The sequence below is a fragment of the Haemaphysalis longicornis genome, unplaced genomic scaffold (genome assembly GCF_048455015.1).
Source record: "Haemaphysalis longicornis isolate Haplotype H1 unplaced genomic scaffold, Haemaphysalis longicornis Haplotype H1 scaffold_3, whole genome shotgun sequence".
Taxonomy (NCBI): domain Eukaryota; kingdom Metazoa; phylum Arthropoda; class Arachnida; order Ixodida; family Ixodidae; genus Haemaphysalis; species Haemaphysalis longicornis.
In genome coordinates, this window is record NW_027526335.1 from 144,946,232 (window position 1) to 145,006,529 (window position 60,298).

A 60,298-nucleotide genomic window follows, 5' to 3' on the forward strand; every position below is an offset into this window, starting at 1 on the left:
GCAAGCCCAATTTGTTTTATCCCGGGATTTCCCGTCTGTCCTAAAGTGAACCGCATTAGTTCACGCTAGAGCCCGCAAGAACCGGCTTTGCGAACTCGGTGTCTGCAGCGCAAACTGAGCGCCTGTGCTCTGTAATTGAGGCGCCAACGCACGTGAACCGGTGAGAAAAACAGCACGCGAGAGATCGCGCCACAAATGCTTGGCAAAGTGTTCTCGAAGTTCGAGCTGGCCCACGCCGGCGCTCCTCGCGAGGCGCACGACCGCGTGCTTTCGGAATTTTAATTAGTATTTTTCTCTGGAAAAGCTGTACGGTGCAGATAAATACTTAAACAGATGTGCTGTTAAAAGTGTGGCAGGGTTCATTTCAATCATGATTCGTTTATTGAGTAAAGGTTCAGCTGGAATCTTTGGCCACAATGATTACGCGTCATCAAATCAATCAATCAACCAATCAATCAATCAATCAATCAATCGGTCAGTCAGTCAATCAATCGATAATTTATTTGCGCACCCAGGAACAACCGGGGGGTCTTTGTGCTGGCTCGCGAAAACAGAAACAAAAACGCACGAGACACGATGTACATATTTCATTAAAATACTAGGGGTATTGTAATGGTTATACAGGAAAAAAGTGCACCTTTGACATAGACATGCACAAACACGCATACACACAAGTAAAGCCTAGAAGTGAGGCATATCTGCCTCAAACAAGTGAATAAAAAAAATAAATAGATAGATAGAAAGATGCAACTTTTTAAGGAAAAGGGCTGGCTCAGAGTCCTATAAGGATGGCAGGGAGGGAAAGGGAAAAGTGGGAATAAATAAATAAATAAAATAAACGTTTATATGTGTGCCCAAGAACAGCCGTAGTGTCTTCGTGCTGGCGCACGGGAAAAAACGAAACCAAAAGCAGACAGGCGACGCAAGACGCGGACATCTCATGCACACAAAAAAGAAAATACCATCGGCTAAAATATACGGTAATTACAAGCTTCGTAATCACGCACGCACACACACGCACATATATATAGAAATGGTAGCGCCTATAGCAATAGGGCAATGCACCGGAACGGTTATTGCTCATGCGCACATACTGGCAACAGAAATATGCAAATTGAATTATGTAAGCCGTACAAAAATGGAGTGAACTAAGACGGCTTCCGCTTGAGATAAAAAGCATAAGAGGCCGGTATACATAAAAATACGAGAAAAGAAAAAAAATCATCATCTTCCCGTAGGGGAACCCTGAGTAGTATGCTAAGCAGCCATGGGTTCGACTAAAGTTCCATTAGTTTTCAGGTCGATTTCGGCGTTGCGGGAGGAGAATGAGGGGAGCGAAGCGCGCGCACACGTCATTTACACCGTGGAGCTACGGTGGCGCCCCAAGCGGAGTATGCAGCGGCTACCGTCGCGTCTCTAACACTAAACTGCTTCGCATTATCGCCCGCGGAGTCGCAGGTGTGGCCAGTCGTTCCGCAATCCCTGAGAGGAGAGGAGCTTCGGAGACAAGAGGAGGAATGCCGGAGAGGAGAGGAGTACCGGAGAGGAGAGGAGGAATGCCGCGCAGACTATTCAGGGTTCGGCTACGGGAAGATGACGACGGTGGTTGAACGCGAAGCTATCTCCTGATGGATTCTTTGGTTGGCCAGTCCCTAGGCGCATCCTGCCACAATCATCATCAGCGGGCGCAGTGGGGGTGCGGACGGCGGACAACGACAACGACAAGGGAGGGAGAGACCCAGCCCCGAGCTTGAGATGCTTCGCATATAAAAAGCAATAAGAAAGAAGGAAAAAATTGGGCCCATCTCCCCGAGAGGGGGACTCGAGTAAATGCGTCGCATAGGGGGTGGGTGTATTGCGTTAACTTTTAGTGTTTGGGGAGTTGGTGGTAGTGAATGCGTTGTATCAGCAGCTTCTTGACGTAGTTTGAATGAGTCAATGATATAAGGCGCGTTCGTAGCCTCCCATTCTGTATCGGCTTTGTGGCGCAGTGGGTAGAGCACCATGTACATTGCCTTCCGCCCGCAGGGTTGAGGGATCGAAACCGGGCGCCGGATAGTATTTTTTTATATAGTGTAGGGGTGGGGGTGCGGACTACGACTACGGACGTCAACGCGGGTGACATCGTGAGTTACTGAAATGCTCTGCATTTAAAAACGTATGTGTTGCTCGCGCTTCACACCGAAATGACAGCATATGGGCCCGCTGCACATAATGAAGACAAGAATGAAACATCGTAAAGGTATTGCATGTCAAGTTCACAAACATGCTTGCGAAAGTGAGTCGAAAAATTAATAAATATATCGAAGTATTCAGAGTACTGGTTGTACAAACACTGCATTCAAAACAGAGGGAACAAGCCACGCAGACATTTAGGGTTATGAAAAGCATCGTGTTTCCTGGCGAACGGTGCGGCACAGAGCGTAGAATATGTTGTAGCAGCCCTTCACAAGACCCTCAGCCCTGAATAATGTTGAATACGTAAAGGAGATCCGCCTTATTCCACCTCGAGGTTAACCGTGGGAGCCTAAATGCAGAATATGATCCAGAGTTATTATTATCCGCTGTGAGGAAAGGACACAGGTTTTTGGGTTTGTTTGCGTTTTTTTTAAATAATACATTGTGACATGGTCCCTGAGTGTACTCGAGCTACCAGTGCAAACCGGAAGAGCAGACGACAGGCTCTGTGCAGGTGGCATGGCAGCTGACAAAAAATTAAGCAAAAAAGATAAAGAAGCCGGAAGGGCTACGAGAGGAACGTGCGAAGGGCCTCGTGCACACAAATTCATGGGCTGGGCGACCTTCCTGAGGAAGAGCTCCTGCCATCGTTCCGGCTGTGGGCCATAGGCCAGGGCGTGCCTACCTTATCTGGTTCTGGTGGGTTGTCCTACGACCAAGGGGCGGCCTTTCCAGCGGCTCCTGCCAGGGTGCACATGCGGATTTCGGGGCATTGGCCGACGCTAGCGGGGTGCTGATCTCCGGGGTCGTTCCTTCGACGTGTTCCCCCGAGCTAAGTGGGAGCAGACATCGGCCCACCATCCAGTCGCAGGCGCCGCACACGGTAGAGCAGTCGTGCGACGGCGACGATCCAGTCGCAACAGTCCTGCCACCTTTGCCCTCCCTCGCTTCGACGGCCACATAAACTGACGACGAGAAACCTGAGAAGGCGTCGGCACCTGTCCGTGAGCGACGCCTTTAATATTCCAGAACCCTACTCGCGAGGAACGTTGGTGCGGGGCAGAATAGCCAGTAGCTCGAGAATTGGTGAACTGTCTTTCGTGTTCACATTTCATATGAGACTGACGTGAAATGCCCCGTAACTCAGGACTAGTGGGACAGATAAACATGTTATTTTCTTTTTACCTGTACACAGTGTCTCTGTAGCGTCCTTTCTCATCCGACAGCACACGAAATAGTGACGAACGTACATTCACCATCAAAATTTCAGGCGTCCGCGACAGGACAAATCTCTCTCGTTACATCTGAGAGCTTCATGTCATTCGTATCTAAGGACGACAACGGAACAGAAGAGAATGTTAGTGGAGATAGGAGAGGAGATGGGTCTCAGTGGAGAGGCGTTGCGGGTATGGGTAGGCGATGAACAAAAAGATATGAGGGCACCACGATCAAAAGAAAGGGAAGAGGCACGCATATCATAACAGGCTGAGCATGACCCAGAAATGGCTCGCATGGAGGCTGAGAGACTCCTCCTTCTGGAACGACACCGAGTGTCAGAGGCGCAGTGGATGAGAGTTCAGAGTTCAGCAGAGTTTAGAGGTGTGGTGGATGAGAGTGTAAGTTTCTGTCAGAGTTTTAAAAGCCCGGAACAAGATGATTCCTCCCTATAATGAGGGTACGGACGAACTGGATGCATACATCCTGAGATTCAGAGGGTTGCCACGATCCAAGGGTGGCCATCCGACAAGTGGGGTTAGTCTGTGAGATTATGCCTGACGGGAGAAGCCTTGACCGTGGTCGGGCGGATGTCTTCTCAAGACAGCACGGACTATACAAAGCTCAAGCAAACGCTGCTCCAACGGTTTCGATAGACGGAAGAGGGATACCGCTTGAAGTTTAGGGATGCGGGCCCGAGATTGCGGAGACGAGTAGACTGTTCGCGGGACGCCTCTGTTGGTACTTCGGCTATTGGCAAGAGCTGGCGAAGACTCCGAAGTCTTCCCACGCACTACGAGACAAGATGATCTGCGAAAAGTTTCTCAGGTGGTGCGACAAGAAGTTGGCGATCTTCCTGAAGCAGCGAGGAAGTAGTAACTTGGACTTGCTGGCGACAACGGAAGATCAGTACTTGTGGAAGCACAAGGAATCGTGAATTTCGCTCCAGGGAAGGAAGAAAAGGGGAAACCGATGGTTGCTGCCAAAGCTGGCACCGCGGACGAAAGCAAATAAAAGCCGCTTTGCTTTATGTGCAACAAGCCGGGTCACAAAGCTTCGGATTGGTAGACAAAATCATGAGCACAGAAGTCGCCATCGTGCTGGAAGTGTAAGAGGACAGGACGCAGAGCAGAGAATTGTCCCAGCAAATTCAACAAAAGGTGGGGAAGCATGATCCATCCTAGGAACTCAGAAAGTGCGGCATTATGAAACGATGGAACCTGGGGATGACAAGCAACAGGCCAATCATAGTCATGACATGGGCGATGGTACCCAAAACAGTGCAACGTCCGATGGAGGTTCGAAGCTGCTACCGACTGTACAGGGCAATCTGGAAGGAAAACGTGCTACTGTATTACAGGATACTGGATGTAATACAGTAGTAGTAAAACGATCACTGGTTCTAGACTGCAAACTGACTGGTGGCATCCGTACCATCCGTTTACTAGACCGGTCTGCAAGGAGCCTACCAGAGGCTAGAGTGTACGTGGATTCACCGCGCTTTAAGGGACAGGTGTTTGCTGTTTGTATGGAGACCCCGTTGTATGAAGTAGTGCTGGGAAATTTTCCGGGTGTACGTGCAGACCCACACCATATCGCAAGGCCGGAACAACGTCTGAGTTGTTCCGGCCGTTGAGCCGGAATGAGCAATTTGGCCGTAAAGAGAAAGCTAAAGACCAACCCGCTTTGAATAGAGAAGGGCAAGGGGACGTGTCAGCAGCTGCAGGGAAAGAAGGAAAAAAGCCAAGAGAACTGCTTGTGCCAGCGATCAACCCGTTAGACGTCAGCCCGGAAGAGTTACGGAAACTCCAGCGCGCAGACCTCACGCAGGAAACTTTTTCACGGCTATGGGAAGGAAAATCACGTCCGAAAATTCGGCAGTCACTGAGTTTGTGCTGATACCTGACGTTCTTTTCCGACGCACCCACACGGCAGAACGGCGAGGCTTGGAGTAACTTGTAGTCCCCAAGAATCTCCGGACCAGCGTGATGAAAACTGCTAATTAAGGTCTTCTGTCTGGCTACCAGGGGCATCGAAGGACTGCGGACCGGGTCCTCGAAGAATTTTACTGGCCGAGTGTACAGGCCGAGGTTATACTTTTGTTAATTCATGCGACATCTGTCAACGGACGCTACCAATACATCTCGTCGGTAGAATTCCTTTGGGAAGTATGCCCATCATCCACACGCCATTTCAGCGGGTCGCAATCGACATTATCGGCCCCTGTCCCCAACGTCATCAAAGGGAAACCGATACATATTAGCGATGGTAGACTTCGCTACGCGTTACCATGATGTGGTAGCACTACCAAGTATTGAGACCGAGCGGGTAGGGGAAGCGCTTGTAAGAAATGTTTGGCCGTGTCGCAGTTCTTCGAGAAATAGTGAGCGACCGTGGAAAGTCGTTTACCTCAAACCTTACGCAGGAACTCGAGCGACTGCCCTCGTTTCAGCAACTACCCACAACTCCCTATCACCCCATGGCCAATGGACTGGTGGAAAGGTTTAATGGAACTCTACAACAAATGGTCTGCCGCGTGTGTCAGGAAAGGCCGAAACAATGGAATGGATACTTAGCTCTAGTGCTTTTCGCATACCGTGAAGTTCCACAACGAAGCCGGGGATTCTCTCCGTACGATCTCCTCGGTGGTTGCTTCGTATGGGGCCCAATGTCAATTCTTAAGAAACTGTAGACAGGGGCAACATTGATTGCGATACGAAGGCAACATACGGATATGTCGTAGAGCTTGAGCAGCGACTGCAGAACAACTGCAAGGTGGCGCATGAAGAACTCCAGAAAGCGAAAATGACGCAAAAGAAGTATTACGAGAGAAGAATAAGAGTTCGACAACCAGAACCAGGGCACATGGTGCTGCTGCTTCTACCAGCAGATAATACATTAACATGGAAGGGACCATTCATGATCGTTGACAAGCGCAGCAAATATGAGTACCTAATAAACAATGGAGCCCGGAGGAGCCTATTTCATAGTAACCTTCTAGTAACCTTTGTTTCTGTTCAGATGGACACTACTAATGAACAAGACATACCCTTTGCAGCTCTACATCAACTGGAAACCTATCGAAATGTATTAGTAGCAACGAACTTGCGCAACCAGCAGAAAGACCAGATTAATTAACTGCTGGAAGAGTTTTCTCACCTGTTTTTAGATGTACCGGGTAAAACAAACGTTTTGGAGTGCAACTTGCGCATAACCACTGAAACGTCAGTAAAGGTACGTCCGTACCCCATACCATTTGCTATCGAAGAAGCTGTAGAGCAGGAAGTTCAGCACATGTTAGCGCAAGGAATAATTGAACCTTCGGATTAGCTTTATCAAGCACCAATAGTCGTGTTGAATAAGAAAGACGGGAACTCCATCTTTTGGAAAGACTCATGGTCAGCCCTCATTTTCTGGAGCTCCGCTTTTAAGCGGGCCTTCTCTTGGACGAGTTTGGCTGCCCTAGGGTCTTCCCTATCCTCTGGCAATGCTACGTGCGTTTGCTTTGGTGGTGACACTGGCTTCGGTTTGGCTCGATGCGCCCAGGTAGGTCCAGTCTGGATCCACCCCTGGGAACCAGAGCGCCCCCTGGAACGGGAAAGCCCCTTGGAGTGGCTGCGCCGACGGCCAGCTGTCGTGACGGAGCGCCCCCGCCCGAGAACGCTAGCCACGCTGGTGTCGCGTGAACGGCCCTCCTAGGCCAGCTGTTGCTGCATCTTCCTCGCGCGCTTCCTGCACCGTCTTCTGCGTCGAACGACGTACGGAACTTGAAAGCATTGTTTGCCTAGTCTGTCCGCCATGGGTTGCGGGGCCCCACAAAGAGCACATTTCAGCGAACACGGGTGGTCCTCAGTAGGGGAAACGAGCCCACACCCCCTGCACACCTTCTTGCTGGGATTGGAGCACACGTGGGCCCTGTGGCCGAAGCCCCCACAACCGTGGCACACGTCAGTTTGTCGCCTGTATAGTGTGCAGCGCAGCATGCTGACAGCACACATTACGTAGTTTGGCACCTTCATGCCGTAGAAGAGTACCACTACCGTAGTGGTGGTCTTGATTCTCTCAGCCTCTAGACTCTAGCCTTCGGATTCCGTTGGTTGGCGATCATTGACTGGAGCTGAGCGTCACTGATATCGGCGTCCACGGCATGAATGACACCCTTGCAGGTCATATCGGGGGCCGCCATGTAAGCAGCCACCTTCTACGATCCTTCGCCTAGCCGAACCTGCCGGATCCCTGCGTAGGCCTGCGCGTTCCTCTTCGTCGGCGTTGAAAGGACGAGAATGTTATGAGCAACGTTAGGGCAAACGATGTCAGCCTCGGTCTCCGCCGGGGCTAGAACCGCCGCCATGGCCAGAGCCTGTGCGAGCCGAATTCGACTTTTTTTAATGTCTACACCGTCACTCAGCCTGGCGATGATGCGTATGTGGTACCTAGGCAGGCGAGGAAGCCTCGATGCGGCTGCGAGGCGCTTAGCCACGCATTGCTGGGCAGCCGTGCGGCGGCCACTCTTCACGCCTTCGTGCGGTACACTTCCCGGCACGGCCTCCGCCCGCACCTTCTTACATCTGCACACCGCTGTAGTCCAGCCAGGGCTATTCGCTTCTTCGCGGGAGATATTTTCTCCCTCCCCCATCTCAACTTCCGGCATGGCGCCTTACTTCACCGGGTTAGGCCTGAGCCTACTCGTTCCTCGCCGCTGGCGTCGTCTAGCCCGTTAGGGTTAGCAGAGTCGCGGCGTGGTCCTACAGAAAATTTCCCACAGTTCGGTAAATGAACCACTCACCGAAAACCGTCTGGTATCAGCGCAATCCTCAGAAGGAGCGGCGTCGATTGATGCCCAATTTAGCCACAGGAACCACAAATTTCCGACCAAAGACATTTACAGAAGCGGGAGCCGATTTTTCCACACCCGCACTGGTCGGCACCCTTTGGAGGCCTCCCAATCAACCCTGAAGAACGGCATTCCCTTTTCGTATTAAGGGCAATGAACGCGAACGGTTGTTGCGCATGCACACCTAATGGCAAGAGAAATATGCAGATGGAATATGGTAAGCCGTACAAAACGAAGTGATCTTAGATGTCTTCCACTCGGGACAAATAGCATAAATGGACTTTATACATTCAACGATATGATAGGTAAAAGTGATCCGCTTATTCCACCTGAAGATTAATCGTGGTAGCTTCAATGCAGATATGATCCAGGGTTGTTATTACCGGCGAAGCGATGGTTAAAGATGTGTGTGTCTGTCGTCACTCCGTCCGTGTCCGCCTTTTTAGCGCGAATCATTTTATTTAACAATGGGGTACCAACGTGCCCAGAACGCTACCCTTGTTAAAGATAAACTTATTTTGGACGCTGACAATGAGCATACATTTAGTTTTACACGTTCTATTCCAAATAACACAAGCATACTCATGTTGCGGGCGAGAAATAATAATCAATCAATAAATCAATCAACCAATCAATCATTTATTAACGTGCCCAGGAACATCCGCAGGTTCTTTGAACTGCCGCACGAAGAAAAAAACAGGAAATGTGAGATGCCCACACCATACAAGTAATGCAATTAACTAATAATAATAATAATAATAATAGTATATTAATAATAATATTAGGAATAATAATTACATAAGTTTCTTGATCCCTCGAAAAACACTGCGGAAACGCGTCCTTCAAGGACAATAGTGGCACGTGTTATGTAGTCCTCCATCTTAGGGAAGACGTGCGGTTACATTGTACAGGTGCCGTCAGAAGTAATTGGAGCACGGGAGCTGTGGCCGAACCGCATAAGCGCGCCGCGTTGCTACATCGGCGGTAAACGAAAGGAGCAGAACACGCATGCGCGCCAGCCGACGGTGATAGCCCGTCTATTCTTCTCAAACGACTTGTTTTAGGGTGGCTTTGAGCAAACTATTCGCAGCATACTGGTGCCAGGGATGGCGTCTGGTATTTGAAGTGCCTTTACCCTTATACTTCAGACGTTAGGACCCGCTGGTTCTTTTTTCGCTCTTTTGCATATGCTGAACGAGAGACCTAAAGTTTTTTTGAAATCTTCGTGCTTGTGGTCTGTGAATACTTTTTTGGAAGCCTTGATTGTAAGTTTAGCGCTTCGTTGCTTACACCAATTGTATACGCGAGTCCAGGGCGCCCGCTGTGCGTGATGTGTTTCGGTTCCCCCGGTTTTGGCAAATAATATGTCGTAGCGCTTGAATTTTGTTTCATACCAGCACAATTTCGGAGGTAAACTACAGAAGCGAAGAGATAATAACAGCAGTAGCAACAACATGTGTAACACTGGCTAAGGGTTAGGTACGCCGCAATTTACTGGTGCGATATAGAGGGAATGTATTAGCTTGCATTGAAGTAGATTTCGGAAAGCGTTGGTGTCTATGGCAATGCTGGTGGCCTCGATTCAATTGGTTTTGCTTTCGAGACTGATTTTACATGCAACACAAGTTTGAAGGCTACTTTTAGCAAAAAATGGTGCGCGTTAGAGTCGTGCACAAAACTGGTGTAATGTAACGACAAACATAAGGGCAGCAAAAATACTTTTAAAGAGATGCGACAGCACTAGTTTATAACATCATGAAAACAATACTTGCGATTAGGTATTGCGTCCTCAAGGCAGAGGTCTTCGGTAATGAAAAAGAAACTCATCATTGTGTGAAAATTTATAATCTAATCAAGGATAGGTGAAAGAAGCAGCTTTATTTTAACAACTCTACCATGGATTATCTGAAACGGCCTTCAAGTGTTTCAAGCAGACCATAAAGGTTCCGACAGGGTACAGAATATTCTTTGAACAAATTTACACATCTCTGTCGCTACTTCACAGCGGACCTGCGACTACTGTAGCCTGTTTTCAGACCACAAGTAATAATCCAGTTAGTTAGTTTTGGTAAAGTCTTGTTAATGGAGAATAAATTGCCCATATATTTGTTTTTATTGCCGGTATAGAGCTAATAGTGCTTGATGGTCCAGCGTTTTGGGGAGATATGGCCCTACGACGAAAGGGAACGTCTTGAAAGGTAGCGGATTGCGCCCGTTTCACGCAAAAGTTTGAGAAGAGACGGGAGCTGGAGCCCCATATCGAAAGCCCGTAACCTTGGGCTGCCCCAGGTTTCAGCACTCCGCCTCGCAGGCCTTTTTTATACGAGCATGTCTAAGTCCTGGGCAGGTCCACAACAGGTGTTTAGTGTCGGCTTCTGGAGCGAAAAAACTTACACAAAAATACAGGTGTACCTTAAAGCGGGAGGAAAGGTACTCTTTGCGAACCTCATTAAAATGGTTGAAGTTCATTTTCATTTTCAGTGTTCTATTTAATTTTCACTAAAAAGATAAAACCGACTGAAGCTTAACAGAGAGATTGTTAGCTAACCACTCAAACATTTCATCATGCTGTGATCATCATGCTGTGCTATTTACTCTAAGTGACACAGTTTTCGATAAGACATTACCCGTTTTATCTTTCCCTAATTTCAATCGTGCAGATGATACTGCTATTATAGATCTCCTTTCATTCAACTTTGACGACTTTGCGAATAATGAAACTGATATACACAATTTATGGACCTGGTTTAAGGACATTGTCAAAGAATGCATAGAATCATTTGTGCCTCTGGTAACTAAAAAATCGAAGCGAAAAAATCCATGGATTTCTCGGGTGACACTGAGGTTAAGAAGGCAAATAAAGCGTCTAAAGAAAAAACGAAGTCTGAACGTAACGTATTCAGAACAAATCGCCGACCTTTCAGTAAAATTGAAAAATCAAATTCAGACAGATAAGCAGCGTTATTTTGGGCAGTCCTTGCCAAATTACTTGACCTCGTGTCCCGAGAAATTTTGGAGGAGCATTTCACCCACGTCGAAAGATTGTGACGTCTTTAATGTCGGCGGTATTCTCACGCACGACAATGCTCGAATTGCAAATGCTTTCAACGATCATTTCAAATCCGTTTTTTCTTGTGACGATTTTGTATTACCGATCTTTGAAACTATTTCCCCGCGAATGCCCGATATTGTTGTTAGTGAACAGGGCATATTGAACATGCTTGTGAAACTTGATATCAGAAAATCTTGTGGACCCGACAATATCCCTAACGCTTTCTTAAAGAGATACGCTGAATGGATCTCGAAGTACCTCCATGTTCTTTTTACAAAATCGCTGCGCGAGGGCCAGGTTCCGGACGACTGGAAAACAGCCAGAGTCAAGCCTATCCATAAATCAGGAAACAAGCAGAGTGTCAAAAATTATCGTCCTGTCTCGCTAACATCAACCGTTTGTAAGCTTCTCGAACATATTATCCACAATAGTATTTCACATTTTCTGGATGAACATAATATCTTAAACCAGCATCAGCATGGATTCAGGAAGGGATTTTCAACAACGACACAATTGGTATCAACAATACACGACTTCGCTACTTCAATTAATAATGGCAAACAAACCGACGCAATTTTTATGGATTTTTCAAAAGCTTTTGACAAGGTTTCGCACAATAAATTAGTATACAAATTAGAAAAAATTATCGGGAATGATCAACTTATTAAATGGATATCGGCCTACTTGAAAAACAGGGAACAATTTGTAGTTTTTAAAAATCATTCCTCTCACAGGGTTGCTGTTGACTCTGGCCTCCCCCAAAGGTCGGTTCTGGGTCCCCTGCTATTTATTTTGTATATTAACGACATGGTAAATGATATCCCTGTAAATATTAGGCTCTATGCGGACGATTGCATTATTTAGTCTGAAATAGAATCCTTAAAGGACCAAGTTTTGTTAAACGAGTCGCTAAACAAGGTTGTTTCCTGGTGCGAGGCTTGGCAAATGTCAATCAATTTTGAAAAAACGGTGTACATGTCCATTTCTCATAAGAAAAACCAATTTAATTTTCAATACTTTGCAAACAATACCATTCTTTCCAAGGTTGAATCCTACAAATATCTTGGGTTATGGATAACAAATGATCTTAATTGGACAAAACACATTGACAAGGTAACTTCCAAGGCTAATCAGAAACTCTTCTTTTTACGAAGGAGTTTGAAACTTTCACCTCCATCCGTCCGTATTCTTGCTTACAAATCAATAGTCCTACCCATACTTGATTATGCAGCGGTGATCTGGGATCCATTTACTAAAATTAACATTCATAAAGTAGAAAAAATACAAAGAAGAGCAGTTCGCTTCATATATAACAGTTATGGACGCAACTCGGTAACTGAACTGTTAGTCAGAGCTAACTTACCCTCAATTTCAGAAAGAAACCGCATATCCCGATTAAAATATTTATACCAATTAGTTAATGGACATTACAAGATAGATATTGAAAAAATTATTACATTTTCTTCAGGTTACGCCACCAGACAACGCCATGTTCGTACAATAACTCCGTTCCGTACCCGCAATAATTGCTTCAAATATTCTTTTTTCCCTAGAACTGTGCAGGATTGGAATAGTTTAAATAACCATCAAGTTACAAAACAATCTGTAGCATCCTTTGCTGCTGGTCTAGAAAAGCAGAGAAAATAATTTTACTTCTGTGCTAGCTTGGTTTTCTTTTCATAAAATGAAACTGATGTTTCATCTGTACTATTTTTGTTACGTTTGCTTACGTTTGTCAAACGCAAGTGCCGTTTCTTTTTTTTTACTTATGTTATATGGCTGCCTACTATGTGAAATGTGAGTGACTGTTCCATTTGTTTGCCTGGTGTTATATGCTAAAATTTCCGTCTGTTGTACCCACCTGCGAAAATCCCTCCAGGGGATTGCAGTACCCATAAATAAATAAAATAAATTTCTTCGCACTGCATCCCATATATTTCATTACGTACCCAAAGCAGACGAAATAATAAATACATCCCCCTCGCGAGGGGCACGATCAAATGCACAGCATTTCCGAGGGGGTGCGCCGGCAAGTCGTATGGATTACGTATTGGTTGTTGGTTTTCTTGTTACACGCTGCACGTCATCAAATTTGCGGTGGGCTACAGCGGGGCGTCCCGGCAGCACGAGACGCGACCAGCGCTGCTGGTCTCTCGATCATAGTCTCGATCGCGGGACCTGTGTCGCCATCTTGCGGAGGCGCGTGACAACTTATGGCGGGTCTCTCGATCATAGTCTCGATCGCGGAACCTGTGTCGCCATCTTGCGGAGGCGCGTGACAACTTATGGCGCTTTCGAAACAAACCATAAATGAGTGAAGGATATAAGGCGCTATCGGTGCATCGAAATCCGTGTTGGTTGCGTGGCTCAATCGGTAGTGCGCCCGGCACTTGCCGCTCCGCCCGCGCCGTCATGGGTTCGAATCCGGGCGCCGGAAACTGTTGTTTCTTTTATAGTGTAGTGGCCTGGCTGCGGACTAGGCCGAACGCCGCGTGACATTGTGAGTTACTAAAATGCTATGCATTTAAAACTGGTGCTGAAGTCTACTTTAGGGAATCAACCTGATTGTAAAAATTTAGTGACAAACAAGTTTTTTGCTCTTCCAGAAAGGACTTTTGTACTTCTTTCATCTCTTGTATAGGGTGGGCAACGAAATTGCACAAGTCAATTAAGAGGGTCGAAGCATGCAAGTCCCTATATGAGAGAGCAGTAATGGCCCACCTTTTACTAATTTCCAGGAAAGTTGCGAAACTGGTTCTGTGAACCCTCTTTAATGAAACCGTTTCTTGAAGTCTACTGAATTTTTACGTGAAACGATCAATTGTGCAAAGTATGACACGCAGAAAAAAAAAAAGCGGGAGATGCGAGCATGCAACTTCCAGTTATTAAGCTTCCCACTCCGCTTTGATGTGTACAGCTGTTAATCGTTACTCCAATCCCGAAGTACACTGAATACTCCGTCACTTGGCACGTCATTAGTCACAGCTTGAATCTCGTCGACTACAGGCCTCAAAGCTGGACTAAGGACAGACATCCCACTTTTTTATTTAATGGCATGATTTTTTAGATCATTGAAAAACTGCTCATACAAACAAAGGTATAAACACCCAAGGTGGCATGATCTCGGAGGCAGTTGATCACACCACAACTCTCTTTAGGCAAGAATAGTGGTGGGGTATGCAGGTGGTAATGAATTCAAATCGTCAATGACTCAATTTGAGCGCAAGCAGTTGGACTGTCTACCGAAATAATTCTATGCAAGTGCTTTAAATCCTGTGCGCTTAATCTAAAGCCTACAAAGTTTACATGTCTTTTGAATAGCCCAGGTTAGAAATATACTACACACCTAAAGCAGCATGTGTGCAACGTATTTTTTCGTTCCTTCGTGAGCGATGCTTTTTTTCTTCCTATATTTCTTGATATAAGCAAACGAGAGAGATCACAGACATCTCTTGCGCAAGGTACCGTCGCTGTAAAACTGGACTACAAGGATGTCAAAATGCACCTAACACCACAATAGTTCCATGGACAAGGTGCAATAGCTACCTTACATCGCTTTAATAAATACTGCCACATTACAACCTGTGGCGCTATATCTCATGACCACCAATGCAGACATTATCTGATAGGCCAATCAATCCTACCCGTGGTGTGTTATCTAAGAGCTGGTCTCTGCAATCAACCGCTCTTTATTCTTGTTTTACTGTCTTGCACTCCCAATGCCTTCTCGAAATCTCCTGAAGCTCTGAGCAAAATAGGGAGCAAACCCTCAGAAGTCAACCGCCATTCATATGGCGACTCTTAACAGAACCACGAGAAGATAGATTGGCACAGAATTGTTCCGCATTGATTTTTAGGCCTCTGACGCTTGGAAGTACATATAACGTTTCTGCTTTGTTACAAGTGGGGAAAGGCACCTAGGTGCCATAAGACAAGCCATTTAATTGTAGAACTGTAAATACATTACCCAAGTTTCAAAGAAATATTTTGTACTCATGCAAGGGAAAAGAAACTGTTTCTCGCTCCAGAAGGCAACAAAATACTGACACAAAAGTTTTTAAATTTTTTATATTGTTTTTTTTTTACTTTTCAAAGAACGCTCCGAGGTACCACAGTGTATAGGAGCAGTACTTCATAGTCTGAAGATATTTGCATTGCACGTGCTGAGGACTCAGAAACTGAACAAAATATGCCGGTCTGACAAACCCCACAACGTGCTTGAGGAAGGCTTAAAGAGGTTAAGGATCTCTAGGCGGTCAAACGTAACCCGGAGCCCTCCACTAATGGCGTCCCTAATCGCCTGTGTAGCGTCGGTGCGTGAAACCTTATTATCAATCACTCGCAAGCTGAAAGACCTTGAGTTCGATGCCTGTAGGGGAGGCAGAAGATTTATCAGACATTCCGCCTATATCTATGCCCCCCTCACGAAATGCAACTGTGGAAACAATTCTGAACAATTAGCGAGTCCCATTTATGCCACCAAACTGGTGTGGGAAAGTATGTTTTGTATTGAAATCACTATAGATACCAACTAAAAATTCCAAAAAAGTGTTTTATTCAGCCTACACCACGACAAAAAACTCGTTGGGGTGCTTCCCATTTTTGGGCCATCTCTCAGCCCGGATTGCCTCCCCCTCCTACAAGCAGTAGGTGAAACGCCTGACGAGCCCGGACCTTGGGATCTAGCGTGAACTGGTGAAGAGGGCCTGGACCGCCAGCCGAGCCCAGGGTATCCCGGAATAGGGAAGCCCCCCACCAGGCGGGTGCCCTAACATCTGCACCAGCTTGGCAAATAAAGATTTATTCATCATCATCATCGGCGCAACGTTTACACATCAAAAACTGCTTATTTATTTCGCTTTAAAAATATTGTGAAATAATACTGCTCCCGTGTATTTATATTTTAAATGCAGAGCATTTCAGTAACTCACGATGTCACTCGCGTTGACGTCCGTAGTCGTAGTCCGCACCCCTCCCCTACACTATATAAAAAATACTATCCGGCGCCTGGTTTCGATCCCTCGACCCTGTGGGCGGAACGCAATGTACGTGGTGCTCTACCCACTGCGCCACAAAGTCGACACAGAATGGGAGGCTACGAACGCGCCTTATATCCTTGACTCATTTAAACTACGTCAAGAAGCTGCTGATACAACGCATTCACTACCACCAACTCCCCAAACACTAAACGTTAACGCAATACACCCACCCCCTATGCGACGCTTGTACTCGAGTCCCCCTCGCGGGGAGATGGGCCCATTCTTTTTGCCGAGTTTTTTTGGAGATTAAACAAAAAAAATTACTTTTTATTGGGAATGCACTACCCTACTTCCCGAAAAAGTGTATCTTAAAAAATAAAAAAAGGTAGAAAATGTTTGTGTCGTGATAAAATGTTTTATTTGGGACCAGAGGGTTTCGCAGGCAAAACACTTCGTCAGCAACCAGGTGCCTTTGTCATACACAACACTTCAGTGTGGGCCTTTCTGCACGTTCCTCTCACAGGCCCTGTTGTTTCTTCGATGTGCTGCAATTCCAAAAGACAGTGAGAACATTGCGATCACAATTGTGGGCTCGTAATTTTAGTTACAAACTTTCTCACTGTATATCTGCCAGAACTTTTTTACAGTCCTTTTTTTACGATGCCGATTTTTCGTGTCGTGTTTTTCTTTCTCGTAAGGGTGAAACAGCGGATCCTAGCCATCCTGATGTGCTAACTCGGGGCTATACCAGCGCGCGACACAAGTGCAGACACCGTAACAGTTCGCCATGTGAGCTTAGTGATTCCCATTTATACCAATTTATACCACTGCAGTTAATTCATGAATATGCTCCCAAAACAGATTTGTTCTGAGCACCAGATCGCGCCAACAAAATGAACACCTAACGGCAGTCTGTTAATCTGAATACTGCTCTCCCTTTACGTTGAAAGGATAGACAATACAAAAAGATCCTTACGGAAATACAACATAGCATCAGCAACACCGGATTAGAACAGCATTCTGTAACGAACGCGCAGACCGAAAGTAGATGCTGAACATAATTACCTGCTACATGGCGTCGCCAAAATCGCAAGTTCAGAAATTAAAAAAACAGTATGTCTGAACGCTGTTGGAAACCAAAACAGACGACTGGGCGAGTTGGTACATTGTCTTGCTTGGTAACGGCGCAAATACAACAGGACACAAAAGGAAGAAGGAACGGACACAGCGCTGCTTTTTTTGAAGGATTTTGCAGAACCTTCTTCCGTGACCCTGGGATGGGGCGAAGCCTCCGAACAATACGAGCACCTCTGGAGGCAGGGCCTTCGTCCTCAAGTAGAAGGACATACTTCGGGCTTGGCACACTGCAATGGCGATGATTGAGACAAAGAAGGTGGGTTGGACAGAGAAACAATTAAAAGGGCCCATTGTTCTAGAAATAAACGAAGCCAAAACAGACGACTGGGCGAGTTGGTACATTGTCTTGCTTGGTAACAGCGCAAATACAACAGGACACAAAAGGAAGAAGGAACGGACACAGCGCTGGAACGGACACAGAAGGAACGGACACAGCTGTTGGAAATTTGCCCAGTTTTACGCGTTCCGCATTGTGACCAATAAAGCGGCGATGTAGCCTTGCTCCGTATTTCCCACCTGCATAGGACCAAATTGCGCAAACGGCCGTTTCTGCGAGCCTGCAAGGACATTCATTCGCTGAACGGTACCGCAAGCAGGCGCATTGATTGATCGATTGATCGTTTTGGTATTACCTGTGTATCCATGCGATGACGTAATTCACCTAAGCACAGAATCTAATTATCCAGTTTTCTATTACTCTTATAAGATCGGTGTTCATAGAGGCCTCCCGTATACCTTACGATTCGCTTCTAGAAATCACTCATTTAAGTAGTATTCCGCACTTTGCTTTCACTTCACTCCAATCCAACTTCTGCCTCAACTCTGAAGTCCTGACGTTAAGTTCTCATTGCGTTACCTCCAAATCCGCGGGAGTCGACAAGGCGAACATTTCCCGCCCCTCTATTTAAATAATGCTGCATGATAGCGATCTTTTTATTATCTTTAAAATAGCGATCTTTTTATTAAGTGCGAATGCACTTTATAAGCGACCCTGAATTCCGGTGACCGCCGTCCGTCCACATAGCAACAGCTGCGGGTGCGCGCGCTCCTCGTCTTCCTTGGCAACGGGGGGGAGATGGGCGCGCGCTGCCTGGCCGCTGACATGGCACATACCCACGTGGGGGATTGGCCAGGAATCTCCTCGTCTTCCTTGGCAACGGGGGGAGATGGGCGCGCGCTGCCTGGCCGCTGACATGGCACATACCCACGTGGGGGATTGGCCAGGAATCGGGCGTGAGAAGGGCTAATGCACCCGCTTAAAGGAGTACTGACACGAAATTTCAAAGCTGAGATCCGCTCTAGCAATCAAGTACAACGACAACACAAATAGGTGTCTGTGAATAAATGCATCTTTCTTTCTTTGTAGTTGTGTGTGTGTGTGTGATCTCTCTTTCGCGAACATTACCGAACTGCGCAAATTCAACTCCTGCATTCACACTTTCACATTCTTCCCCTCGGGGAAATGCGGGGAATTTTTTTTATTTTCTGCAGACAACGCATGCTTCACAAACTTGTGTTACGCCCGAAGACCACCTGCTTGGTCTTCGGACTGCAGTATGTCTTAAATAATAAATAAAATAAAAATCTCTACCCTCTGTTATAAACGATGTTCTAGATTGAACTTTTTCCATGTATTAATGGCTCTGTCTTTGACAGCGATGCTTATATGACTACCGCACCTGTTCTTATTCCCGTGAAGCGTGCTTACTCGGCAACGCGTCTGCGCTCCTCCTCGCCGCCGCCAACGCCTATTTTGCAACTGTTATTCCGGTCGCCACAAAAGATGGCTGATTCGCAGGTCTCGCAAACGGTTGGTAATGGCGCTGGCGCCGCTATAACCAGTGGCTATCAGCAGTAGCAAGCGTGAATGAGAACGAGAACAAGAGAAACTGCTGCCACAGACCGTACTATCCTGATACATTAAATACGAACAAGGCAGCACGTGGATTTCAGTACATGCCGCGCATCCTGGCGGCGGGGCGCGTATGCGCAGTAGCTACAAGTTACGGAAGTTCCACACCAATCTTGGCGTGGAAAGACTTTCTGTCTGCATGTGTGCACTTTGGTTAATCTTCCTGCAACGTTCGGTGCCCCTCTCGCAAGCGTTATCCAACTTTGTTGTTGCGCTGAGTAAAAACGACGCCCGCAGCTATATTAGGTTATTTTTAAAGCTATTGTTTTACTACTTTCTTCCAGCGGTTTCGCCGCGGATGCTCAAGTTCACCTTTTGAACGGAGCCACGCCCCCGGTGACACATCCCTCGAAGCGCGTCGTGTGATTCGCCGGGCACGCTTTTGGTGGTGCGCACAAGGCCCCGTTTTCAGTCGTTCTTCTCAGCATGAGTGGCGGCCGCCGCCGCGATTGCGGACGATATGCTGATCGGCAGCGGACCACCACCGCAGCCTGCCGTGCATGAGCCGCTGGGTCGTCTCGAGCTACGTGACTCGTCGCGTGCCCAGCAAAGAGGAACGGCGCGTTCGCCGTAAATCAACAGCGCGTTCGCAGGGCCTCCTTCGGCGAGCGTTGCACGGGACCGAAAAGCTTTGAGCCGCGGTCGGCAATACAGCGACATCAAAGGGTAACCAATCGAAACCGAGATTGAACCAAACTAAGCCAAGATTTTGCTTTTCTTCTTCACGAACTCATGAACACGAATGTTGGTCACGAGATCCTGTCATTTGTTCGCACTGCGCATACCCGGCCAGTCACCAGGATGCGCGGCATGTAGTGAAAGCCACGCACTCAGTCGTTTGTATTTCAATTTATCACGACTCTACGTTCTGTGCAGCGCAGACTACGCCAAATATCTTTCATATTATTTGGTCTTGAGCGTTCTCAACTGGCAGAGAAAAACTCCACGTTTTAGGGAGCACTCTAGTCGCTAACGACGCTTCCAGTCATTAGAAATATACCACAAACCCTTACAGGGTGGAAAGCTTATCTCTTCAAAACGGCCTATACTAAATTTTATACTGGTTGACCGATCCAGACCCTTTTTTTGATTTGATTGTAGGGTTTAACGCGCCGACGAACGCAGGCGATGAGGCGCGCCGTAGTGGAGGGCTCCGGGTTAATTTTGACCACCTGGGGATCTTTATCGTGCGCCGAAATCTCGTACACACGGGCGTTTTTGCTTTTCGCCGCTATCAGAAAAGCGGCCGCCGCGGCCACACCCCTTTTTTCATGAAGTGTTTGTATATGGGACTGTACTCATATTAAGCTTCTGAAAAGTACTTCCGATAATATATGATCAGTGGTATGGGAACACTGGAGTTTTGCTAGCAGCCAGCAGGCACAGAAACTATAACGAATTACTGAGCCTTCTAAGATTCACTTGTAAACGTGTCTTCCCCTCTCCTTTTCACACTAACCGAAACTAGGGCCTGAGGCATCTTCCCTCAATAAAGGTCATTCATTCATTTCGTCACAGTTTCTCTACCGCGGCAAACCAACCCCTTCTTTTTTATCTCTAATAGTTGCTTCCCCCGATGCAAGCTACTGGCCGGCGCTCCCTTGTCGTTCCCGCCGTTATAGTGTTTTGTTAGCAGTGAGAAAATTGCTTCCTCAGAAGACAGAAAATAAAAGCTGAGAAGCATGGCTAACGGAATGATTGCTGCACGCGCAGCGCGCACTAAAAACGAGTCAGTGACCCTGTAAACGCCCTTGAGCTTGAAGCTTTTTGTTTATGGCAACGCTATGGTAGGTAAACAGGCACACGTACGACGGGCCATTTTTTGTAAGACTAGAAATTTATTTTCTTGTAATCTCGCATTTGGAAGCAAGACTGTTTGGTTTATAGTCTCAAACCACAAGGCGACATAGGCAGACACACTCCCTAACAGCTACCACTTTTGGCCTGGTTCACAAATGTCAACCGTAATTGCTGTATTTTAGCCCATGTTAAGTAATAAAAAAAAAACCAGCAATATTTTGTTGAGACATTGAGGCTTCGTTTGTCGTTGCGGAAGCAGTACCGCAAGTTTTATTTTGAGAAAAAAAAAACTCAAGTAACTGATTTGGAATAGCTGCACAACACCGTAAGTATTCACTCTTTATTGCATAGCGGTGCAGTTGGCGTTGTTCTTGTGACACTCCTCATCCGCCCTCCCCCCTCCCCGAAGCAAATAAAGAACTTGTTCTGGCTTGTTTTCGCAAGACGAACTGCGGCACAGAGCCTAAAGTGGTTCCCGGTAGCTTACATTCATCAACAAATATAAAATGCTAGAATTTAAAGAGTCCTAAATTTTACCTTTCAAACTTTATCTTATATTTCAAGAAAGGTGAAGTGTCTGTCAATAGCTACAATTAAAAGGTACAGCTCAATAAATACACTCACACACACATACACCCACGCGCTGAACTTTGTCGTACTGTATCTGCCCAAGCAACGGACTTTTTGCTTTCAAAGGCAATGGGGTCAGTTGAGTTCCATTCTGCCTGTAATTTGTGTGTGCAGTGAACTTTGAAGCCTATTTTTCGTAATCTGTGTGAAAAAAAGCAGATATTACCCAGCACGGATGGCCAACCTGGTAGTATCCGTATTCTAGTTTCTTAGTTTTGCGATTCTTACACCTAAAGGTGCATCCTGTTGGGAGGTGCTTCTCGTCCTGGAAGGCAACAACGCGAACGAAAATTACGCGCACCGTTTTGTTACAGTTATAATGTAGCCGAACGATGGGTTAGTGGAAATTTATTTTGCAACACTCCCAAAGATTCAGCTCAACTGAAAAGAAATAACGTGTGTAAGTTTTCTAGCCGCAAGTTGTACCTTATATGCCGGATGTACTAAAATGGCAATGTGTCAAAGGACGCTGGGGCTTGTAATGGCTGTGAAAAGCAGCGGGACGTCTTTATAAACAATTAATTATCTAAAAATAGGATTTCCCAAATCTGGGAACACAGATAATATTTATAGAAACGGTGGGTGGTTTTCCGGCCTACGTTAACGTCCATTATTTTTTTTTAACAGAAGAGGGGTGGGAAGCATAAAAGAATTTTGCTAGTAGACGGGTGAGTGGATCAGTGCAAACCGTGAATTTAAATAATATTAATAAATCTGTAAATATATTTCAGGCGGAGAACAGCAGAAAAAAAAAACTGTCATCATTCGTTCTTAAAAAAATTGCAATCACAAGTTTCAATCCCGGAAAATTGGCCCAGTCAATGAAGAATAATGATTTTACTACGAAGCTGTTTATTTTTAGCCGCTGCTAGTATGATTTAACTCGGCAGTAGAGAGAGGTAGTCCCCACGGCGTACACCTCCGTTGAAGAGAACCGGAGAAAGCCATCGAATGAGTGAACTAAGAAGCAGCGCAATTCACTAATATCGTCAACTCTCTCATCACACAGCGGTGGGAACGAGCCATGGCGGAGCATGTGGCAAACAGGTCGAGCCATTGTAAAGCGTTAAGGCGATTCGCGAAGCTAAAAGTCTCAAGCGGCAGGATTCCGATAGAGCACCCTTCGAGTGAACTTTCTTGCGCTGTTCTGTTTGCGAAGTTACCGCTATCCAACTACGCTGCCTGTTTACTTCAAAGCCATGGAAATCATGCTCTGAATAAAAAGTCCCAAATATGTCTTGAGTGTGCATTTTGGGTTTGTACCACACTGCTGAAATCTATGGGTAATAATTTAGAATTAAGGAGTAATTACCAAGGCGACCAACCGGCGTTTGGGGGCGATGCGGAGGACTGCGCGGCAAGGTTTAGCTGCAAGTAGTATTGCCCTGTGGCAGAATCTGTGTAAATTACTAGACCATCACCCTGCTATCCAAATAAACATGTTTCCATAGAACGTTATTTCGACAATGTTTGGCCTATCGTCCTTATATGAATAAGTAGTGTGTTAAACCATGATGGTCTTATGCCGAAACCATATTGCTCCTTTTTTTCTAATCACATGGAGTAAATTACGTGTATATATTCAACTCAATTCTATTCTTTATTTTCTTTTGGGACAATGGGGCTAGAGCTAAAAGTTGTGGAGCCAGCTTGACTGAGGCTGGAGCCTCTGTCAAGCTAGAGGTTGTATTGATAAATCTTTTTTAGTTGTACAGAAATCTATAGATTGAGTGCAGGTAGAGGTAGCGGTTATTGCAAGAAGCTTGCAACATATGGATATATCTAGTATCTTTTTATAAATTTGCCGTGCATCAAAGGAAGTTCTACCCTTTGCTGCCAGAAAATAAAGCCATTAGAGTGTGCCCCACACCATATTCCTATTCATTGATGGAACAAGGCTACTTATGCTTGAATGGGCAGCCAAGCTTCTATTGCATGTTGCTAGAATGTCATAACGCTTTCGTCGCAATAATAGGTTTGATCATAGGCGAAAAATAAACTGTCCCAGAACTAAAGTGTGTTGACATGCTTCGAGGGCGAAAGCCTGGTGATGCATATCACTACTTTTTTAATCTACTCCAGCGTTGTGTTTATGTTTCTTTCTTCTCCTTCATTTCGTCCACTTTGGCGCGAGTTACTTCGACCAGCTTTGTTGCTTGCGCAGCGTATTTGTGTTTCTTTGTTCACTTTTGTGTAGTCCTCTCACTGGGTAGGTTACTTCAGCAAGCAGACGGGCCCACCCACCACACAGGATCAGAGTTCCGCGCTGCTCGCGGGGATCTGTTCTGCTCGTGGGACATCTCCTTCAGCTTTCCCGCGGCAGGCGCTATTCTCTAACTTGTCAGTTTTTAATACATATTTCTGTGAAGCTGGCAAATTTTCCCTCAAAGCCCCACAGAGAAGGGAGTACAAAATTACACCATCTTCCCGTGGGGAACCCTTATGAGGATGCGAAGCATCGTGGCGATTTTGTGTGGTTCCATTGTGTTGCCGTTATGTTGAGTGATCTGGTTTTTACTAGCGCTAGAGGGAATTCCGCGTCCGTGTCCACACCGGTGGCAAAGGCTCTCAAGTGCTGTTGTGTTACGGTGAGTAGGCGGTGGTTCTCGAGGTGCCGAAACTCGTCCGTCATGTTCTTGTCGATGTTGTCTCTGAGAATCGGTAGTCTCCGTCAGCTTTGGTGAGGTAAAGGTTGTTGACATTGGTGCACCGGCTGAGAGCAATGTACACGCCCTCCTCTTCGCAGCTTTGTCTTCTCGTTCTTCTTCTTCTTCGGTGGTTCCCCTACGGGAAGATGACGACGGTGGTTGAACGCGAACCTATCTCTTGATGTATTCTTTGGTTGGCCAATCCCTAGGGGCATCCTGCCACAATCAGCATCAGAGGCGCTGCGGACGGGGCTGGTTGAGCTGCAAGGCGCGTGGCGCTTCCCTCCACAGCTTTTCCACGGGAAATTCAGCATCCCCCTCTAAAGTTTTCAGTTCGTCGTTTCCGTTGACGTTCAGCTTCGCGTGCCTTCGTTGTATCAGTAGCTTCTTGACGTAGTTTGAATGAGTCAAGGACATAAGGGGCGTTCTTAGCGCTTGCTCCTGTCCCGGATTTGTAGCGTAGTGGGAAGAGCACCGCGTACCTCCCGTTGCGGCCAGAGAATCGTGGGGTCAAAACCGGGCGCCGCTATTTCTTTTTTTATAGTGTAGTATCGCGGAGCTGTGGGTGTAAGGAGGAGACTTGGGCATGCGCAGTGAGCGTGTGGACGGACCAGGCGAGCCTAAGAAATGCTCCGCATTTAAAACGGGAACTTTTTTGTTCCGCCTCTGCCAGCGTGCGGAGATTCTCATACCAGCCTCATACTGTCCAGACCCGGGTTCGATTTCCATGCGATGTCAAATGAGGTTTTTCTCTTTACAGCTGCGGCCATTTTCATGATCGGACAACGACTATGTTTTGCACATTAGGGCAGTAAAGGGGCCCTGAAATACACTCCGTCGACATTGGATGTACAGTCAATGTCAAAATTTTCTTCGCCAAACAAAAATGCATAGGCCGAGCGAATTAAAGCACATGCTTACCTCTCGAGCGAGAATGGAATGTTTTATGACGGAAAGATGAAGAGAACACGTTTATTTTTATTGCCACAAAATAATTTGGCCACAGGTAAACATTAGGCTTTTACTATGAATTCTTTGTAGCCCAAAACATTTTAGCGTGGCAGAGAAAATTTTGACAACGACTATACGTACATCCAAACAAAGCAATGTATACTGCAACAATCAGAACCTTCATGAATTTTGTTAAAGCGATGGCTATTAGCTGAGAAATCGTAAATCGAAAATCAGGGATTGTCCCGGAGCGTGTTTCCTAATGTTTTCAATATTCGCCTCTCAGTGTGCGCGCGCCAGTGTTCCCTCTCATGGTGAGTTGGACCTCAGGCGTGACGTCTCCAACCATGCCGGTTTTGTACTCCGCTGACTGCGTCGGCTCGTGAGCACTGATATTTGAATAAGCTCTATTGGCTTTCTCTTGTCGGAAACTGAGAACGTAGCCAGTTTCGCACTGCAAAACGTTCGACGAGTCATATCGTTCAGTTGACAAACTGCGATTTGACTGCTTCCGCTAGCATCACCGGCCTAACCGAGCTAAGCCACAGACATTTTTTTACATTAAGGCATCGCTCATTACCGTAACGCTGAAAAAGCGAATGAAAACCCTTGAGTTTGATCCCTATAAACCCATACAACGGCGAAAGGTCGCAAGAAAGAATGACAACTCTGGATCTCCAGCGGCACCGGCACGATTCGTGGACAAGTTGAATGAATGCGCATCCAAAAAGGAAATATTTGCGCGAATTACTCAACAATCGGCACGACCTTTGTCAGAATCAACACGCGTGCGTTCCCAGCAGATGTCGATTTCTTGGTTGGACGAGCGTACGCGCCAAGTAGTGCGCAATAACGTGATTGTTGCCTCTCTAACTCACGCAAGAAATCATTTGCCAATATGATACGCCAAATATCGAATTTAAAAAAGGGGGTATATGCTTTTAACAACACTGTAATTTGTCGACTTTTCGGGCGGACGACGACATTTCTAGGACAAAATTCAGTGTTTCTCCGCAAATATTTATAAGGTAGTTGTGCGATATTGATAAGGTAGTTGTGCGATAATGGGACCGTTCGAATCTGTAATGATTAGTAATTTCCCTGCATGAGACCATGCGGTCTCTTCCCGACCTCAGCGGAGGCTGCTCGGTGGCTCGGCATGCGAGTCTTCGAGCCGTGTTGTGAGCTGCCTCGTTGCCCGGAAGGGAAAAGTCTGCAGGTGCGCATAAAATTTGGACTTTTCTCTGGTTTCGGAAATTTAGCAGGATGCGTCGTGCCTCCGGCGATATGTGCTTTTAATAAAATTTCGAACTGCCGTTTTCGAGTCACTGATTATGTATTTAGCTGTCGTGGAGGGTAACGCAAGTGCGATGGAGCATTCCTCGGCTGTCTCGGATTTTGCGGTTACGACCGTCCCGCAACAGGTTAATTTACCTTCACAGTCTACTGCTGTCATTGACATGGCATCACACGTGGCATATTTTGCCGCATCGACGTAGATCATGTCCCTAGAATTTTGAAACCTTTTCTTAGTGGCTTTGGCTCGCTCTTGCCTCCTTCCCTCGTTGTGTTCCGGGTGCATGTTTCTTGGCAACGGAAGCATTTTGGCGCACTCGCGTATTTTCTGAGGGATGTCTACTTTGGTGCCTTGTTGTACCGCGTAGTTAATTTCGAGGGAGTCGAGTATGTGTCTTCCCTTTGGGCTCTGTGTAAGTTTTTCGTATTGTGCCGCTGTGTTGGCTTCTATAAGCTCTTCCAGCGTATTGTGAATTCCTAGAGCTAGTAATCGTTCGTTAGCCGTACAGGTAGGTAACCTGAGGGCTTGCTTGTATGCCCCTCGAATGATACGCTCGATTTTAGCCTTTTCGGCGACTTGCAAGTTGAGGTACGGAGTAACGTATACTAGACGACTGACGACGAAAGCTTGCACTAACCTTATAAGGTTTGCCTCCTTCAGTCCGTAATCCCTGTTGGCGATCCTCGAGATGAGTCTCATCGTTTGATGGGCGCTCTGCTCTAGTAACTTGATGGCTTCCCCATTGTGCCCGTTCGACTGCAGTCGGAGCCTAGGATTCTGATGCTCTTAACGACGGCAATCGGATTCCCGTCCGCAACTAATTTAATGTTTGGGGTTTCGGTGGGGCTTTTCCGTCCTCTACTTGTTGGTTGATAGAGCAGAAGTTTCGATTTTTGTGGCGAACATTTGAGACCTCTGGCGGATACGTAGTGTACGACTGTATTAATGGCTGTCTGTAGCGTTTCTTCAATTAGGCCATCGCTGCCTCCCGTAACCCACAGAGTGACGTCGTCTGCGTATAAACTATGATACAGCCCATCTATCTTGTTGAGTTCTGCGGGTAATCCTATCATTGCAACATTGAAACGGAATGGAGAGAGGACTGAGCCTTGCGGCACGCTGAAAATGGTTGCTTGCCACTGGTGCCCCCAAAGTTCAAATAGCTGCAAAATTAGTTCTAAGCGAAGCATCAAAAAACTTCTTCGATTATTGCGTTCACTAGGGTTCGTAGTATTGAAAAATGTAAAGATACAGTTTTATGAACAATGCTGTTTTGTCTATTGTTTTCACTAAAAATGGCTAATTATCTCGGGAACTAATTGACCAACTGAAAATATAATGCCATATTTGAAATCAATGGGGGGAAAGCAACAAGACTGACAAGTATCACAAAGTTTCACAAAGTTTACTAAAAATTTTAAAGAAGTTGTTTTAAGAACAGTGTCCCCCTTAAGCCTAGCGAGGCCAGTCTTTCTAGTAAGGCTAGTCTTTCTAGCGTGAGGCTTGTTTATCTAGTGCGGCTTGTTTCTGTAGTTGCTCTAGTGACGATAGTTTCTCTAGTGCGGGTTGTTTCTCTGGTGACTCTAGTGTAGCACACTGGTCTGGAAATACGATATCATGTTTCTCACTGGGCCCCAGTGCCGCTGGTTTTTGCTACAGGGTGTCCTTGCTCGGGTCACCAGTTTGATAAGGATATCCGGGTCTGGGCTGGCCAGTGGAGCCCTACACTGTTCGAAGGTAGGGTTGGGAAGTGGGAGCAAGTCTGGAGTGCATTGGCACTCCCATTCTACATGTTGGAGAGTGCCAAGCTGGGGACTGTAAGCGCAGAGAGAAGGTTGTTGGGTAAGGAAGATGAGGTGGAGGGGGGTGGGATGGGGTACGTATTTGTCTGGAGTCACCGCCAAGTTGTAGTGTCCTCTCTGGAGAGGCGCCAGTGTGGCGGTTGGAGGCTGCTGCGAGTTTGCATGTAATGCCTGAGAATGTCTGTGTAGCAAATTAGTGGATGGGGCTCACCTTGAGGCGGTAGACATTAGCCACCGTCGATAATGCCTCGGTGTATCAAATCGGGAGCCGCGCGTGAGCCGGTTTATTGCCGGGGATGGCAGTGTGTCCGGGAGACGAGACGATGAAGATTTAATGGGTAGTCGAGCAGTTTTTGAGGATTAATGGGGCTGATAAAGAAATGCAGCCAATCTGATAGTGTCGACTCAGCTTGTTGATATAGGGTGCTTAAAGCACCTTTTATGACCTTTTTAAGGCCATTCCGTCATCTAGATCTCCCATTTATAACGGTGATCCGTAGAGAAGCTTTCAGGTATAGGCAAGTCCTAATCGGCTGACACAAAATGAACAATTCATTCTAAAGGTCCTCATAAGTGCTGTATATGGCACAACTGGAAACCAGTAAGGTACCGCTCGTTAGCACGATTAGCTTGGCAAAGCCAGCACAGGTAGTTATATATTATTCCGTGCCCTTGCTTTGAGTTAAATTGGTTTTTCTGTTTTTCTGCAATCATGTATCGGTAGATCTACGCAAACTTTTAAAAATAGAAATCACCAGAAATTCAAAGCGACTTTTCGGGCGCGGTAGGTACCCTCATTTGCCAGTTTTTCACTGAAACAGCAAATTTGATTGTGGTCTCACGTCCTGGCATCAACAGTCCCAACTGAAGATTGATGACTATTGGTCGTATCTAGGGTTAAGAAAAGCAGTGTAAAAGAGAAACTTACCTTTACCTGCGAATACAAGCAGGGGAACTAACAGGTGGTGCACCCTGTCTATCGTGACTGCTCACCACATAGGCTGACGGAGACTGCAAAGCAGGTCCTACTGGGAGCAATAGTGCATGCTCGCAGGAGCTTTGAAAAATCGAAAAATATCAGTCTCCTTCCAACAAGGTGTCATCACGGCTAGAAAAATTTGTAGACTCAAATTTTTTTCTAAAAATCTGGAGCGAATAATTTTTTTTTTCATTATCTGGCGACAACCAGGCATTGGATATGCACGCAGCATGACGTTTGCCGTTAAAAACATACTTGTAACTTTCAAACAGCAGAGCTGTCTACGCATTTCTCTCAGCCGTCAAGCGTTACGAGAAAACTCGGCCCAGACGAGCGGACGTGAGCGCGCGCCTCGCAGGCGGCGCTCGGCGTCGTCCGTGCTTGCGCGGGGGCTTGCACCACCTGATTAGCTCGGAAAAAATACTGCCCACCGTTCGTTGTGCCATCTCTCACGTGCTCGTCTCCTAATCAGTTCACGTGCGTTGGCGTCCGCAGTGGGGTGCACAGACTCCGAGTTCGCGCTACAGACGCCCAGTTCGCAAAGCCGGTTGCCGCGGGTACTAGAGTGTGTTAACGCGGTTCACTTTGGAAAAAATGTTAAAGCCTGTGGACAAAATGATTTGGCCTGCCAGTCATGGAGAAATTTCCGCGGCAAGTAAGGAAATCCATGTGAGGTGCAATAGCCGGGTTTCCGACGAAGGGTGAGGGGCCGCCAGCTAACTTGTTTCTCGAGCCTTGCATCACTTGTTCGAGCTGCGCCCATTTTTTCCCGCCACAGTTTTAACCTTCCTTCCATTGTAGCGCCACGCTGAAGGAGAGGTTACCGGGACCACAATGGAATGTATTCTTGCTTAGACCCTAGACGAGACATACAAAGGATTTGGTTAATACAATAGCTGCGATAATTCTGCTTCCGCCTTAGATATGCGGGCAGTGTTTTTTATTTTTTACAAATTACCCTAGTGCATCCAATTCTTCGCTTTTCTTGTTTTTTTCTAGTTTTTTCTTGTTAAGGGAAAAAACTGAAATATTAGTGAGAGTGATGTGTAAAGAAAGCAGATATGTCTTCGGTTGGTGTAGAGTACTCTGGACCTACAAAAATTATTTCAGCGGTAACAGCATTCTCCGGCTGAGTTAGAATGGTTATTCTTTTTGTAGGGTGTGAACGAAAATGCATTAAGCAATGAAGAGATCTGCTAGAACCAGGTTGTGTGAAGGCTTTTCTAGTGTGCCGTTGTAGTTTGCGATGTATTTTTTCCAGTATGGACTGCGTACAACTGACCAATAGCGAGGAATCGCCGGATTATTGTGCGGTATGCCTGCAGTTTAACTTTGTTTGGTGGCCGTCTCAGCTTCCTCTGCAGAAAGCACAGCTTTCTAAATGATTCGCTGCAGATAATGTTCTAATGGGTGGCGCCGTTAGGCCTATTATGTTTGCCTTAAATATATAACTGACGGTAACGCTTTAAGGTGGCCCCTTCCGATTTCATAGGAGTGATTAAACAGATTTTCAAGCTGCTTATTGTGATTGAAACTGCTTCAGAAAAGCTAATTATGATTCTATTACGTCTGCATCAGTTCGTTTTTTTTGCAGAAGATATTATTTAAACGAGCTTCAGAGTAAGCGTCATCATTCAGGAATATAGAGCAAAATCATAAAAAATTTTACCAATACACTTCCTTCAGTTTTCGTGACAGTGTCATAAATAAATAGAAAGAAAAACAATGCGCTTTGTATACATCCTAGTGGGACCTCTGTCCGTACAGGCCAACCATTAGACCCTGAACCCTTGCATTCGACGAAATATTTGCGTTTTGGCAGGTGGGCTTTAATCCATAGCACCAATTGCTGCCGAATACCAACCTCTTTCAATTGTTCCCCCAACAACACAAGGGGTGCTCGATCAGAATCTTTCGATAAATTCAGAGCGGCCGCGCCAATTCATTCTTGCATATCTATGGCTGAGGCAAAATCGTGAATGTCACGAAGAAGTTGTGTCCCCGCAGACATATTTTTACAGATTCGGGGCCGATATTGCGCGAAAAATGCTTTGGATTTTAAACTGCCAGTTGTATGTCTAGCGATAATGCGTGTCAGCAGTTTGTGAGAGGAGGCAATCATGAAAAGTTGCCGGCTATTATTAGGAGATGGCTCATCTCCTCCCATGAAAACTAATATAATCTTGGCCATCTTCCAGCCCATCAGTTGTCAGTCCTCAGAGTACCTGTGCAGAAAGGCATTTGGGAAGCCTTCAGGTACAGATATCTTTCTTTTGTTTTAATTTGCAACAAAAGGTCAAAGATACCCTAGCGGCTGAAGGCCAGGTGAGGCATAATGGGGCAAAGAAACAGCCATGTACTTCAGGAGTGGACGAAAAGATGATTGGTGAACGAGTTGTGAAAAGCAATATGAAGTTTGTTGTCCATAGCTTCGGGATTAGCAATAACAATTCTACTAACAATTAATTTCTCGATGTACCTCTTGAGGTATGTTAAGACTCGCCAAAACCCTTCGGAACTCTTTCAAGAGAAGAGGCCAAGTTTGATTGGGGCACCTATAAAGTGCGCACAGTAGCTTAACCGCGAGTCCCTGTTAAAGACAGAAATATCACTGCTGTGGCTCTGTAATTTCCCGCTCTATTGCAATTCTGCGCCTCAAATGTGTGATTTTCCGGGATCTTCAAAGGTTGGTACATTTTGGGGTCCTATAAAAAATTGGAGCAGAACGGTCGATACAACAGAAAAAGGAGTCTTCAAAGTCATTTAAAGTGTCCTAACATTGTCCCCGTGGCCGAATTCGGAAACACCAACGTGCAAGCAGTCGAGAATGGATTCATGATCAGCGCCTAATAAAGTATGCAATTTTTGAGAAGCAGGGTTATATAATTTTTGTTTATATTAACACCGAACTGCATTAGTTTGTGGCCGGCTATGCCGTCTTCAGTGGTGAGAGTGTCCTGCTCGAAAACATTTTTCAGGAAAAACCAGATGCAGGGTTATATGTCTTCCTGGCATGTGTGGGCGTACATTATATTTGTTCTGTATTGTGACAAAACGTGGTGCCATGGATTAACCAGGCGCTATCAGTGTCATGCGATCCTGATACGTCTAGTTTATTCCAATCGACTCCACGCACGTTGAAATCACGTATGAGTATGAACTTCCGCTCAGTATAAGTGCATGCTCAAGCTACATGCACAACGCTTCCAAACCAGAAGTTGGGGTTTTTGGCGGCCCTCAAATTGTTCCAAATAGAGGGCAAAATCTCCGAAAATTAAGTTTGCCAAGGGTAGCTTCACCGACAGCAATAGTTTCTAATTCGGCACAATTAACTTCGTTTTTTATGACTGCCACACCACCGCCAAGCCTATCCGATCTGTCTTTTGTATTTTATGGGAAGGGTAAATGACTTCCGCATCCATGTAAGCCATGTTTCTGTTATAGTAAGGATGTGTGGGTTATGCAAAGAGGGTGCGTTGTACACCTCGCGTGGCTAAGATTTTAATATTGAAGTAATTCCGTCGCCATAATGTTCCACGTGTAGATTTTTAAAACCGCGCTCGAGGGCGGGGTTAATTCCAGTCAGAACCCTCGCTCCCCCACCTTTCCGTACCATTGGGGCTTTCCTAAAGACAATTGACTAAGTTTTATTAAAACTCACTTACTCACTTAAGTGTCTTTGTACCCTCTGCAGAAAAAGAGTGGTGGTAGGTGTATTAAAAGCCCACAGATCACGGAGATGCTATGGCGATAGAATGGTCTTCCAGGCACACATTGGAGGGGAACAATACAGTTGATCACAGAGTTCTTTTTACTTCCGCGGCGGCTTGTCACTATTGGCGGGTGGTCATGCATATTGTCACGTAGCCAAAGACGACGCAGATCTCTTGAAGGAAAAACAAGTTTATTGGAGCGAACTTGTGCTCCCCTAACAACTCCAAGAATACACAGGTGGCGAAACAGCAGTCAACAAAGTGACGTGCATAGACTGGTGTTGGCTATTCGAATGCCGCTGCATCTGCTCAGCAGCACGAGGTCGCGGGTTCGTTTCCCGGCCGCGGCGGCCGCTTTTCTGGTGGATGCGAAAAGCGAAAACGCCCGTGTGTACGAGATTTAGGCGCACGTTAAAGATCCCCAGGTGGTCAAAATTAATCCGGAGCCCTCCACTACGGCGCGCCTCATCGCCTGCGTTGCGTCGGCGCGTTAAACCCTACAATCAATCAAATCAATGCACCTGCTCAGCGGTAATTCATCACTCGGCGCGAGGGTTTCTTGAATAGTCGAATTGTCTCCAGAACACTGTAGAGCAACGAAGATTCTTCTAGCTGTTCACGTTAGTTGGGAACGCTCTCCCTATCAGAAGAGATAACACATGCCGCACAGAAAGAAAGAACGGAACACGCGCCTCCCTTAGCACACACAACACCGATAACACAGACCGGCGCAACCGAGCGGCAAAAGCAAAACACAAATAAACAAACACAATCCATGGCTTGCGGAACTACCCCCCTCTAAGAGTGCATCGACCCGATGCTAACACAAGTGACAGTCCGAACAAATAAAAAATAGAAGTCCGGCATCGTGCGTAGATAGGTTTTAAGCGAACCTCGTGGACGACTTCGGGCCGCGTGCGTCGTCGTGATGTTCCGGAATCACCATCGGGGTAAGGTAAGGTGACCTCGTAGGTACGGTGGCCAACACGTTTAAGAATCCAGGAGGGTCCGAAATACCATCGTAGAAGTTTTTCACTGAGTCTACGTCGTCGGTTGGGAGTCCAAACACACACGATCCCCTGGGCGGTACCCGGCGTCTCGGCTTCGGAGGTTGCAGCGTCTCGCATCCACCAGCTGCTGGTCCGTTATACGAACTCGAGCGAGCTGGCGGGGCTCCTCCGTACGCTGAAGGTATCGTTGGACGTCGGCGCTGAGGTCGTCTTCTATCACGTAGGGAAGCATGGCGTCAAGCATCGAAGTCGGCCGTCTTCCGTAGGCAAGCTCGAACGGTGTGATCTTTGTGGTTTCCTGGATACCCGTGTTGTACGCAAACCTGACATACGGTAGGGCTTCGTCCCAAGTCATATGTTGAACGTCGATGTACAGAGACAGCATATCCGCTTTTGTCTTGTTCATGCGTTTCGTTAGTCCGTTCGTTTGGGGATGGTACGCTGTAGTTCTTCGGTGATCCGTGTTGCGGTAGCGTAAAATTCCTTGCATAAGCTCCGCAGTGAAGGCCGTTCCGCGGTCCGTGATTAGGACTTCAGGGGCTCCATGTCGCAGCCCAATTTGATTCATGAAGAACTTCGCGACTTCTTGTGCAGCCCCCTCGGAAGAGCGGGGGCCTCTGCGTAGCGCGTCATGTAGTCTGTCGCTACGACGATCCACTTGTTCTGTGATCGTGACGTACGAAACGGGCCTAGAGGGTCCATTCCGATCTGTTGAAATGGCCTCGACGGGACGGCGATCGGTTGCAATAGTCCGGCGGGTCTTGTCGGCGGCGTTTTTCTTCGCTGGCAGTCACGGCAACCCCGAACGTAGTGGGTGACGTCGGATGTAAAGCGGGGCCAGAAGTACTTCGCCTTGATTTTTGCAATAGTGCGAGCTGTTCCGAGATGTCGGGAAGATGAGTCGTCGTGGCACGCTTCCAAAATCTCGTCACGAAGGTCTGCGGGCATGACACGTAGATAATTCATTCTCGTTCCTGGGCTGAAACTCTTCTTCACGAGGACGGCGTTTTTCAGGCTGAATGCTGGTAAGTTCCGCTTCAACGCCCTAGGCACGGCGACATTGTGTCCTTCGAGGTAGTCGATCATGACGCGCAGGTCGGGGTCGGCATGCCGCTGGGCGGCTAGGTCGCTCTCTGTCACGACTGCGAAGAACGCGCTGTCTTCATCGGAGTCTTGTGGTGGTGGGTCTTGTGGTGGCGCGGGACAGGCAGTCGGCGTAGGAGTGTTTCCTGCCTGATTTAGAGACAACGTGTAACGTCGAACTCTTGCAGGCGCAAGCTCCACCACCCAGGACGGCCAGAGGGGTCCTTCAAATTGGCGAGCCAACACAGCGCGTGGTGGTCTGTCAAAACCTTGAACGGTGACCCCATACACGTATGGGCGAAATATTTCAATAGCCCATATGAATATGAAAGCCAGACACTATTTTTCGGAGGCAGAGTAGTTTTTCTCCTCCTTGGACTGACCACGGCTTGCATAGGCGATTTCCTTTACGCAACCGCTTTGCTTTTGGACGAGGACGGCACCCAAACTTATATCGCTGGCGTCCGTGTGCATTTCTGTTTCGGCGTTTTCCTCAAAATGAGCGAGCACGGGCGGCTTTTGCAGGCGTTGTTGCAGCTCGCAGACTGCTTTTTCTTGGGCGTTTTCCCAGGCGAAAGCGGTGCTATCTTTTGTTACGCGCGTCAGAGGCTCTCCAATACGTGCGAAGCTTGCGACGAAGCGCCGGTAGTATGCGCATAAACCGAGAAATTTTCGCACTCTCTTTTTGTCGTTCGGTCTTGGGAAGTTCGCTATGGCTGATGTTTTCGCCGGGTCAGGCTGGACTCCCATGGCGTTGACGACGCGTCCCAAAAATTTGAGTTCCTTGTAAGCGAAGCGGCTCTTTTCGCGCTTCAGCGTTAACCCCGACAAGCGAATAGTCTCGAGTACAGACTCAAACCTTGCAAGGTGTTCATCGAAAGTCCGGGTGAATACCACAACGTCGTCAAGGTATACGAGGCAGGTGTGCCACTTTAGGCCAGCTAGTACAGTGTCCATGACTTTTTGAAACGTTGCGGGCGCCGTGCACAGCCAAAATGGCCTCACCTTGAACTCGTATAGACCCGCCGGGGTTTTAAATGCAGTTTTTTCTCTGTGTCTCTCATCGACTTCAATTTGCCAGTATGCGGTCTTCAGGTCCATCGATGAAGACGTATTTCACGTGGGTGAGGGCGTCGTCAATTCGTGGCAGGGGTACACGCTTTTTTTGGTGATTTTGTTCAGTCACCGGTAGTCAACGCTGAACCTTAAAGTGCCGTCTTTTTTCTTCAGGAGTACGACTGGCGCAGCTCACAGACTTTTCGATGGCTGTATTATGTCGTCGCTTAGCATGTCGTCTACTTCAGTCCGGATGGCTTCGCGCTCGTGTGAAGAGACGCGGTACGGTGAGTGTCGGGTAGGTAAGGTTTCCTCTTCGGTTATTATCCGGTGCTTCCCCAGAGGTGTCTGACATAATTTTGAGTTCGACGAAAAACACTCGCTGTAGCGATGAAGCAAAACGAATAAGTTGTTCATTTATTTTCGCGGTAGCGCCGGATTCACGTGGAAAGGTTGCTGAAGCTTGAAGGTATCTTCTGGTGTGCGTTCAAAGTCGGCGACTGTGATCACGCCACTTGCTTGTTGCGTTTCTTCGAGGAACGCAATTGCAGCGCCCTTGTTTAAATGCTGGTTCTCCTCGGTGAAATTGATGGCCAAACCGTGGGATTTGCGTTGCTTAAACCACGCAATGCCTCTTGAGACAGACACACCGCGGTCGAGAAGCAGCCTTTGGTCACTCTCCACGATAGCGTCGACGTCGGGAGCAGCACCTTCACAGTAGACGGTGATCATCAAGCTTGCGTGGGGTGACAGGGTGAAATGATCATCGGCGATCCTTACAGCTGCACGGTGTTGGGGGTTCACTTCCGGCGTCATGGAGTGATCGGAGGAAAATGTTATAGACTTCGCCTGTAGATCAATTATTGCACCGTTTTCGTCAAAAAGTCCATTCCAAAAATTACGTCGCGGGAGCAGTTAGGCAAGATAACGAACGCGGCAGGGTACGTCGTGCCGTATATAATGACGCGGGAAGTGCACGTTCCACTTCGAGTCACGAGGTGGCGGCCTGCTGTGCGTATGTGCGGACCGTCCCATCTGGTCATAAATTTCTTCAGCTTAGACGTAAATGGTCCGCCCATTACTGAGTAGTTGGCTCCCGTGTCTACAAGGGCGACTACATCAAAGCCGTCGATGGACACCTTGACGTCGGATGCCGCCTTTCTCGAGTTCCGGGTGCGTCGGGGTGTCGCATCTCGGCTTGTGCGTGTTGGCTGTCTGACACTGTGCGTCGTTGTCGTCTTCTCAGCGGCAGTCGGGTACGCGTCGCGCCGTGTAGCTGTCGTCGTATTCGGGAGTCTCGTCAGGGATTAGGTTGGGCCGTCGGGATGAGGGCATGTCGTGAATCACTGTCTTCGGCGCGTCCTTCCGTCGGTGAAAGGTTTCCGGTTTTTCGTGGTAGAGCAACCTCACCTCCAGAAGTCGCTGCTTCTAGTTTCCCCCGCGTGGGCTGAGGGACCTTCCACGGGCGAAGTCAGCATTGCTACGGCTGTTCGGTGATTGGTACGGGTAGGGCGACGGCGAGCGGTTGAAACCGGCTGGGCCACGGCTTGTTTGACAGAGATACTCGTCGGTCTCACGTGGTCGTAAGTTAAGAAGAGGGCGAAGTGCGTAGAGAGAATCCTCGCAAACCTAGCCTCCTGTGAGGGCAGTGGAGTGGATGTGGTCGACCTCTCCACAGTGGTAACACAGCGGGCGATTATCGATCGTTCGCCACACCTCGGTCTTCCTTTGCGCCTGGTTTCGGTTTCAGGGGGCTGGGTGGGCCACTTTGGGCGGCCGTACGGCGGGGCCTCTTGACGAAGTGTTGGAACAGGGCGGGGTCGATGAACAGCCACGGAGTATGTCATAGCCTCTGGCTCGCGGGGTACTTCGGACGGGATAGAAATTACAAAAGCCTGCTGTACTTCTTCCCGGATCACGTCAGTCAGGGAAGTGACTTTAGGTAGTGTCGTCGTCGTCGAGACAAGTTCCCGCAGCTCCTCCCTCACCCCTGCACGGAGGGTGTCACGTAGTGAGGCGGAGTTAATAGCGCTGGCACCAATCGTCTCTGAAACCAATGCATTGATTGGGCGGTCGTACTGCCTCGTTCGGATTTGGAGCGTCTTCTCCATCGCGGCGGCCTCAGACGCGAATGCGGACACGGTCTTGGGGGGGTTGCGAACAAGGCACGGGAAGAGCTCTTGCTTGACCCCTGCAGAAGCCGTAGTTTCTCCTCCCCCGTCATTTCTGGGTCCGAACGGCGAAAAAGTCGCTTCATCTCCTCGAGGAAAATCATGACCCCTTCGTTGGGGTACTGCGTTCGAGTTTCCAGCAAAAGCGCTGCGCGTTCTTTTTGACCACGGTAGTAAAGGTCTTAAGCAACTCGCTTTTGAAGTGAGCCCAGTTGGTCAAGGAGCTGTCGTCGTTGTCGAACCAATGGGTAGCTGAATCTTCGAAGTAAAAGAAAACATGCCGCAACGTTTGTGCGTCGTCCCACCTGTTGAAGATATGAACGCGCTCCACTTTCTCCAACCACTCTTCTGGATCTTCTGCGGGGGCTCCTTGGAATGATGGCGGTTCCCGTGGCTGCTGCAGCACGATTATTGATGTTGCGTCTTTCACCATGGTGGTGGCTGCAGCGGTCGTTCTTTTGAGTCTGTCTGGCAGGAGACCAAACTCGGACGGGAGGCCTTGCAGTCGGCGGCTGACTCTAGTTGGACTGGCCTAGTGGCTTCCAGGGGTTGTTGGTAGCATAAAGGGTGCGTACCCCGTACTTCCACTAGATGTCACGTAGCCAAAGACGACGCAGGTCTTTTGAAGGAAAAACAAGTTGATTGGACCGAACGTGTGCTCCCCTAAAAACTCAAAGATTTCAGAGGCGGCGGAACAGCACTCAACAAAGTGACGTGCGTAGACTGGTTTCGATGATTAGGATGCCGCGGCATCTGCTCAGCGGGAATTTATCACTCGGCGCGAGGGTTTCTGGAATAGTCGAATTGTATCCAGAACACTATAGATCAACGAAGATTATTCTAGGCTGTTCACGTTAGTTCGGAACGCTCTCCCTATCAGAAGAGATAACACATGCGGCACAGAAAGAAAGAACGGAACACGCGCCTCAATTGGCACACACAACACCGATAACACAGACCGACGCTGCCGGGCGGCAAAAGCAAAACACAAATAAACAAACCTAGTGCATGGTTCGCGGCAAAATAATATTTTAGCCCTTCGGTAGGCAAAGCATGACTCGGCTTCAAAACATCCGCCATGGCAAAGATGCGCTGATTTGCCGCAAAACATCTCCATAACTCAGCCGACGTTGCGGTAAGAGGTTGGGACGGAGTGGCTATGGCTTGCTTCTGCCTCGGCATCATACGCAGAGTCCCAGGAGCTGAGATATTAGAGAATTTTAGCACTCGGTATGCTCCGTGCTGTACGTGCGTAGCGTGGTGGTCGGAACCGTCTCTGCACTTGCGCGTTCGTCACGGTAGAGTGGATTAGTTTCGCGGGCCGGCGTTTGCTATGCCCTTTGGTTGGTAAAAACCCGCGCATGGTGGACACCAAGCACCGTAATGAATGCTCGGGCATGGTGAGCGCTGGTCCGCGAATCTATTCTGCCCTACCGGAACGAATACAAAACTGCGCTGTCGGGTCCTAGTCAACACGGTAGGAATGGAGTGTATTGCAGCCACGACCGCTAGAACTCTAATATATCGAAGGTGTCTACGGCTAGGATGCGTGATTTTATGGCGTCCGCGGGAAATACGCAACGGGTGAAAGCCAGCTTATAAAGAACAAGCTTACGCAAATAAGATACTGTAGAGGGCCTTTAGGTATTTATAGAACACGGCCTATATCGCCCCTGAATAACTGCCTTCCCAGTTATTGATGTTTTTATTCTGGATTGCAACTTTAGGGCGATTAGTCTAAGCTTGGCAGCTTACAGAAACCAAGCTTACGATACCCTAAGGCCTGCAGATATTGATATAGGGTGACTTACATTCCACTGAAAAATCTCTTTTCAGCAATGAATTTGTATTTAAAAGTGTGAGTGAGTAAGCGAGATTGAGCGAATGAGTAAGTGAGTTAGTTAGTGAGTGAGTGAGTGAGTGAGTGAGTGAGTGAGTGAGTGAGTGAGTGAGTGAGTGAGTGAGTGAGTGAGTGAGTGAGTGAGTGAGTGAGTGAGTGAGTGAGTGAGTGAAAAACTGTAAGACGAGTGCCAGGCGCTGATGGCTCGTCGTCCGCCCAGTGGGGCGGCCTCCTTTTGTCTAGGAAGCCCTCGTCCGTGATGGCTGCTCTGGCCCTCTCCACCATGTTACGCTGGATGGAGGGGTTGGAGGTGGCCAGGTGGTCCGCCCGCTGATCGTATCTTGCGGGACGATTAGGTGTAAGGGATGGGACTTTCTGACCCTTTATTACCAGATGGTTCAGGTGCCAGTTTGGGGACAGAAATTTCAGGTAGTTTAGAGAGAGAGAGGAAGTGTTTATTAATATGAAGATATTTATAGGGCGAAGTCTTGCCTCTCGGTAGAGGGCACAGGTCCAGCCGGGGGAAGAAGGAGCGAGAGGGAATTGTTAATTAAGTATGATAACAGGCTATGTACAGACTATGTATAAAAGGCTATGTACAGACTATATACATACGCTCTCAGGTTACCTACAACCTATTTACACACACACAAACTCACACATACACAGCCACGCAAACAAGAGGGCTAACAGGGGGTGGATGGCCGGTGGGATCTGGTTTTTACAGTTCATGGGCGGGTGTTGAGGCCTGACTCGTCGAGGTACGAGAGGAGCAGCCTGAAGGCCTCCCGGTGCAGCATGAAGGACCCCCTAGGACGCAGGATGTCCTCTGCGGTGCTTGATGGTAGCCCCAGCCGCCGGTATCCAGACACCAGTTTGTTCCGGGCACCAGCGTACGCCGGGCAGGAGCAGAGGACGTGATCCAGTGTCTGGGGGTCGGGGCAGTGGGCACAGGTGGGTGTGGCCTTGCGGCCCTGCCTGTGGAGGCGTGCTGCTGTGTTGTAGCAGCCGGTGCGGAGCCGGAGGAGGAGGGACCGACCAGTCTGGGTTATCCTTCTGGTGGGAAGGAGCCGCGGGGCCTCGCCGGTGGCCACTCGTTTGCAAGGGTGGCGGGCGGCCACCTCACGCCTGATGACGTCCCTGGCAACATCATAGCGCAGCAGGGACGCGGAAACTGGGGCCGTTGGGGAGTGGTGGGCTGCTTTGGCTAAATCGTCTGCAGCCTCGTTCCCCGGTATACCGACGTGGGCAGGAAGCCACTGCAGTCGGGTGTTGCAGCCTTGTCCCTGTAGGTCGCGCAGCTTGGCAACCAGGGACATCTCGAGGTGGCCACCTCGCCACCGTGGTGCAGATGCCTCCCTCAGGCGCAGTAGCGCCGGCCTGGAGTCGCAGAAGATGGTGGTCGCTGGCGGTGGGTCTTCTCGCAGCATGTCCGTGGCCAAGTGTAGGCCTGCCAGGTCGGCCGCTGTGGAGCTGGTGGGGAACGGCAGCCGGCATTGCCGATGAGCTCCCCTGGCCGGGGCAGTGCAGGCACCAGCACCTCGGCTCTCACTTGGAAGGACCGAGCCATGTGTGTACACCAGCAGTTGACCCGGCGGTTCCAGGTCTATGTGGGCAGCCGCTTCCTGGCGAATCCAGACCTCTGGCAGTCTCGCCCGGGACCCAACTCCTGGCAGCATGGTAGTTACTTCTAGGGGCGCGGCTGCCGGTGGCGGTGGGGTCAGAACTGGGAAGCATGGTACGGGGGAGAGTGCGGTGGGAATAGGAGTTCGCCTCAAGCCGGCGACAGGCGGTCGCCGCAACTCTGGAATGACGGGCGAGTCGTGGCCGATACTGTCCGCCTTCGTCAAGCCGTCTTTAGGGGATTGGTATAGGATCAGGTATTTGTAAGCCAGCTTTCCCACATTGTTTCCTGCCAGTAAAGCCTACTCAGCAAAAAAGCTGCAATGCAAATGGGGCGGGATTTCAGTGACGCGAGTATAATTGTCGACGGCGGGCCCACACTAATTTGGCGCCAAACGAGCGCGCCCGCATGACGGAACTTAAGCGACAAATGAGAACCGAAGTTGCATTCTGGGCCGACATACGCTAAAGCTTAAAAGGTCTGTGAAAGGGCTAGACGTAACACAAGCCGGACATATGTCCTGGAACGCCCATGCTTAATCAATATGCTCAAAAGCTCGCAAAACATTTTGGATTGTGAGCATGTATCGATAATTTCTTCTTTTTTAAAACGAAACAGCTATTACATAACGCTCTATCCCATTCGCGGCTCAGTTATTGCGCGACATTATCAGGAAACACTACTGCCAATAATCTAAACAAACTCACGGTTTCGGAAAAACAGCCACTTAGGGCAATTGAAAATGTTCCATAGAATGCACACACTTGCGAAGAATATACAAAATCACGTTAGTCCTGGGATTTAAACTGTATAATTATAAAGACACGCTATGTAACAATTCAGTACAGAGTAAATTAGAGGCATTTGTGGAAATAGGTACACTACAAGAAAAGGTTTCGCCATACTCCTGTCGATATCAAATTCCTTTGTGGGTTCTATTCTCAAACAGAATATTGGCCCCAGAGATTATGCCAGACTTTAGCCAACTCATTGAATGATATTTCTGAGAAATTTATTAATCCTTTACGTTACGTGACAAGTGTATGTTGGAACTATTTTTGTGGAGGTTTGTTATTTGCGTAGAAGTTAATTGCAAAAACACGTCCATGACCTGAGCAAATAATATTCTTACCAGTTTCATTCGTATTCCCTCGTGTAGGAACTGCATGTGTCATTTGGTGTTGTATACGTATGTACCATATCTTCAAATATCACATCGACGCCTGCTTGCATCTCGTGTACATTACTCTTTTTTGTAAGTGCGACCAGAGGTACATTTCTAAATAATCACGCTGGTTTTATCTGGGTTTATGGCGCACGCCTTCGTTACAGCATTCATACAAATGAAAAAATACTGTGTGTCTGCTTTTTAGCATGACGTTTTGGGTACACCGTATTCATTACCACTTTTAAAGATACCAATACACTGTGTTTCCTAACTGCAGTATGTACCACCACTTCTCCCTTTGATACAGTGTTTGAGGTTGTTTGGTACTAGTTTTTTTATTCATTTACCCCGCAGGCGGTTACGGGCTTTAAATAGGGGTGGGGGTAAAAACAGACAAATTATAAAATAAAGAACAGCAACACTCATACATATATTCATGTTGAAATGCATACTTTTACAATCCTGGTGCACTGGAAGGCGGGCAATACTTATCTAATTAAAGCAAGCCTATGTACAGGTTCGCAAATTACGCAAACGTGAAAAATTATTTATACATAGAGGAGTAATAATAACTCTTTCATGAATGAGTTGTGCTTAATGAGGGTGACGATGTTGCCTGGGAGCTGCATCCAGTGACCAATAGCAAGTGAGAAGGGCGAGAAGGAAACTAGGGTAGTACGTGCACATAATTGCTGGATTTTGATGCATGATCTAGACGAGGAAAACGCAATTAGCGCGTTTTATGTGCTATTCAGCGGAAGAAGGCTGGCTGTGGTGCAGCCTATGAAAAATGATAGAAGAATAATATGCCGGGGTATGCTTTAAATAGGCTAAGAATGAATCGGGCATTTTATTTTTGAGTACTTTAAGTTTATTTACGAGGTACGCCTGACGGGGTTCAAAACTAGTTGGGTGATTTATTGTGGGGTATAACTAGCCATGCAATGCAGGCGATGAGAGCGCCATATAGGGTTCCGGATTAATTTTTGCCCCCTTGGTTTTTTTAGAGTGCGCTGAATTCTCGAACACACGGGCATTTTCGCTTATCACCTCCATAAGAAAGTTCCAAATTAATGCTGCGTATTCTATCTTTGATCAAACTCGTGTTTTTTGGGCAAGAAGCTTTGTGGACGAGTTAGCTGAATGCAGACTGCACCTAATAAACCCGAGCGATTTAAATGCTTTTCTGATTATTGTATAGATATGATGCTTTCAGGTTAGATCAGACGTTATGTGAATCGCCATATATTTTTTTATCGTTACGGCTTGTATAGGCATGCTATGCAGAAAATAGTAAGGGGGCTATGACATGCCAGCTTTAGTAAACGTAATGGCGTTAGTTCTCGGTAGGTTTATTTTCATCGGCCAATCGCTATATCATTTATTCAGTTGACTAAGGTCTGCTTGTAAGAATTAGAACTCTTGGGGGTTTGTAATTTGTGTAAGAATAATGCAGTCATCCGCCAATAATCGAATAGTGGAACATATATTACTGTTAACGTCTTTGATATACAGTGAACTCCTGTTAAAAGAAACTGAGAGGCCATGATAATTCGTTCGTCTGAGTTCGTAGTATCAGAAGCCCTCTCAAAAAAAATTCCCAGAGAATTGCTTTAAAACTACATAAATTAGATTTATCACAAATGGAACAGACAGAACATGAACTTATTTTAGTGCACAGCTTGATAGAGCAGTGTTTTGAAGTGCTCTTGCCTGGTTTTATCCAGCTGCGGCGGTTACTGAGAGTGTGCACCCGCTACCTCAAGCGACAACGCAGCAGAGATAGAGAAGGAACTCTTCGCTTTTTCGGCAGTGACGTGGTGGGACTCGCGACGCGAACCGTCGCGAACTCACATCCTCCCGCTGAAAAACAGCATTGGTTAGGAGAACTGTTACGTTGGCGACCAGGAAGTCTCCATCGTGGCCTTTTGTTACTTTTTTTATCCTCTTCGTTTTTCGCATCTCTCCTCCAGGGCAGAGCGGCCACAAAACTCGCCGTCGGTCTTTTTTTCTTTGCCATGCCGCTGGCTCCATGGTTGAAGGGCGGGAGAAGTGGTAACGTTATCAGAGTGCCTTAGTTTTTCTCGTTCTCTACCTTCTTCCGTGGCACTAATTCGCTTCTCGCTATGGTTTTATTTTCTTTTTCTTCCCTCTGGTTATGTGAATGCCCCGTACCACCTCACCAAGACTGCCATGTTCACTACCCAGAATTGCCAGCAGTGCTGGTCACAGAAATGTTGTTCGCCTTCACCGAAGAGTATGTGTAAGGCGTTTTATCTTAAGCGGAATTTTTTGCATTAGGACTGTGGAAAACCGAACAAACGTTCCCATTTTGTTCTGCATAAGCGAGAATTGTTAAGTGCGTTCGGGTCAGCGGCAGCTCACTATGTAATAAAAATACGTTAGGACCGAAGACTAAGCTCTCGGGACACCTGAAGTTACTTTAGCTAAACGGGATAAATGACCATTAATGGTTACTGACTGATACCGGTGATATAGGAAGGTATTAATCCGCCTGTTCACGTTAGTGTTGATATTAAGAGCAGTGTACGAGATTTCGGCGCACGTTAAGGATCTCCAGGTGGTCAAAATTAATTCGGAGCCCTCAACTACAGCGCGCCTTATCGCCTGCGTTGCGTCGGCGCGTTAAACCCTACAATCAATCAATCAGTAAGAGCAGTAAGCGTTTCCATCAGGCGGATGTGAGCTATCTATGAATACAGCATCTATTTGTGAGGACGAATGTACTCTATTATGGAGATCGGCAATAGTTTCGAATACTTAAGTTTTACAGGTACGACCTTTCTAAATACCCTTTTGATCGAAAAGACGAAACTGTGTTTTGTTAGATAGCTGCCTGTGGCAGATGATATTATGTGTTCTTGAATTTTGCAAACAATGCTGGTCAAGGAAACTGGTCTGTAATTAAGAGGCACAGATCAATCGCCTGATTTTAGGATGGGGATGACAAAGGCCATTTTCCAGGCAAAGAATGCGCTCCCTGTGTCTATGGTATGCAGAAAAAAGCAACTAGAGTCGTGTATGTGTCTAGTTTAGCAATATTTAGTAGTTTAGTGCATGTTTCCTCAAGCCTGGTGCCGAGTTGGTAAGAATTCCATCAATGGCTGAAGCAATACCCTCATGAGTGATAAGCGGGTCACCCAGGGATGAATCCAATGACTGCATGTAAGATTGTTTGGTAATGTGCTTTCTTTCATAAACACAAAACGAAAATAGCATTGAATTCCTCTGCAGCATCTCACGAGGAAAGGAGTGTACCATTTTTGGATAATGATATGAACGATGAGGACGAGCAGTTTGGATTTATCCCATTCCAAATTTTTTTGTGTTCTTCTGCAGCTCCAGCGTAACGACAATCCCATCCACTCATCAAAAACCGGCTGAGGACGGTGTTGGGTCACGGATGAAGCTTCGCCTGCAGTCTGTGGCGCACGTAGACACCGGGTGGCGCTGCAGGGGCAAACGGGAACAGTGAACCCTGACAGTTTGCGCTGCCGCTGCCGGATTTCGCTTCTCCACGTAGTGTCTGGTGGTACGAACGCATTCATTTCTCCGTCAAGCACTACGCCATAAATAGTCAGGGAGCCTGTTGAGGATGAGCACTGAGGCGGCCGCACCCGTACCGGATCCTGTAGGTTTACTGGGCTTCAAAACTTTCACGTCGCGAAATGTTCGTAATACTCCCGGCACTGCCATAAATTTGGACTGCACAAGTGCTACTTGCGTAGTCCTCCCGTCAGGAAAGAAATACTTGACGCACACTTCCCGCATCCCGCACATAGGCAAAAATACCGAGGAACTACATCAACAAGCCTTGAAAGTAAACATATTCGGCAGAACTCTGTATGGTTGGGGTAAACTTGAGGAAGAGGCAAATACAACAACTAAGGACGTTTTTTTTTGAAATCGGTCCCCCCATTTGCCTCTTCCTCAACATCAACAGCGTCCGCTCACAGTGGCAACGGTGCCGCCACCGATGCTAAAGCGCTAAACCATCGAAAAGTGGCAGGAGGGAGGTCAAGCTGTTATAATGCAGGTTTTTTCTTCTGTGACCATTTTGAACAGCAGAGTTGTTTAACCCTGCCCTGAGTTGTCCAACGTGGACACAAAACCTCTAACTGGACCGAAAAAAACGCACCCGGAGGTTGGAATCGAACCTGGGTCCCTCTTGTTAGGAAACGAGCCTCTATCCAATTTATCTGTCATCGCATTCCGGGGGCACAGTGTTTCTTTCTTTGGGTTACCCGTAGCGTTGGCTTTGAACAGACGGGTCTCCGACGAAGGGAGAGGGGCTGCTAACTGTGCTGCTTCTCCAGCATTGCACCATTAGTGCAACCTGCGGCAATATATTTCACCTTGTGTGTGGCTTCGTTTAAAAATCAACAAACCGAAAGCTGGAAACCTTGAATATCGTAAAAAATGCTGCAAAACGCCTTCGGCGTGAAAAATGTGCAAACAGGGAAGAATTTGAGCGGCATACGCGAAGTTTCAAATAGACTTTCTTGATCACAATACCGGCTGGAGCTGCAACTTGTGCGACAGACGGTGGTTTAAAAACGACTTGACCGCAGAGACAGACCAAGTGATAACGATAGGATCAATGAGCGCTCCGCTCAGTCCAAAGGAACATTTTTTCCCAATTTAACTGAATGCATACATTTTACCCAACCCGATACCGGCAACTGGGCCCCAAGTAACACCCACTAGACACCCTCTACCATACGGCAGCAGCGGGGGACCAAATTTTCTAGCCTTCTAATACATAGGAGCAGTGCAGTGACGCACTGTCTATCACCGACCGCGCCATGCAGGGCCGAACGATCGCCCGAGGAGCCATCGGTGCCCTCGAGAGCGCAGCCGTAGACAGGGGCACCAATTACGTCGGAATAATCAACGAAACTAATAAACATCTCTCTCTCTCTTCCTTTCTCTGTCGTGACGACGCCGTTGTGGGCGCACACAAGCAAATGTATAAAAGATCAGGACACCCAGTGTTGGTACCCAGAAGTACCCAAACACAAATGAAAAAAAATATACTTTGCCGTTCCTGTGTGCAATTTACATTTGAATAGGCAGCGCGGTCACTGACTAGTGACTCACTATCACGTTTCCAATGTACTGGTGGCTATAATTATGGCGTCGTCACCATTACTATATTTTCCTTAAATCCTGTCAGAATTCGATTACATTATAATGAAGCATTGTGTCAATTTAATTCATTCAATAAGGCCACTGATTGTTTTTAAACGCTAACCCTTTATTCCTTAGGCTCTAAGGCGGAAACACCCCGGTGTATGCGAAGCTTCTTTTTCCTGAGTTCTTATATTCTTTTTAAAGTTTAACCCGACTGTGACCAGCCTCAAAACTTTCTCGCGCGTCTCACAAAAACAGCTGATAAATCCAGATAGCATGTTTATTATTCATTTATTACCGAAATTTATTTTCAGCAGTTTTACTACCGTTTTGGGTTGGGAAACCACCCAACTTGCAGTCTAATAGTGTAAATACAGTTTAAGGGGCCATGCAGAAAAACGTTTGTTTTATTTTACAGATTTGGGTGTTTTACAGTGCCCCCAGAGCTTTTTTGGCAGCAAATGATTCTTTATTCGCGGCAAAATTCATTCACTTAAGTCAGCATTTTGGTTCTCCAGCAATCGCGTGTTTCGTGACGTTTGCGATAAGGCAACAAGTACACGTCTTTGAACGAATGTTATAAGCATTTTAATCTGCAGCCGACTCTGCAAGGTCTTGAGTAACGTCAGTCCTCCTAGATGGCGGAACCATACTGTGCATGACCGCTGTTCAATTTTGCTTTGTTTCTTGGCGTATTCGCAGCTAGGTTGTTTTTGTTGCGGTTGGAAGGAATCATTTCGTGAAACATTCAGTATGCTCGACAAACAGGGTCAAGAAAGACAATGTCGCTTAGGCCGATCGGCCAGTGTCGCATAAGACCATCCCAAAGCGCTGGACTACTGTGCAGTTACAACAAGCATAGTGCGTACAGTACAAATACCAGTACGTAACTTCTATATTGACCTGTAATTTGGTAGCTTCCATTGTTTACCCAGCCATTCTTACTGCGACATTATGATTATGCCTTATATTAAACAGGAAATAGCTCGTTCTGCAAGCTTATAAGCCCAGCATAATTTGCGTTTGCTTTTGCAGGCCTCGGCAAATTCCACAGATTCACATATTACGTCATAGATTCTAGCGCGGGAAACGAGCGGGGGAGTCACGTGGTCATTCCCTTTTTTGCTAAATATATAGCTTAGCTGAGCTAAGTTTACGTTAACAGTGGTATTAGTATGATTCTAACCATGAAATCTTTCGAATGAGCCAAACTTGTGTTTTGCCTGCATGGCCCCTTTAATGTAGTCTATGAAATTTGGAGCGCACTCCTGTGATACTTGTAGCAATAAAGCGGCGGAACTATGACAAAAAAAAAACCAACTCCGGGAACACTTACGATTGGTTTTTCACGCATTCGTTTCTCCATTTTCTCGCATCCGCGAGTAATTTCCAGCAATATACACCGGCCGTCCTTGCATCTTCCTTCCTCCATTGAAGGTTCCTTGTTGTAACCGTAATCTTTTCGCTGGAATGGGAAATACGTCTCTTTTTGAACACAGGTGCGTACAAAGGAGTGTCTTCAAAAAATAACTGGGAGGTGTGATGCTGACCTGACCTAGATACGCAAGGGAACCTTGCTGCGTCCGTGTGCGTCATTACGCAGGTTTAAATAATTTTTTCTTGTCGCTTTTAACATGGGATCAAACCGCCTTTCTTCTATAGAGCGATCGGAATTATAGAATACACCTCAGTGAACTTGTGCTACTGTTCTAGTAATAGTGAGAAATTTCCTATCCTGGATCTAAAAACAAATTCAACAATTCAGAAGCTAGCTGTTTTTTGTCACAAACACACGCTTACAGTTCTTAATGTCACCGTAGGCTTTTTATTTTATTAGATGGCGCCTAATAATATTGGTTGTGATTTATTAACGTTGTGCCGTCAATCGAAAGATTTCGCAGTCCATTTGCGTTCCCTCCTGGAAACCCCTGATGAATTATCCAACCGAGTGTCTATGAAACTTAGCTGTGCCGCCAGTGAAAACAGAAAACTTAGTTCATTAGCGCACCGCAGTGTGCAAAAAAAGTAAGAAAATAAAAAATGCCAGAATCTCCACTCCGAGGAGGATGACGAAGGTGCGGAGTACGGGGACTCGAAATGACATGCAAGTTGCGCCCCGAGTGACATCCGACTTGCGCGCCGACCGTCATCCGATTAGAGCCGTGAGTTGCACGTTGAATATTCCCCAAATGAAACTGTAACTCACGGCTCTAATGAAATTTCGCTTGATTTTCGCTTGATGCTGATGTGCGCGCGGATGGACGCGGACAGATATTGGGAGGCCTTAAGGTACTCCGCAACGTTACTGGCGAGGGAGTAAGCCGTTTCACTCTCAGGCACTAACTGACTCTCGGGTACTAACTGACACTCGGGTCGTAGCCCGGTGGGTAAGACGACTGACACTAACTTTGTCTGGTATACCAGACACAGGCTTGAATCCTGCCGTTGTCGGTGCCTGTGTGATTTTTTGAGATGGCAAATGCTGTGCGCAGGGACGCGGACGGACATTGAGCGGTCGTAAGGTACTCCGCACCTAAAACACCTCCGCTCTGCGGTAACCTGAAGCTTTGGCGGTATTCTAGAAGCCCCGTAGTATTACTATTATCGAACTGTGCCGAACCTTCGAGAAGGCGAATATTCCAGCCAACTGCGCCGGGCGCATTGTGTGTTGGGTTTCGTTTCCCCCGTTAGTGAGGCTATTCTTATTATTATGACATTCTTTACTACAATAAAAGAGCCCGTGTAGATGCAAGTCAGTATCGTTGGAATGGTGTAAGGTTACGGTCGCATTTGTCCGCTCGTTCATCCTTTGCGGCCTGCGTTTGTAAAGACACCAAACTGCCCAGAGCTCTTGAATCACCGCAGTTCTTATCGGATGGGCTGAATTGGACCAAAGTAGGGACTCATAGCTAGCCAACAACGCCCCCGCGCAGCGCTGTATCATCCGGCCCTGACTGCCAATATCTTCGGACTTCAGTGTATAACATATGCATTGGACTATTTATTTTTGTTTAATTCGCTCATCTATTGTATAACATTCATTGTAAGCGCTGCTTGGTTTTATAACTCTGTACCGTTCACTTCTCACACATTTGCAGTTTTATGGTTGCCTCTCGTCAATGTTTATAGTCTCCTGCCTGCCTGGAGAAATATAGGCCTCGCTTTGTTTGTTCACAGATTCATTGCTCTGCCTCATTCTTTCTACGCTTGTCGGTGGTAGCCGCGCATCAGACGCCCCCCCCCCCCTTGTCACCAGTGGTCAGTAAAGTGGATAGCGTAATTCATCGCCGCAGTTGACTATCTCATCCCATCGGCACAGCCTCCCCCGAAAAAAGGTCACAGTTTTCTTTCTAAAATATAAAGCCATCAAATGAGAAGGCTTGCGAGAACTGAAAAGCATCAGCGGTGCATTACACCCAGGTCTTGTCACTATCGTAATCCCTGGCGGGACCCGCTAGAGGCCACAACTTTACTCTTGAGCTCCCGCGCCATTTTCACGCCATGTACTGTCCCTAGGGTGTCAGTGGATCCCGCTAGTCGGTGCTATGGGATATTTTGATCACAAAAATCCTCCTGGATGACGTCTCTTTTTGTGCCCGGGCCCCTTAAGATACCATTGCAGCGCTTTGCTCTGTTAGCCATACTCTGTTATTTCTGTCCTACATAGATACGCAAACAAAAATTATCAGGGTCCTTGCAAACATGACCGCATTATACAATCTTTACATTTAAAAATACAAGCGAATTGAGCTTTCCTTGAACCCCCACGACCACTTCTTGGTCTCCCACTCGCCCCGCTGACGTCGCTTCGCGGGGCAAATGGAGGCGGCGAAAAATGACGCATTCCGGACGTTTATTTTATTTTATTTATTTATACATACTGTAAGCCTAAGTAAAGGCTCATACAGGAGTGGTACATAGTGGTCTTACCTACAAAGCTCCTTTCCGACCTTGTTGATGGCGTCATCCATATTGGGGAGGGGCGAGGAAGCACACGAGACGAGCTAATTCACCTGCTTGCCGCTTCAGTTATGTGCGTAGCTAGACTTAGTTTTCTGAAGTTGCTAATACCCTCTTCAAGCCACTTCGCGGCCTTGTTGAGGAGGACTGGTTACGTCATGCACCTACCATGGACAAATTGCCTGTGAATGAAGTGCGTTACATAAAAATAGCTCCAGCGTCTTCCACGGGAAGTCGCCCGTATGGAAAGGGGCGGCTGCAAAAATGCCGGAACTTCTTTTGCATTAGGATAAGGACAAAGAATCTTGCCCTAGTGGCCGAGAGATCGTTCCGACATCTAGGGCTGCATCATCTTACACAGCTGCGAAAGGCGTGCAGAAAAAAAATGTGTCTATTCAAATCCATAAACAAGACATTTGAGGGGGTGTGGCTCTTTTTATTCTTATGGAAAAAAATGCAGCTTGCACTTGGCAGCGCTCTCCCGGGAGACCCTTGCCTCTGCATAAGATTGATCCGCAGTGTAAATTATTGCTTTGGCGAAGAATGCTTCATGTCCTCACCAATCACACCTAAACGCTGCATTGACCAGCAATATTTGCCTAAAACTGGCTGAGCATATAGGGCATTGTACATGGTATGCTCTACGCAGTAGCAGTCGCAAAAGCAAGAACTCTTGCGTGGATTCCATGAGGAATCACTTTGGAGCTGGGTTACTTTTTCGATCGCGGCAGAATGCCTCTAACGGGGCAGGGAACGACGCGTTTATAGTTTTACGGGAATAAAACAAGAGGGCATTGTCAGTCCTAGTTGTACTTTGGTATCCAACACTTACCCAGCAACCTGTTCCGTCGGGGTGTATCCCGGGCTGTTGACCATCCAGTGTGCAATTGCAGTTGAAAACATATTTCGCCTAAAATAAATGAAAGATTTAATGCTCATGCCTGCAAGCTTGATTTATATTCCCTAAGTAAGGACAAATGGGAAACGAGATAGCTGGTAGAACGATTGGTCTCACGTCTAGAACATGTATATTGGTGTCTAAAGTAAGGACGTGTAATTAAACATATTTCGGCCGTACACAGATATCAACACGTTGTTACCTCTCCAATTACACAGGCTTGTTAAGCTTTGTTCAAAGCGAAGGTCACGTCCCAGTGCAAGGCCATAACAATACTTTATTTGTTTTGATCAGATTGTTTTCTAAACAGTCTGCGAATGTTGTTCTGCCCGACAATCACAAAATATCTCTGCAGATTTTCGTATCGAAAGGTACTGATGTTAGTTGAAGCAGTTAACTAGTTTTCAGCGTCGTGCAAAAGTTTTCCATCTCCTACACAGTGAAATAGCTCCGCAATTCATTTCTACTACCTGTTGGTTCCTCACTGAGGATATACAGAGTACATCATTACTTTGACTGCCTCCACAGAGCGCGACACTAGGGACCAAAATAAAGTCAAATTAAAATTTTAGGGGATTAACGTACCGAAGCTACACTTGGGCTCCGAGACGCTCTGTAGTCGACGGTACCGGATCAACATCGGCCACCTGGTTAATGTTATATGAAGTCGAAATTTAAGCGCACGCGTGTTTTCCCTATTCGGCGCTATCAAAAAAGGAGCCACTACCTCCGCTGTTAAACCGGGTCCTTGGGCTTAGCAACAGGACGCTTTAGCCACGGAGCCTTCCCGACGAGATACAGAAGTAAAATCAATGACTCCGTGCTTAGATTTACAAAGTCCCTACTACGGAATCTCCGTGCAAGGCGACATAAATATTTTGTTCTCATGCTTGGCGATAAGGCGAAATCTGACCAGGTAAACAATGCAAATGAACACGTTCCTTATCGTAGACTATTTATTCTTTGCACAAAAATTTGAGTATTCAACCCCAGCTTTGAATACTTTTTCCACCTAAAATGAATTTACTGAGTTAGTCTAGACAAAAGAAATTGAAGAAAGTGTGAGTTCATCTATCACAAGAACAACACTCATTCCACTGCAACGAAATAAATTAGGTATTTGGGGTTTACAAAAAGGTGCAGGCCAACACAAGGATGATTGATCGGTGGGAAAAGCAAAAATATGCAACCCTAATGTTTCTTACTAATCTCAAGATTATTAAGCCAGACCTACAGTTCAATGAATTGTTGTCAACAAAATTAACGTTTGTGTGCGAATTTTTGAGTACTTTTCTGAGCAAAAATACACAGAGGGAGCACCCGGCAATAGAAAATCCTGTGTTGCATCGCCCCGACACAAACGTGGTGGATTTGTTTTTAAATGCCATCTCAGTGGTTTTAAAGAGGGACATCGTATTTTGTGAGAAAGATTCGGTCAGCTCTGTTTCTATGACCGTGGAAACACCTATCGCTGTCGTTCGTGGTACAAATCCTCTTTCAGAATAAACAAAGTTCTACTTTGTCTTCATGGTCCCTTGAATGGGGAAAGCATACAGCCTCACAAGAAGAAGGTTCCTGCCCTTATCTCATCTCCAAAGTTCCAACGTCCATTTTAACAGCTATTAGGCGCGTTGAAACTTTTAACAATACGTTGTCCAACTTTATTGCACAGATTTCCCGATGTTCTTGTACTCACGAAAACGAAAAAAAAAACATAAAATGAGATCACAAGAGAAGAAGACTAGACACACAGGGACACACTGCGCCCTGTGTGTCTAGTCGTCTTTTCTTATGTCCTCGTTTTATGCGCAGTTTTTGTTTTTGTAATGCACCAATCGGCCCATGTATGCATCCGTGGACTTCATTCGAGAACTCAAAGCCACCAACCACCAAACAATCTTACTGAATGACGTCAAAATTGTCGATCCGGAAATAATCGCATACAGTTCTATTTAATACTGTCAAAGTGAATTTTTCGCTTTTCTGTGTGCACTGGGAATTGAAATTCCACACTACGTTTCGCAGAATGGTGGTAATGCTTTTCTTGGGGCCCTATGCCGAAGCTTTCCCTCAATTTGTGTGATCTTTCAATTGTCCTCTGATCTTCGATATTGCAAATAGATTTCAAGCTAGAGAGTGTTTTTTCGGTCTTCGACGTGTTTTGCCATAAAAAAAGCAACAAAAGGAAATCTAACTCGAGTAAGAAAAATGCCTGCAGAAAACAGCATTGAAGTGTCTCGAGCTTAAATTGTCACGCACTCAGGTTCAGGGTTACAGCAGTCTGCTGTCAGTGTGGCCGAGCAACTTACATTTCGAAAAAAAAACGGCCTGATGCCACCTCACAAAGTACAAGAGTACGTTACTCTCTTTAGACCAATTTTGAGCGTACGTACTTGAAGGCCGTGTTTATACATTAGAGATCGTCCCAGCAGTTCGTTACGCTTTTGCCTTCGAGGCATCGGGCCTCTTGGCCGGCTTGCAGACAGAGCAGGCGGGAGATTACAAGAAAGGGAAATCTAGTTTTGTGAGGAAGTGTAGCTTCTCTTCACTAGGCAGGCGCGCGTGCCGGCAACCATGTTTGTCCGCCACCATGCCGGTGCCTGCGTGTGGCTCTTGTTAAGGCGACGTCGTATGCACAGGTCATGCGCAGAGGTTGTGCGGACAGCGGTATTGTGTCCCACCGAGCTGAAAAGAATTACTTCGACGCCAAGTGCCGTTTCGCGTAGCGTCCTAAAGTCTAGCTGCCGCAAGACGAGTGAAGTCGTCGGCACTAATTGCCAGCTGTGGTGTTTTTGTATCGGCCACGTATTGCTCAGTTCTCGCCGAGCGCCCTCTCCTTCGGCCGCTCGGGCACTAGTCCATACACGTCGCTTGTATCCAACCTTACAATGCACTCAGTTCTATGCTACCGTCTTATCTCAGTTGGTGGGCGTGAACGGTCAAACTTTCTGTGGAAGCATTATTTGGCATTTCTACTGAACGACTCTGGTGTGGCGAAGGTGCGAGAGCAACTCTGTTGATATCCATGTTCGCAGGCAACTGAGCTGCAGCGTAGGCGTTTAGTGAGTCCTGGTGCTTTCTTTTGCAACAACGGCTTTATTATCCAGTGGTGATGCGGCGTTTTTCAGGGCAAGTTGAGGGCTACCACAGAGTGTCACTGCGATTATTCATATGTGTTGACACCACGGCCAAGAATAGGATTGATGCTACGGCCCAGACAATGGCCCAGAATGGAGACCTGTTTTTGGATGCAGACGCTTGTGCAGACATGGTGGGCATGGCCATGGCGGTTTTAAGGGTTAGGAAGAGAAGCAATCGACCGCGAAACGTTTATGCGAATTCAATCTAAAGGCTGTCAGCTGAAGCGTTTCGCCAGAAAATCCGTGAGGCGGAAATATTAATGGCGAAGTTTACTCGTAGTTTACCTATAAGTCGTTGGCCAACATGGAAGAGTGGCTCTATGAATACCGGCAAGTCACAAGGAATCTCCTGTTGCTACGTTTGCCGTGGTGAGTCATTTTACGGCACAATTTCAAGCAGTTAAAATATCGCATCAGGCTAAGCCTCACGAGAGAACGTACATCTCCGTACGAGAGAACGTACGAGAGACTCGCACATCTCCTCGAAGCAAGGAAATCCATACAGAATAGATGGAAGAAACAAAGGCACAACCGGAAGCTCCGCAAGAAAGTGGCATTCCTTAATCGAGAGATAGAGAAGCACTGCGCTGTCCTCGTCCGCCAACAATGGCATGCAGTATGCCAAGAAGCTGATGGACAGATGCATAAGAGTCGCACCTGGCAGCTCCTCCGCCACCTGCTAGACGAAACCAAAGCTAAGGGAACGCAACGCCACGCCCTTGCCCGCACCCTTCACAAAGCCCAGCAAGAACTTGGCGGGCTCGAAGTCCGTCGACGCCTGAACAAAAGATACCTGCCCTCCAGCCCTCCTGAACCCCTCCCAAGCTATACAGGTGCGGTCAATACCCACCTCGATAGAGACATTGAGGAATGGGAGGTTAAGGCAGTGCTGCAGACGGTCAACTGTAGATCGGCGGCAGGACCCGACAGAACGACGAACAAAGCTCTTCGCAACTTGAATGACGCGGCCATCTCCGCCCTCACACGTTTGTACAACGAGTGCTGGCGCTGCGGTCGACTACCCAAACGATGGAAGGAGGCGAAAACGGTACTTATCCCTAAGCCAAGCAAGCCTCCCCATATCGACAATTTACGCCCGATCTCACTCACATCTTGCGTAGGCAAAATCCTTGAGCATGTACTGCTCAACCGGTGGCAATCATGCCTGGAACGCGAGGAGCTATATCCGAACACGATCCTTGGCTTCCGAGCAAAGCTAAGCACCCAAGACGCCATGCTGCTACTCAAACATGAAGTAATAGACCAGAGAACTCACTCCCTTGACAAAAGAGCGGTTCTGGGCCTAGATCTACAGAGTGCATTCGACCGAATCCATCACTCGGCCATTCTCAAGCAAGTATCCCGCCTCAATATGGGACAGAGAACCTTTACATACATCAAAGACTTCCTAACCGACCGATCGACAACGATCAATGTTGGGGACATACAACTCCCCACAAAATCACTGGGCAGCACTGGGACGCCACAGGGGTGGGTGATATCTCCCATGCTATTCAACTTGATAATGTTCGATGTGGCCAACAAGCTCGCCAACCTTCCGGACGTCAAGCACACCATCTACGCTGACGACATTACCCGGTGGATGACGGGAGGCAGCGACGGCCACATTGAGACCACGTTAGAGCAAGCGATCGAGGTAATAGAGGACCAACTGCAGGGAACAGGACTAATCTGCTCTCCTACAAAGTCGGAGCTGCTCATCCTACCACCTCGTGGAAGACGCACAAGTACCTCTACCACCCCAAGCATCACCCTTCGGACGAAGGACGAAACTACAATCCCGCACGTCAAAACCCTGCGTGTCCTTGGCCTCCACCTAGACGCGCTCAGGCAAAATGGTCTCACCATCAGCAAGCTGGACGCTAAGGTGTTTGCAGCTACCCGACTCATCCGAAGAGTTTCCAACCGCCACGCGGGCATGAAAGAGACGAGCCTCCTCCGACTTGTACAATCTTTCGCGATAAGCCACATTGCCTACGTCGCGGCATTCCATAATTGGAAAGCAGCCGAACGACAGAAGATTGATGCCATCATCCGCAGGACATACAAGGCAGCACTTGGACTATACGTGCACACCAATACGGACAGGCTTTTCGAACTTGGCGTCCACAACACCCGGGACGAAATAGCTGAGGCCCAACGTACGGCGCAGCTTGAAAGATTGTCACAAACAAGAACGGGATGCTACATCCTACGACGACTCGGCCTCCGAAGACAGGAGATGCAGGACAACAAGGTCCCAACATCGCTCCCACAAGATCTGCTGCACAGCCTCCACGTGCCTCCAGTTCCCCGGCACATGAACCCAGAACACAACCAGGAAAGGAGACTCGCAAGAGCAAAGACACTCACAGCAACGCACGCCACGGATAAGGGCGCTTTCTACGTCGATGTAGCCCAATACCCGGACCGACCAAATGCGTACGTCGCAGTTGTAATAGCCGCCGTCTCTGGTGACGTATACACTGCGAGAGCATGAAAGCCAGAAGCGCACACCACGCCGAAGAAATCGCCATTGCACTTGCAATCACCAATCCAAGATGCACCACTGTGCTTAGTGACTCGAAGACGGCGATCATGCATTACGCTACAAACTGTGGCTCCCCCAGTGTTGTGAGGGTGTGCGGGGCCCTACCCCCCAGAACGACACCAGTGACTTTAAGATGGCTTCCGCCACACGTGGGTCCACTGGACTCACGCGATGGACACGGCAACCGCAATGAGGAGGCGGACCGGGCAGCGCACGCGCTCACCAGCCGCGGCGCTCCTGAGAGTCCAAGCCCCTGATTTGCGACGCAAGTGCTCGAAGAAACGGAGCCACTCACTGCATATAGAGACATTCTCGAGTGCTACCGCATCAATCGCCGAACTTTCCCACCACCACACCCTAACCTAACTAGACAAGAAGCAGTGATTTATAGACAATTACAGACTTGTTCATTAATGACTCCAGTAGTAGCCAAACACATCTGCCCAGAGGTGTATGTTAGTGATATGTGTACACTATGCAACAGAGAGAGAGCCACCATGGCCCATATCCTATGGGATTGTGAAAATCACCCGCAAGAAGCCAGAAACACTACAATTCCGCCAAGATTCATGGACGCCATGAAGAATGGAAACTACGAAGACCAACTCCAGGCTGTCCAGCTGGCAATGGCTGGCCTCGAACGCCAACGGCCTGCAAGCGCCGCCTCCACGGAGGTTGGGTGAGCAAGCCTGGCAGGGGCTCAGCTATTGCGACGTACTAGCCGCGTCTTCACAGCAGGCTCTAATAAAGGTTGTTTCTCTCTCTCTCTATGAATTGTGTATTTTGAATGCGCTTCGAGGAGAGAAGTTACTCCCTGCGGACCACGGCTGCAGGAAGCTACTGTTTTCGTTGAGCACTACAAGGTGACTTAATGCTTTAGGCTAAAAGAGGTTTACCGGTGACTACCCGAAAATTTGAGGTACTGGGTGCAAGACCGGGCGGACGTACACACCTGCTAACAGGCCAGCTGAAATAGCCGTCGAACGTATCGGGTGTCACGGTGCGAAATGGCCTAAGGATGGCCGCAGGGATTTCAGGCAGAGGATTGGCAGGTGAGTGCCTAAGTGTTGAACTTCCTATAAAGAGGTTGCACTAGCGCGAGTGAATCACTGGCAAGCAAAACTTACCGGAAAAAGGGAAAGGACGCGGAAGAGGCATCCCAGCGCCGGAAGAAGGCGTCAGAGGGGCAGAACCGTCTCTGGGTTTTACCTATAAAGAGGTGGAGCACTTAGCTTGGAGCTGGAGAATCGAAGTTTCCTTTCTGTTCAGTGGCCGACACCGACGTGAACATGTAGCTGTTAGAACCATATACGCCAACCCTGGTCGTTACCGGCAAACCACGGGGGGTTCTGCGCGATCTGCAGCGGCAGTAGATGTTCAGCCAGCGTACCTCGAACCACATAGGCTAACAGGGTGAAACAGGTTGTAGAATGATCGTCAAGCGTTCGCCTGGAAATTTCTAGAATATGCATCTAAGGTCCGTCTGTTGTACTGCTCGCCAAAGCAGGTGTTTCGT

At 47.4% G+C, this 60,298-nt stretch overlaps 1 long non-coding RNA gene across 1 annotated transcript; it reads right to left on the reverse strand.

Moving 5' to 3' along the window:
- Positions 1 to 16,679: 16,679 nt before the first annotated feature.
- Positions 16,680 to 53,104, reverse strand: LOC144173445 (uncharacterized). Its single transcript, XR_013323275.1, has 4 exons — positions 53,026 to 53,104; positions 49,570 to 49,698; positions 21,904 to 22,002; positions 16,680 to 16,803 (listed from the first exon to the last, which is right to left on the reverse strand). It is a non-coding gene; the product is annotated as an uncharacterized LOC144173445 (long non-coding RNA).
- Positions 53,105 to 60,298: the final 7,194 nt, after the last annotated feature.